Raw genomic sequence first — 72,089 nt, 5'->3', positions numbered from 1 at the left:
TAAACAAAATCCAAATTCAAAGGGCCACACTTGGCCGAAAACAGATAAAAGGATAACTAATCCGCCCCTCATAATCCAAAGTCAAAGTCCCCGGACAACGAAGCGCCGAACGCATCCGCGGGACGATCCACTTCCTCGCCACCATCGGGAAACCCGGTCGGAACCTCCTCGGTATCAGGGGAAACCGGGATGGAATCCCAGAACCCTTGAATCTTCTCGTCAATCGGAGGGATAAGCGCCTCAGCATGGGCACGTTCACTCATCCCACTCTTCATCAAGCTCATTTCCTCTTCAAACACATAGTCATCGGCTCGCGTCCTCCAAAGACTTCCGACCGAACCGCGGCACTCGCGAAAGTCACCCACCGAGGTAAAGGCATTCTTGAGGTTCCCATACTCAACCTGGAATTGAGATGCACGAGTCTTCATCACCTCGACGATTTCTCTTTTGCCTTTCCTCTCCGCTTTACGAACAGCCCGCGCATGATCACGAGTAAGTTGCGCCTCTCGCTCCAGCATCTCGCCTTGCACGCGAGCGAGATCCCGCTCCGCTTTCTCCGCTTTGAAGCGGTAGACCATGGCTTCTCTATGGCCCGCCTCAATGGCCGAGCCCAGCAAGCTCAGGCCCTGCAAAATCGATTGGCATGTTATAAACATATACACAGGACAATCACCAAAAAATTCTCAAAAAACTAACCCCATTGATGATGCGAGATCCTTCCGCAACGACTCTCGGCCTCGCCGATTCTTTCGTAGGAGGAGGAGCATCAAAACCCGATGGCAGCCAGCAAAGAAATCATCGAAATCCGGAATAGGGGCCTCGCTCGAACCGCTCCCGTCGCCGTAAGCAAGGTTCGGATCCCATCCTGGAAGCATAGAGTCATCCATCGAAAACTCTATGTCGCCAAGATCGACATCTTTTCCCTTCCAAGAGCTCGACTCCGGCACAGCTGTTGGAGCTTCGACGGGATTCTGGTCGTCGGGTTCGGATTCGCTTCCCGTGTCCGCATCCAAAGTAGGACCGGGTTGCACGAATCTCAGTGCCTTCCGAACCCTCTTCGGCGTAAAAGAAGTCCAGAAGAAGGGACCATTCCTGAGAAGATCCCTCACCGAAATGATGTCCTCGGGGAACGGAGCGAAAGGGTTGATGAAGGGACGATCATTCGGCAACCTCCGGAACAGTGGAATGCAACTCTCTTCGACGGATGCAGCGTCCATACGAACAAAGAAAAAGAACTTCTTCCACGAGTTGAAGTTCGAAATAAACTTCTTAACCACTGACATAAATTTCCGAGGGACCAACCTATGCTTATCCGTACCCCTGACAAGTTGAAGCCTCAAAAGCGCTTCATAATGATCAACGGAAAGGGAAAGGCCATGCTCGTAGCTTAGGATCAGGATCCCAATAAGATGCTGAATGGCGAGGGGTGTCAACTGACTTATCGCAACTTCGAAACGATCCAACACTCGGACGAGAATTTCGGGTATGGGGAACCATAGGCGACAACGCACTACGAACGCCTCATAGCAAGTAAAGTAACCCTCCGGGGGGCTGTTAGCACATTCCCCGCGGCAGGGAACCCGGAACTCCACAGCATCCGGGATGTGGTAGAACGATCGCATCGTCGCGAGAAACTCGTCAGTAGTCCTGCTTGCATCCTCTTCCTCGACTCCACGATGGACCAGGACCGGGAACGGCTTCTCCTTGGGAGGGGTCAACGAGCCATAATGAGCAACCCACCATGCCTCGTTCTCGGCAGGATGCACCGAGTGAGGCACGAACTCCATCTTCGGAACGACGAGCTCTTCATAAGGACTCGCGGACGAAGACCCTTTTCTCGCAATCTTTTTCTTGCTCGACATCTTTACACTTCTCTTGAGAGAATAGAGAAAAAGGGTGGAGAGAAAGATAGAAAGTTTTTTAAGAAAGATCTTAGAGAAAAACAAGAAAGTGAAAAAAAAATGGAACAAGTTACCTCCCTTCTTATAATGCATGAGGATTTACTATTCAAGCTCGGACTTTCGGATATTAATTCCATCCATCACGCCTAACTTGCCAAACATGCCTAACCGCACGCTAGGATCCTACGATGCATGATCCTAACGGGCTGGGGGGCTAACTGTTGGGGTCAAAAACGGTTACGACGGAATTACCACCCGAAAATCCTCGGAGATCGTATTTCCGAAAGAGATAGTAAAAGAAGAGATGTAATTTTCGTAAAAATAACCAATACGAAGTTTTTACGAAGAAGTATCCTTTGGGATTCAAACCGAACAAACCAAGCTCGGTCACCACGCATACACGCCGTCCGGTCGCTATGCAGCAACCAAACCCGAGCGATCGTCCCGCTCGGTCGCTATGTAGCGACCGAGCTCGAGCCAAAGCTCGGTCGCTACGTAGCGACCGAGCGATCGTCCCGCTCGGTCGCTACGTAGCGACCGAGCTCAGCCAAGCTCGGTCGCTACGTAGCGACCGAGCGATCGTCCCGCTCGGTCGCTATGCTACGTAGCGACCGAGCGATCGTCCCGCTCGGTCGCTACGTAGCGACCGAGCTCGAGCCAAAGCTCGGTCGCTACGTAGCGACCGAGCACTCGTCTCGCTCGGTCGCTACGTAGCGACCGGGCTCGAGCCAAAGTTTGGTCGCTGTGTAGCGATTGAACCTTTCCGAACATCGATACGACACCAGTCCTTGCATTCTCGTCAAACCTTCGAATGCTATCTCCCGAAGACCGTAGCAAGCTCAGTCCATGTTTCCCGCTATTCTAATTCATCGATAAAACTTCGCGGATTAGAAACCGCGGAAAACTCGTAGTAAACGTGTCGAGTCGGAAGACGGCCCAAAGGGACCTAAAACACGACTCGAGGCCCATCCTACGATTTTTCCTAACCAAAAGCCCGTGAACCACAGCATGGTTCACGCTTGGCCCACGAGGAAGGATAAATGTCAAGTTTCCGCGGATAAATACGGAAGTTTTGAAGATAATTGTGAAGATCGGGAAAAATGGAATATCTCCATTTTTATGCTATGACGGCTTAAGGGCAGAAGAGTAAAAGCGTAAACCGACCTTGGAGCTAGTATATAAGGAGTCCTAGGCGAGGAGCAAGGAAGAGAACTTTTTCAGAGCAAACTTAGCACTTAGAGCAATTTAGGCAATTTTTCGTTTTTGTTATTTCGAGCTGCGACTCAATTAGGTTTAGCCGTCTTAGGGTTGCTAGAACTAGGAATCTCGCCGACAGCTCTCGAGCCCAGGCTTATACCTTGTTGTAACGCTCATACGCAGATTCGGAATAAAGATCTACTTTGCTCTCTCTTTTCGATTTCTTACTTTTATCGTTGTTATTCTCGTGTTCTGATTGCTTGACGTGTGGTAATTAACAGATATCCGGGTCCTCTGGAAAATTAGGGTTTTCCTAGTTTCCTTATTTAAACGGAAATCGACAGTGTGAATTTCGGTTCCCACACGTACCACCCCAAGGCGAGCAACGGGAGAAACTCCCTTCGCTCTGGTATACGGCACATAATGCATGATTCCCGCAGAAGTAGAGTTCCCCGGCGTTCAAAGAAGGTTACTACCCGAACAAGAGGAACTCAACGATGCCATGCTCCTGGATGATCTCGATCTCATTAACGAGCGCAGAGATCGAGCGCTCATCCGAATCCAAAATTACCAGCACGCCGCTGCAAAATACTATAATTCCAACGTACAAAATCGTAGGTTTAATCAAGGAGATCTGGTCCTATGCAAAGTCTTCCAAAACACCGGTGAACGAAAAGCGGGAAAACTCGGAGCAAACTGGGAAGGTCCCTATAAAATCGAAAAAGTCATCCGACCAGGTTCCTACGAAATAGCCAACATGCAAGGCATAAAAATTCCTAGAACCTGGAACGCGATGCATCTCAAAAAGTACTATCACTAAACAAACCAACTCGCAATCACTGAACTACGAGACGGCTTGATCTCCGCAAGGAGTACGTAGGCAGTTTGGCGAAAGGCAAATTCAGCTGTCGCCCCTCATTAAAAAAAAAGGGGGGAGTGGGTATGTATACTCGTATACTCCCAAAATCGAAAAACATCTTACCACGCTCTTGGTGTTTTCGACTTATCAAATCATCCTCACCCGTAAAATCGGTGCGAGGTCTTCGGAAATTAATCAGCCGTTTAGGAGAAGCAACCTTTAGCATCGCGAGACGTCGCAAAAGATGCCTCAAAGGTTATTTCTTCTGAACAAACGAAACCTCCATCACAAAAATGACATATATATGCACACATTAACACTCATTTTGCGCAAAAACTCGAAACAACGACATTCGCCACCAAGTCCGATGCTTATCACATCGAACTCACAAACGTCCTTAACATACATAGCCATCTCACGAAGATGACTCTCTTACATCCGACACAAGGACAATAGCGCTATAAAAGAAATCCGAAATTTTGGTCCAGCACTTCCGGTCTCCGGAGAGATGCTCGATTCGTATCAAACAAGTCGTATAAGCCGAGAACCTATCGCGGACTTTAAATCGATACGAATCAGGAAGAAATCGCAACAGGAAAAACGATAGCCGGGTAGTCACTGCACAAGCCTTAAACCGAAAGTAAAGCTAGGTCTTGCCCTAAACCCAGCGCACTGGTCTCTAACATCTCAAGGCATGATATCGAAAGATAAGAGATTCCTAAACCATGCCTCTATGTGTATATTTGACATCTTCAGCGCCTCCGCGAAGTTCACATCTCGCGGAAGAACTCTCGAAACAGATCTCGAATGAAACATTTCACAATCAAAGAATGATATGAGACGACAACTCATCGCCTTCCTCCCCACTATACACAAACTCGTAAAAAATTGCCATTTGATTATCTTATCATAAAAAGCCGCAGAGCGGCAGGGATTCAAAGCCACACGCGGCCAGTCTCGAAATACAAAACAAGGCCGTTCAAGGCCGAAACATAAAAACATAAAAAAAATCTCTGGCAAGAGATCTAACCCAAGTCATCCTCAGAACTCACACCCCCTCTTCACCCAACGCCTCGTCCGAGCCTGGAGCCGCATCACCTCCGCTTTCTCCAACCATCGGGTCTTTCCCCTCTGGGTCTTCTGAACACGTCGGAAGGAAGCATGCGGATTTCAGGTCAGCCAGGATTAGATCGAAATATCCATCCACGGCCGCCATATCTCCCTTACAGCCAGACAGTCGGGCCTCTTCAGCCTCCAAGGTCGGGGGAGTCTCACTTTGGAACGACCAAACCACGGCCATCCCGCCCTCAATCATCGCCAAAGCTAAGTCCTTGCTCCGGATACACTCGAGGGAACCCAGGGATGCAGAAATCTTCGCCAAGTGAGCCTGAAACTCTGCGCAAAGAGCATTCGTGGCCTCCTGGATCCCACGGCTCGCTAGTCCCGCATCGCCCTCGATCTAACGCTGGGGCCGACGCACCTCCGAGGATTTGGCCTTCTTCTCCTTAAGCAAGGAACTCGCCGTCTTCCTGAGGTCTCTCTCGAGCTCTCCTATCGCAACCTCGAGCTTCGACACTTTCGCGGAATGAGAATCCTTGACAGCCGTCAGCATGGCTTTGGTTTCAGACCATCTACCCTGAAGTTCCACCAACTCCCCGGCAAGACGACTGGTCTCAGAACAGCACTCGCTGATCATCCCATCAATCAACGACATGAACTGCGAACAATAAAAAATTTTAAGACTAAGTCCGAGAAAGAATGTACATGAAACGATCGAGAACTCATGTGAGAGGCAAACCTTTCCGCGAAGTCCCGACACTAGGCTCGACCCACCTTGCTGCAAAGATTCCCCGTCACCACTCTTGGCAAGCTTCCTCTTCCGGCTCTTAGGCTGAGCAACCGAAACAGCACTGGGAGCACGCAACGCCAGAACGGTTTCTTTCCTGGCCGGAGGAGGAGGCATAGAGTCAGCGGCCCTCTCCTTGTCCTCGATAAGGATCAGAGTCGTGGAGGATCCGGCAGGTAGAGCTTGCGGAAGAGGAGCCAAGACCTCGGTCCCATGACCCGGGGCAACAACCCGCATAGAAGAAGATGGGAACTCGAAGCCAGCTTGGACCAGTTCCTTCTCGGCTTGGCGACGAACTAGTTTCTCCCGGAAGGAGAGATGGCCAGCAACACAAGCCGGTGCTTCAGCCGGAGAAGTCAGAACCGGAGCCGGAGAAGTGGCCTCACCCATCTCGACGTCGGAATCTCTCTTGTCACCTTGGGAGGAAGACATGTAGAAAGCAAAGGCTTTGGAACTAGAGAGGTTTTTGAAGGTATGAAGAAGGGAAGGTGTGAAGAAAATGAATGACAAGAGCTCACTACTTATAGAAGTATGGGTTCGGAATTCGTAACACACATACTGTCTCGATAACATTTCTTCCGTGGAGTTTAAGTGTGAATTTCGTCCAATACGCTTGACCTTGTCAAAACCATCAATCCGCCCGCTAGAGTCACGACTCTAACGAGCTGGGGGGCTAACTGTTGGGGTCAAAAACGGTTGCGACAAATTTAACATTTAAAACGTCTAAGGAAGAAAATAAAAATTTTTCCGATGAATACTTTTCGAAATAGATTCTTTCTTATGAAAAAGCTTTGCGGAAGAAAGAACTTTTCGTAAGAAAGAACGAGACGTCCGAAAAAATCTCGAAACAGGTCGTTACGCAGCGACTAAGCGCGCCACGCTCGGTCGCTACGTAGCGACTGAGCCCGAGAGTCTGTCCCGCTCGGTCGTTACGTAGCGACCGAGCTCGGCCAAGCTCGGTCGCTACGTAGCGACCGAGCCCGAGCCAAGCTCGGTCGCTACGTAGAGATCGAGCGTCTGTCTCGCTCGGTCGCTATGTAGCGATCGAGCGTCCGTCTCGCTCGGTCGCTACGTAGAGATCGAGCGTCCGTCTCGCTCGGTCGCTATGTAGCGACCGAGCGTCCATCCCGCTCGGTCGCTACGTAGCGACCGGGCTCGAGCCAAAGTTCGGTCGCTGCCCGGAGACCGAGCTCTTCCGAAACGTCGAGACGACACCAGTCCATGCATTCTCGTCAAACCTTCAAATCCTATCTCCCGAAGACCGTAGCGAGCTCAGTCTATGATTTCCGCTATTCTAAATCATCGATCAAACTTTGCGGATTAATACTGCGGAAAGTTCGTTCTTTATCAAAAGAAATCGTAGTAAACGCTTCGAGTCGGAAGACGGCCCAAAGAGACCTAAAACACGACTCGAGTCCCATCCTACGATTTCTTAACCAAAAGCCCGTAAACCACAGCACGCTTTACGCTTGGTCCACACAAGGAAGGATAAATGTCAAGTTTCCGCGGATAAATACGGAAGTTTTGAAGATAATTGTGAAGATCGGGAAAAATGGAATATCTCCATTTTATGGTATGACGGCTTAAGGGCAGAAGAGTAAAAGCGTAAACCGACCTTGGAGCTAGTATATAAGGAGTCCTAGGCGAAGAGCGTGGGTGGGGGACGATTTTTCAGAGCAAACTTAGCACTTAGAGTAATTTAGGCAATTTTCCGTTTTTGTTATTTCGAGCTGCGACTCAATTAGGTTCAGCCGTCTTAGGGTTGCTAGAACTAGAAATTTCGCCGACAGCTCTCGAGCCCAGGCTTATACCTTGTTGTAAACGCTCATACGCAAATTCGGAATAAGATCTTCTTTGCTCTCTTTTCGATTTCTTATACTTTATCGTTGTTATTCTCGTGTTCTGATTGCTTGACGTGTGGTAATTAGCAGATATCCGGGTCCTCTGGGAAATTAGGATTTTCCTAGTTTCTTTATTTAAACAGAAATCGACAGTGCGAATTTCGGTTCCCACACTAAGGATCAAGGTTAATGAGCTGCTGAAAAAAGGACACCTTCGGGAGTTCCTTTTTGATAAAGCCAAAATCCGCCCCAACAAGGAGACTAGCAAAACGTCCCCTGAAGCTGCTCCCGCTTCACCTCCAAGACAAGATAGAGTAATTTATGTCATCTCCGGATGCTCTAAAATAAGTGGCATAAGCCACGTGGCCGCAAAGAAAAGTACCCGGAATGCCAAGAGCGGTCAGGAGACTGGAAAAGTAAAGTGCCTGCTCCTGGGCACAGATGAGATCAGTTTCACGGCGAAGGAGCAGGAGAAGGTCCTGGCCCCCCATCATGACGCCTTAGTCATATCTCCCACCATCGCGAACTGCCTAGTTAAAAGGATAACAGTGGACAATGGGATCTCTAGCAACTTTCTTTTCCAGACCGCCTACCGTGACCTCGGGGTGGATTAAAGCGCAATAACACGAAATGTTACCCCGCTCATAGGGTTAAGCGGAGAGGTCAAACAAACATCTGGAGAAGTCATCCTCCCCTTGTACGCTGAAGGAATCAATATTTCTACCAAGTTCCTCGTCGTTGATTGCAATTCCTCGTACAACATGATACTAGGGCGACCATGGATTCATGATATGGGAGCTGTTCCTTCGACACTCCATCAAATGGTCAAGTTTCCTACTCCCTGGGGCATTACAACGATTGTAGGGGATCAGGAAAACTCCCGATCTTGCTATCAAACCACCCTCAAGGGAAAGACCCCGGTCTTATAGCAATTACAGAGCAAACTTCCGTCTTTACATGACGAAGAGCAGGAGGTCGAAGAGATGGATGACGTTCCATTAACCGAAGGAGATTTCACTCGGAACCTGAAGATAGGCTCTAAACTCACTAATGACCAAAGGTAGAGGTTAATAGAATTTCTTCAGTCTAACTCCGACTGCTTCGCATGGTCCCACGAAGATATGCCAGGAATCGACCCGTCAGGCAGAAAAAGAGAAAGTTTGCTCCTGAAAGAGATGAGATCATCAACGAAGTGGTCGAGAACTTGCTAAATGTCGGGTTCATCAGAGAGGTCCAATACATAGAATAACTTGCTAACATGGTGGTAGTGAAGAAAAAGAACGGGAAGTGGATAGTCTGCATATACTTCACCGATGTCAATAAGTCCTGCCCAAAGATTCCGTTCCAACTACGACATATCGACATACTCGTCAATGCTACAGCCGGACATCAGCTGATGAGCTTTATGGACGCGTTCTCCGGCTACAACCAGATACTAATGCATCTCGGAAAATGTATTTCATGAAGTCTATGGGTATCTACTGCTATAAGGTTATGCCGTTTGGCCTAAAGAACGCGGGATCTGCCTACCAAAGGCTGGTAAATATGATGTTCGCAGATCAGATCGGCCAGTCCATGGAGGTCTATATCGATGACATGTTGGTCAAATCCATAGACGCCAAAGACCATATATCGCACCTGCAGCAAGCCTTCTCCACCCTCCGAAGATATAACATGAAACTCAACCCAACGAAGTGCTCATTCAGAGTTAGGTCCGGAAATTTTCTAGGGTATATAGTGACACACTGGGGTATCGAAGCGAATCCCGAACAAATAAGGGCCATCCATGTGATCCCATCTTCTAGAAACATGTAGGAGATCCAAAGACTAACCGTGAGAATGTCGGCCTTGAGCAGATTCATCTCCAGATTATCCGACAAGTCTCATGCCTTCTTCGAAGCCCTTAAGAATCCAAAGGACTTCCAATGGACTGGTAAATGCGAGTCTGCCCTTGTTGAGCTCAAGGCTTACTTGACGACACCTCCTCTGTTGTCAAAATCGTTGAACGGAGAAACCTTGCTCTTGTACCTCGCGGTATCTGAGCACACCGCGAGTGCTGTCCTGGTGTGGGAAGAGGAAAATAAACAACTGGCAGTCTATTATGTCAGCAAGTCCCTTCTCGATGCAGAAACCCGATATAGCCACCTGGGGAAGCTGGCTCTAGCTTTGGTAGTAGCAGCTCGAAAAATACGACCCTACGTCCAAGCTCATCAAGTCATAGTGGTAACTTAGCTTCCCATCAAGATGGTCTTGCACAAGCCCGAATTCTTAGGACGATTAGGTAATTGGGAAGTAGAGTTGGGGGAATATGATGCGGTATTCATAGCAGCTACCGCCATCAAGTCACAGGTATTAGCTGACTTCGTAGAATAGTTCTCTCCCGCTATGCTCCCAGCCTTACAGCAAGAGATCGAACTTCGGAGTGAGAAGAGAGGAGTCGGAGAATTGGCACTTTAAGTGGATGGTTCCAGCAATGTTCTAGGAGCCGGAGTAGAAATAGTACAAACTTCTCCAGCCGGAGATACAGCCTGCAGAGCAGTAAGATGCAACTTCAAAGCAACCAACAATGAGAGTGAGTAGCAATCTTTAATCGCACGCCTATCACTCGCCAAGCAAATGGGGCAGATAATGTTCAAGTCTTCAGCGACTCCCAACTGATAATCAGCCATGTATAGGGTGAATACTGTGGGAACCGAAATTCGCAGTGTCGATTTCTGTTTAAATTAGGAAAGTTAGGAAAACCCTAATTTCCCAGAAGTCTCGGATATCTGCTAAACCACACGCCAATCAATCAGAACATGAAAGTAAAGACGAAACGAAATAAGAAATAGTAAAAAAGAGCAAAAGGAGTTTTATTCTGAATTCACTATGAGCGTTACAACTAGGTAAAAGCCTCGGCTATGAGAGCTGTCGGCGAGATTCCTAGTTCAAACAACCTAAGACTGCAAAACCTAGTTGAGTCATTGCTCAAAATAACAGAAACGGAAAGTTGCCTAAATGCTCTAAGTGCTAAGTTTTGCTCTGAAAAAGTTCTCTTTGTGCCTCTCGCCTAGAACTCCTTATATAATCCGTCCAAGGTCGGTTTGAGCTTTTCCCTTCCAGCCCTTAAGCCGTCATTAATCAAAAATGGAGATATTCCATTTTTCTCGATCTTCATGATTATCCGCGGAAACTTAACATTGATCTGCGGAAATTTGACATTTATCCTTTCTTGCGGAAAAAGAGTAAACCGCCATAACATCTATCGGCTTTTCCTTGAAAATTCGTAAGTGGGTTTCTAGTCGCGTTTTAGACCTATTTAGGCCGTCTTTCAACTTGAAACGTTTATTACGATTTTTATAGATAAACATAAACTTTCCACGATTTTTATCGTAAAGTTTAAGTGATAACTCCAATCGACGGGAGTGTGAAATGATATGGCCGCGGTACTCGGGAACTAGCATTGAGGAACTGACGAGAATGCAAGGTTTTGGGTCGTGCCCGTTGATCGATGTCCGAAACAGTTTGGTCGCTATGTAGAGACCGAGTCCGCGATGGACCGGTTGCTACGTAGCAACCGAAAGAATGGCTTGGTCGGTCGCTACATAGGGAGCGACTCATCACGGATAGGTCACTACGTAGCGACCGATCGAGAGGCTCGGTCGATTGCTATGTAGTGACCGACTCGTTGGGAATCGGTCGCTGGGTAGCGACCAACTCGCTGCGGATCCGTCGCTACGTAGCGACCGATCGAGAGACTCGGTCGGTCGCTACGTAGCGACCGGCTTGTTCGCGGGTCGATCGTTACGTGGCGACCTTGTTTGCGTCCTTTTCCGCTGTTTCGTGAACGTGTTCCTTAGTTCCGATGAATGATACAAGATTAACGTAATGTTTCACCGCAAAATTTTTCGTAAAAGTAATCTTTTACAAAGAATACTTTTCGTGAAAACGTTCATGTTAATTTTCCCGGATATTTGGATGTTAACTTCTTCGTGTCCGTTTTTGACCCCAACAGTTAGCCCCCCAGCCCGTTCGAATGGTGGATTGCGACGAGATTCTAGCGTTCGGTTTGGCGAGTTTAGGCAAGATAGGCGTACTGGATGAACTTTTTATCAAAAAAAATTCCGCGGAAAAATATTGAAAAAGGAATAAATATAAATCGAAATCTTAAACTCCTACCTCTATAAGTAGTGAGCTCCCATCCTTCATTCTCTTCACACATTTCTCTCTTTCTAAACTCTCTCTAGCTTCTTTCCTCAGTTTAGCTCTCAAGATGTCTTCCTCCCAAAACGACAAGAAGAGTCCCGATGCTGAGATGGCCGAGGCCTCCTCCCAGGCGCCGGAGCCAACCCCTTTTGACGACGCTCCGGCCTGTGTCGCCGGCTTTCTCTCTTTCCGAGATAAGATGGCTCGTCGTAAGGCTAAGAAGAAAATGGCCCACGCCGACGCCGAGCTCCAGTCCTCTTCCGTTCTGGTCGTTGCTCCAACTCACGAACTTGAGGTTCAGGTTCTGCAAGGCATGGGAGCGCAAGTCGAAGCGGGAGTTCCATTTGTGCCAGACGCTTTGGTGCAGCCGTCTGGATCGTCTACAACTCCCATTCTGATTGAGAGCAACAAAAAGGCCACTGAGTTGATGCTTCCTCCTCCAGCTAGGAAAAAGATTGTCCTGGCATTGCGTGCGCCTACCGCTACTCCGGTTGTTCAACCAAAGGGCCGAAAGAGAAAGTGCGTCACGGGCAATGACAGGGAATCTTCACAGCAGGAAGGATTGAATCTGGCGTCTGGACTCCGCGGAAATGTTCGTTCTTCACTTTATCTTTTTACTCTTAGAACGCGATATCCCGTTTTGTCATGTTTTGCTCCACATCTCTTAATAGTTTTTCCTCACCTTGCAGTTTGTGTCGCTGATCTATGGGATGATCAGCAAATGTGGTTCCGAGGTCAGTCGTCTTGCGAGAGATTTGACCGAGATGCAGGGCAAACTGTCTGAGTCTGGAGCCTTGTTCAAAGGTGTCAAAGCTCGAGGTTCAGATTGGAGAGCTCGAGAGGGACCATGGGAAGAGGGCGAGTTCCTTGCTTAAAATAAAGAAATGAGAAAAATAGCGACCAAGTTCGAGCCAAGCTCGGTCGCTACGTAGCGACCGAGCGCACGTCCCGCTCGGTCGCTACGTAGCGACCAAGCTCGGTCACTACGTAGCGACCGAGCGCGTGTCCCGCTTGGCCGCTACGTAGCAACCGAGATCGAGCCAAGCTCGGTCGCTACGTAGCGACTTAGCGCGCGTCCCGCTCGGTCGCTACGTAGCGACCGAGCTCGAGCCAAGCGTGCGTTCTGTTCGGTCTCTACGTAGCGACCGAGCTCTTCCGAAACGTTGATGCAACACGAATCCATGCGTTCTCGTCTATCCTTCGATGCTATCTCCCAAACACTCTAGCGAACCCGTCTCATGTTTCCGCCATTCGAAGTCATCAATCAAACTTTAAGGTAAAAATCGCGGAAAGATTGTTCTTTATCGAAAGAAGCCGTAATAAACGCTTCGAGTCAAAAGACGGCCCAAAGGGACCTAAGATATGACTCGAGACCCAACTTACGATTTCTTAACCAACATCCCATAAACCGTAGGACGGTTTACGCTTGGTTTGCAAGGAAAGATAAATGTCAAGTTTCCGCGGATAAATACGAAATTTTGAAGATAATTACGAAGATCGGGAAAAATGGAATATCTCCATTTTTAGGCTATGACGGCTTAAGGGTAGAAGCGGAAAAGCGTAAACCGACCTAGGAGCGAGTATATAAGGAGTCCTAGGCGAGGGGCATAAGGACGACTTTTTTACAGCAAACTTAGCACTTAGAGCAATTAGGCAACTTTCCGTTTTTGTTATTTCGAGCTGCGACTCAATTAGGTTTCACCGTCTTAGGGTTGCTAGAACTAGGAATCTCGCCGACAGCTCTCGAGCCCAGGCTTATACCATTTTGTAAACCCTCATACGCAAATTCGGAATAAGACTTCTCTTTGCTCTCTTTTTACGATTTCTTATACTTTATCGTTGTTATATCGTGTTCTGATTGCTTGACGTGTGGTAATTAGCAGATCTCCGGGACCTCTGGAAAACTAGGGTTCTCTTACTTTCCTAATTTAAACGGAAATCGACAGTACGAATTTTGGTTCCCACAGTTTGGCGCTAGAAGGCGGGGGGTACGGATCAAACTAACCCGCAAAAGCCACTCAACGATCTGGAACGATATGCGAGACTCGACATGCGCAAACGTCATCTCGTTCAAGTGGGAGCAACAATCAATCGAGCCAAACCTCGTAACAACCTCCTTGTTATTGAGCTAACTATTCGAGACATCGACGTCGCTAGGGTGCTAATTGTCACTGGAAGTTCGGCTGATATCATCTTCAAAGATACTCTCGAAAAAATGGAGATTGATCAGGAGCCTGGGCTCGAGAGCTGTCGGCGAGATTCCTAGTTCTAGCAACCCTAAGACGGCTAAACCTAATTGAGTCGCAGCTCGAAATTACAAAAACGGAAAATTGCCTAAAATTGCTCTAAGTGCTAAGTTTTCTTTGAAAATCCTCTCTTTCCCACGCTCCTCGCCTAGGACTCCTTATATACTAGCTCCAAGGTCTGTTTACGCTTTTACTCTTCTGCCCTTAAGCCGTCATAGCATAAAATGGAGATATTCCATTTTTACCGATCTTCATGATTATCCTTAAAACTTTCGTATTTATCCGCGGAAACTTGACATTTATCTTTCCTTGTGGACCAAGCGTAAACCATGCTGTGGTTTACGGGCTTTTGGTTAAGAAATCGTAGGATGGGCCTCGAGTCGTGTTTTAGGTCCCTTTGGGCCGTCTTCCGACTCGAAGCGTTTATTACGATTTCTTTCGATAAGGAACAAACTTTCCGCAGTATTAATCCACAAAGTTTGATCGAAGATTTTTAATAGCGGAAATCATAGACTGAGCTCACTATGGTCTTCGGGAGATAGCATTTGCAGGTTTGACGAGAATGCATGGACTGGTGTTGTCTCGACGTTTCGGAAGAGCTCGGTCGCTGGGCAGCGACCGAACTTTGGCTCGAGACCGTTCGCTACGTAGCGACCGAGCGGGATGAACGCTCGGTCGCTACGTAGCGACCTAGCGGGACGAGTGCTCGGTCGCTACGTAGCGACCAAGCGGGACGAGTGCTTGGTCGCTACGTAGCGACCGAGCGGGACGAGTGCTCGGTTTCTACGTAGCGACCGAGCTTTGGCTCGAGCTCGGTCGCTACGTAGAGACCGAGCGGGACGAGCGCTCGGTCGCTACGTAGCGACCGAGCTTGGCCGAGCTCGGTCGCTACGTAGCGACCGACCGGGACGATCGCTCGGTCACTACGTAGCGACCGAGCGGGTTGAATGCTTGGTCAATATGTAGCGACCGAGCTTGGCTCAGACTTGGTTGCTACGTAGCGACCGGACAGCGTGTATGTGCGGTAGTTACGCAATGACCGAGCTTGGTTCGTTTGCTTTGAGCCTTCAAAGATACTTCTTCGTAAAAACTTCGTATTGGTTATTTTTTACGAAAATTATATTTTTCTTTTTACTATCTTTTTCGGAAATACGATTTCCGAGGATTTTCGGGTGTTAATTCCGTCGTGACCGTTTTTGACCCCAACAGTTAGCCCCCAAACCCGTTAGGACCATGCATCGTAGGGTCCTAGCGTGCGGTTAGGCATGTTTGGCAAGTTAGGCGTGTTGGATGGAATTAATATCCGAAATTCTCATGCCTATAAGAAGGGAGGTAACTTGCTTCTAGCTTTTCACTTCATTATCTTTTCAAAGTTCAAGAGTGAAAAGATCCTTTCAATTTTCTCTTTCTATCATTGAGATTTTTCCTTTCCCTCCCTGTTGAGAATGTCTCAAGGGATTTTGAGAAGCGCTCAGCCTACTATCTTCAATCGTGAAGCTATCCGTGACCAACGCGGTGAGGTTGTTCGAAAGATATAGTTCGTGGCACACTCCGTTGACCATGCCGAGGCCGACGCACATTGGGTGGCTTTGTGCAATGTGGAAGAACCGCCTCCCGAGCCGTGGGTTCCCGTGAGGCCTTTTCGGAAAGGGTCGTCGGGAGACCGAGCAGGTGTACCCTCCGATTCCTTGGAACCGTATGCAGCTTCTGTCATGTTCTGGAAAACATGATTTTCGATTACCCCTCGAGGGGGAGAGGGCTGACGAACCTCCCGAAGGCTTTTTTAGTTTGTACGAGGAGCATATGATGCGTGCTCGCCTATGGTTTCCCATTCTGTCGGTTATAGTAGAGTTTCTGAACCGTTTGGAAGTTTCGATAAGTCAGATTTCTCCCCGCGGTATAAAGCACCTTGTCGGGTTGCTAGTCTTAGGATACGAGCGAGGCATAGAGCTCACTGCTGAATATCTCGAAGCTTTCCTTACCCTGTCTCATGTTGGGACCCATCGTCTGTACGGTTTCAGACCGCATACTTTTATGGAAGTCCTGAAAGGATTCTCTCAGGGCGATCGTGGATGGAAGAGTTACTTCTTTTATGTTAGATTGGATCAAGCCTCGGTTGCCGTGGAGTGCCTTCCCTCGTTTAGGCGACTGTGGGGGGTAGGAGGTAATCGTGAATGATCACTCGTTGTTTTCTTGCCACCCGTTTTTTACTTTATATCTGAACGATGTCTATTTTGCAGTGCACAACCCCATTCCTCCTTTTCCGAAAGATCTGTGCGTCGTCCGAAACCTTCTCCGTGGTGGTCCCCTGTTTTGGGGTTGCTTCTCTCCCGAGAGGGTCCGTGCTGCGGTCGATACTCATCGATCTCGTTTCAGCTCGTCGATTGATGATGACATGGGGGTGTTTTTCGAAGATACCTCCTCGCCTGCTGTCTATGCCACTGGGCAGAGCAGTGGTCGAAGGCCGCCTGACGCTGAGGATGATGCAAAACCGACCGTTAAGGATCCTGTCTTTGGTGGGTGAGAAGATAGCGATTGGATGGACTGATCCTTTGTGTCGATGGTTGAGTTTGATTATCGTTTATCTGTTTTCGGCCGAGTGTGGCCTTTTAAATTTGGATTTTGCTTAGGCCTAGATGGCCGTATTTGTATTTACCGGGACTGGCCGTTGGTGGCTTTGAATCCGCGGTTTTATATATATGATAAATGTTTCATTTCAAATTTTCCTGAGTAGGTTCGAAGTAAATATGAGTTGTCGTCTCATATTTAATTCCGATAAGACGTTCAATCTGTTGGTTCGTTCGTGACTTTTGTAGAAAATTACTTATCTTTACGATTTTTGGAAACATTGAGATGTGAACGGAGAGACATGGTTTAGGATCTCGTATCTTTTAGATATCATGTCTTGAGATGTTTGAGACCAGAGCGTTGGGTTTAGGGCAAGACCTAGGTTTACTTTCGGTTTAAGGTTTGTGTGGTGACTAGCCGGCTATCGTTTTTCCTGTTGCGATTTCTTCCTGACTCCTACCGATTTAAAGTCCGCGATAGGTTCTCGGCTTAGATGACTTGTATGGTACGAATCGAGCATCTTCTCATAGGCAGTTTTTAAGCCAACTGGGAGTGCTAAACCAAAATTTCGGATTTTTGTTGTAGCGTGCTTTTGTCCTTGTGTTGGACGTTTTGAAGATCAAAAGAGTGATCAAATTTGTGGGAACCAAAATTCGCACTATCGATTTACGTTTAAATTAGGAAACTAAGAAACCCCTAATTTCCCAGAGGTCCCGGATCGCTGCGAGAGCCAACGACAAGTGATCAAACATATATGCGAAAATCGTGAAAAGATGACAAACAAGTTTAGAGAAAACAGTAGATCTTATTTCGAGTCTGCGTAAGAGCGTTGCGATCATTACAAGAGATCATAAAAGCTTTGGCCGCAAAGGCTGTCAGCGAGTTACCTAGTTCTAGCGGCCTAAAAGCTTAAACCTAGTTGAGTCGCAGCTCGATAACAAAAGACAAAAAAGATACAGAAAAGGTTTTCGATTGATTTCGGACTGAACCTTGTTAAAGGGTGCCTACGTACCCCTTTCGAGGATCAAGCCGAACATAGTTCAATTGATAGAGCTGTACAAGAGATCGAACTGCCTGGGCGAGTTCGTCTAGTAATTGAGTGCCAGTCATAGAAACCTAACTCGTCGAGAATAAAGCCTAAAGTTTCTAAGTGCAGAGAATTCCGAATCTAAAAAGTTCTCTTTATGCCTCTCGCCTAGGACTCCTTATATACTAGCTCCAAGGTTGGTTTACGCTTTTACTCTTCTGCCCTTAAGCCGTCATAGCATAAAATGGAGATATTCTATTTTTTCCGATCTTCGTAATTATCCTCAAAATTTCGTATTTATTCGCGGAAACTTGACATTTATCCTTCCTTGCGTGCCAAGCGTAAACCATCATACGGTTTATGGGCTTTTGGTTAAGAAATCGTAAGTTGGGCCTCGAGTCGTGTCTTAGGTCCCTTTGGGCCGTCTTACGACTCGAAACGTTTATTACGACTTCTTTCGATAAAGAAGGAACTTTCAGCGGTTTTTACCGCAAGGTTGATTGATGTATTTAGAATGGTCGGAAGACATGAACTGAGTTCGCTACGGTCTTCGGGAGATAGCATCGTAGGATAGACGAGAATGCATGAACTGGTGTCGTATCGACGTTTCGGAAGAGTTCGGTTGCTACGTAACGACCGAACAGAACGCACGCTCGGTTGCTACGTAGCGATCGAGCGGGACGGACGCTCGGTCGCTACGTAGAGAACAAGCGTGGCTCGAGCTCGGTCGCTACGTAGGGACCGAGCTTGGCTCGAGCTCGGTCACTACGTAGCGATCGAGCGGGACGGACGCTCGGTCACTACGTAGCGACCGAGCTGTGTGCATGCTTGGTTGCCGCGTATCGATCGAGCTTGGCTTGTCTGCAGTCTGATTTACATACTCGAGCTTGTCCGCGGCCGATTTGGATACATGTCCGTTGCCTTCGGACAATCGGTATTTAGTGGTTCGATTGAGATATCTTTACGAAGATTACTTTTCGTAAAAACGTTTATGCTTATTTTTACGGACTTTCAGACATTGATTCCGTCGTGACCGATTTTGACCCCAATAGTTAGCCCCCCAGCTCGTTAGAACCATGAGCTTCTAGCATGAGGTTCTAGCGAGTGGCTTGGTAAGTTAGGCAAGTTAGGTGAGTTAGGCAGAATTAATGGTTGAAAAGGTCTGTGGTAAGTGATCTTCTCGCTCTCCTAAAAGTAGAAAACGCGATAAGATTGGGGCTGCGCCTTATGACGGCTGCCTACGTACCCTTGTTGAAGGGATCAAGCCTTTCGTAGTTCGTCTTGGAGTTAAGGTTCTTATGACTAGTTTTCCAGTGGGACCTTTATGGTCTAGTTTTTATGTAGCGGTTATAAGGCGTGTTGCTGCCGATGGCATTTTGTATAGGTGTAGAGGGAAGACTACGAGTTGTCATCTCGTAATCTAACTCTGTGTGAACTGACATATCCATAATCTGTTTCGAGAGTTTTCCGCAGTGTGTAAACTTGCGGGATTTTCTAAAGACGTTCGAATATTGGCAAAGAGACAAATTTTGGGATCTCGTATCAGGGTGTTTGATACTATGCCTAGAGATGTTAGAGACCAGTGCGCTGGGTTTAGGGCAAGACCTAGGTTTACTTTCGGTTTAAGGATTGTGCGGTGACTAGCCGGCTATCGTTTTCCTGTTGCGATTTCTTCCTGATTCGTATCGATTTAAAGTCCGCGATAGGTTCTCGGCTTATACGACTTGTTTGATACGAATCGAGCGTCTCTCCGGAGACCGGAAGTGCTGGACCAAAATTTCGGATTTCTTTTATAGCGCTATTATCCTTGTGTCGGATGTAAGAGAGTCATCTTCGTGAGATGGCTATGTCTGTTTAGGACGTTGAGAGTTTGTTGTGATCAGCAACAAAATTAATGGTAAAAAAAATACCGTTTCGAGTCTTCGCAAAGGATATGTTTTGAGAAGATGTTAGTGCGTATGACTGTCTGGTCTTTCAAGAAAATGTTTTTATCGAGGAAGGAAATTTCGTCGAAGAACGAATCTTCAGGCGTCTGCGACGTCTCGCGATGCTGAAGATTTGTTATTCTTTCGTATGCCGCGTTTCGTGCTTGAAATGTTTGCGGGCTTGAAGATGTTTCGCGATGTTGCAAGGGTTTAGTCTTAGCCCTATGTTTGAGAAACGTTCTTGTTTGACTACGGATGTTCGCAGCAAAAATTGTTGTTCCTGTTTGGATGCTAATAATTTGATTTTCGATCGAGGAATTAGGATTGAGGTGTAGCGTAAATTTATCCATGGGAAGAAGTGTTTTCCTTCATAATGTTTTTTGAATTGTTGGCCTTCCGAGATCTATTTCGTGCATTTTTGAGGATGTTTCGTATAGCTCTAGAAGCTTTGTTACGAATTTTTTTTCCTTACATGCCCCGTATTATAGGTAAAACGTTGCGGGCTTAAAGTGAAGTGTGGAGCGTATTAAACTTGGTCAATTTTCGAGAAGTTTAGATTTTCCGTTAACCGTTTGATTGTTAGGACTTAGTTTCGTTACGAAGAATTTATCATATGCTTTCCGACGGTGGGCTATACGATAATTTATCATATCATATAACCGGTTTTACGAAGGTTGTAAATCAGTGATATGTATACATATGTCAAAGTAGCGTTGTTTCTGCGGGTTTTACGAGAAACGTTTCTGTTGCGATTTTGATCTTAGGCGAAAGTTGCTTGGAGTTACTCATTGAGTGTTACCGAAGTTTATTTCAATACGATCTAGTCACAGAACGTTTGTCATTGGTTTTTTGAGAGGATTCTCATGACACATTCGTTTCTTAAACGAATTGGTCAACCAGAGGTGGATCTAGCTAACCATCGGGAGGAAAGTGCTCCTTTTAATGTGCACGATGATACATCTATTCTCAAGTTTTCTTCATCGCAAATGTTTTTGATGCTTTTCCGTGACTTACTTGGTACAACGGAAACTGAAAGAAATGCTTTGGTGGGTGAAGATTTCTCGTAGAAATTTTTAAAACGAAACTGGCTTTCTGAAGCCGGAAAAGGCTTCAATACTTTGGCTAATCGTCGAGTTTCAGTTTGATATTGGTACAAGTTTTCTGTACGCATGATTGCGACAATAAATGATGTATAGTTTTTTTGAGATTATGTTCATGATCGTCTGGATATGTTGCTAGCGTTTAGACGAATATTAAGATTGTCGTTTGCCTATTCTTGACGATTTGCAGAAGTTTTTGAAGTTAGGGAGTATACGAGTATAGTATACGTACCTACTCCCCCTTTTTTTTTTACGAAAGAAAACGGTTGAACCGATACTTTGAAGGGTTTTGTACGTTTCTTCTTCTGATGTTTGGAATGATCGATAATTCGGGACGATTTATATACGACGCTTGGACTGTGATTTGGTTGTTTCCACGTTGACGACTTGGGATATGTCGGTTCCGAGAAAATTGCAAGAAACAAATCGGTTTTAAGACGACGTTGATGTCTCTAACTTTTTCTCTCTTTAGGAAGCGAGCTTGATATGCGTGGCGATCGTTTCTCGACTTTCGGAGAGTTTAGATCGGTTTGCAAGATCTGGATGAACAATTATGGAACAATATATCGAGACAGGAAAAATCGCTTTAAAACTTAGTTCGCTAGACTATCCGCCTAGGTTTTACGTTCCCTAAAGTTCTATGGCAGCCTCAAAGAAATTTCCTACGAAAATTCCAAGTCTGATTTCAAAAATTTCAAGTCGGAAATACCTTAGTTCTCTCGAAGATGCAGTTTTGTCTCTTCTCAGTTTTGCTTGCTCATTTCCCTTTCCTCTTCTCGTGTATGTTCGCCATTTCCGATATTGGTGTTTATCCTTTGAAACATGACATTTATCTTCCGAACTTGACTGTTATCTTCTCCTTAGATAAGACGTCGATTTTTGTAAAAAGGTTCAACGTAATCGTATAGTTAAGGCGGCTAAGATGTTAAGTTAACCGCTGCTGTTTTATACGATTTAATCTGAATCCATGCGAGAAAACAAATCTTTGCGGGTTTTTTTTTTATCGTAAAGTTTCAATGGTATCTCCGATAGAAACAAGAGACGTTTCGATCGAGATTTGAAGGAGAATACAAAGCTGGAGGTAAGGGCGAGTAGGAGCAAGCGAAGGAGTTTAGACGAGTCTTATTTGTTTTTGTCGTAAAATCTCGACGGAAACTCCGATTGAGACGAAACGAAAAGCGTTTCGATCGAGATTCAAAAGAGAACACAAAGGAGGAGCTTTTTGAAGCCTGAAAGGTCGCAATGTAGCGATATGGGGGTCTGACAGGTCGCTACGTAGCGAGTGGAAGCAAGCCAGGAAGAGTCCTACTTGTTTTCGTCGTAAAATCTCAACGGAAACTCCGATTGAGACGAAACGAAAAGCGTTTCGATGAGGATTCAAAAGAGAAACCAAGGGATGTCCTTTCTGAGGCCTTACAGGTCGCTACGTAGCGACTGACGGTCTGACAGGTCGCTACGTAGCGAGTGGAAGCAAGCCAAGAAGAGTCCTACTTGTTTTCGTTGTAAAATCTCAATGGAAACTCCGATTGAGACGAAACGAAAAGCGTTTCGATGAGGATTCAAAAGAGAACCCAAAGGAGGACCTTTCTGAGGCCTTACAGGTCGCTACATAGCGACTGACGGCCTGACAGGTCGCTACGTAGCGAGCGGAAGCAAGCCAAGAAGAGTCCTACTTGTTTTCGTCGTAAAATCTCAATGGAAACTCCGATTGAGACGAAACGAAAAGCGTTTCGATGAGGATTCAAAAGAGAACCCAAAGGAGGACCTTTTGGAGGCCTTACAGGTCGCTATGTAGCGACTGACGGCCTGACAGGTCGCTACGTAGCGAGCGGAAGCAAGCCAAGAAGAGTCCTACTTGTTTTCGTCGTAAAATCTCAATGGAAACTCCGATTGAGACGAAACGAAAAGCGTTTCGATAAGGATTCAAAAGAGAACCCAAAGGAGGACCTTTTGGAGGCCTTACAGGTCGCTATGTAGCGACTGACGGTCTGACAGGTCGCTACGTAGCGAGTGGAAGCATGCCAAGAAGAGTCCTACTTGTTTTTGTCGTAAAATCTCAACGGAAACTCTGATTGAGACGAAACGAAAAGCGTGGTGATGAAGATTCACAAGAGAACCCAAAGGAGGACCTTTCTGAGGCCTTAACGGTCTCTACGTAGAGACTGACGGCCTGACAGATCGCTATGTAGCGACTGGATGCAAGCCAAGAAGAGTCGTACTTGTTTTCGTCGTAAAATTCAACGGAAACTCCGATTGAGACGAAATGAAAAGCGTTTCGATGAGGATTCAAAAGAGAACCCAAAGGATGACCTTTCTGAGGCCTTACAGGTCGCTATGTAGTGACTGACGGTCTGACAGGTCGCTACGTAGCGAGTGGAAGCAAGGCAAGAAGAGTCCTACTTGTTTTCGTCGTAAAATCTCAACGGAATCTCTGATTGAGACGTAACGAAAAGCGTGGCAATGAGGATTCACAAGAGAACCCAAAGGGGGACCTTTCTGAGGCCTTACCGGTCGCTACCTAGCGAGTGGAGAGTTGGCTTGAGCTCGGTCGCTACGTAGCGACCGAGCAGTGTGTGTGCTCGGTCGCTACGTAACGACCGAGCAACCTGTGCGTGCTCAGTTGCTACGTAACGACCGAGCTAGGTAATCGTTTTGTTGTGTTTCCTTTTTCCGCGATTAACCTAGGGGTTTTTCAGCGGTTTTTGGGAGAACAAGTTTTATCCTTCCGAAATGTCAACGGAAAACGTGTTTTGGTAAAACCCTTACGCATCGAGATTTCTTTTGTTCGGTAATGAGCCAAACTTATGGGGTTTGATAAGATTTATCGTTTCCCTTTATGTTTAGAAAGAGAAATCGCGAGCTTGTTTTAGTGCTCTTCCTGTGGCGGAAGGTCGCAGCAAGGCTTTCAATTTTGTTGAACACTACGGCGTTTGCGTAAGCGTTGGCCATAGGAGCAGTCAGTGCTGCGAGTTTGTCTTTTATATATCCAGACATAGTTTCGATCAAGCGTTTTGTGGCCATGAGTAAGAGTAGTCCGTAACCCCCCCTCCTTCTAGCGCCAAACTGTGGGAACCGAAATTCGCACTGTCGATTTACGTTTAAATTAGGAAACTAAGAAAACCCTAATTTCCCAGAGGTCCCGGATCTCTGCGAGAGCCAACGACAAGTGATCAAAAATATATGCGGAAATCGTGAAAAGATAACAAACGAGTTTAGAGAAAACAGTAGATCTTATTTCGAGTCTGCGTAAGAGCGTTGCGATCATTACAAGAGATCATAAAAGCTTTGGCCGCAAAGGCTGTCAGCGAGTTACCTAGTTCTAGCGGCCTAAAAGCTCAAACCTAGTTGAGTCGCAGCTCGATAACAAAAGACAAAAAAAATACAGAAAAGGTTTTCAATTGATTTCGGACTGAACCTTGTTAAAGGCTGCCTACGTACCCCTTTCGAGGATCAAGCTGAACGTAGTTCAATTGATAGAGCTGGACAAGAGATCGAACTGCCTGGGCGAGTTTGTCTAGTAATTGAGTGCCAGTCATAGAAACCTAACTTGTCGAGAATAAGGCCTAAAGTTTCTAAGTGCAGAGAATTCCGAGTCTAAAAAGTTCTCTTTATGCTTCTCGCCTAGGACTCCTTATATACTAGCTCCAAGGTCGGTTTACGCTTTTACTCTTCTGCCCTTAAGCCGTCATAGCATAAAATGGAGATATTCCATTTTTCCGATCTTCGTAATTATCCTCAAAATTTCGTATTTATTCGCGGAAACTTGACATTTATCCTTCCTTGCGCACCAAGCGTAAACCGTCATACGGTTTATGGGCTTTTGGTTAAGAAATCGTAAGTTGGGCCTCGAGTCGTGTCTTAGGTCCCTTTGGGCCGTCTTACGACTCGAAACGTTTATTACAAATTCTTTCGATAAAGAAGGAACTTTCCGCGGTTTTTACCGCAAAGTTTGATTGATGTCTTTAGAATGGTTGGAAGACATGAACTGAGTTCGCTACGGTCTTCGTGAGATAGCATCGTAGGATAGACGAGAATGCATGAACTGGTGTCGTATCGATGTTTCGGAAGAGTTCGGTCGCTACATAACGACCGAACAGAACGCACGCTCGGTTGCTACGTAGCGATCGAGCGGGACGGACGCTCGGTCGCTACGTAGAGAACAAGCTTGGCTCGAGCTCGGTCGCTATGTAGCGACCAAGCTTAGCTCGAGCTCGGTCGCTACGAGCGACCGAGCGGGACGGACGCTCGGTCGCTACGTAGCGACCGAGCTTGGCTCGAGCTTGGTCGCTACGTAGCGACCAATCGTCCATTCCGCTCGGTCGCTACGTTGCGATCGAGCGGGACGGACGCTATGTCGTTACGTAGCGACCGAGCTTGGCTTGAGCTCGGTCGCTACATAGCTACCGAGCGGGACGGACGCTCGGTCGCTACGTAGCGACCGAGATTGGCTCGAGCTATGTCGCTACGTAGCGACCGAGCTGTGTGCATGCTTGGTCGCCGCGTATCGATCTACCTTGGCTTGTCCGCAGTCTGATTTCCATACTCGAGCTTGTCCGCGGCCGATTTGGATACATGTCTGTTGCCTTCGGACAATCGGTATTTAGTGGTTCGATTGAGATATCTTTACGAAGATTACTTTTCGTAAAAACGTTTATGCTGATTTTTACGGATGTTGGGGTCAAAAACGGTTACGACGGAATTACCACCCGAAAATCCTCGGAGATCGTATTTCCGAAAGAGATAGTAAAAAAAAAGATTTAACTTTCGTAAATTATAACAAACACGAAGTTTTTACGAAGAAGTATCCTTGAGGATTCAAACCAAACAAACCGAGCTCGGTCGTTGCGTAATTACCACGCGTACACGCCGTCCGGTCGCTATGTAGCAACCAAGTCCGGGCCGATATCGGCCGCTACATAGCGATCGAACGTCCGACCCACTCGGTCGCTTCGACCAAGCTCGAGTCAAAGCTCGGTCGCTACATAGCGACCGAGCCCGAGCCAAACTCGGTCGCTACGTAGCGACCGAGCTTGAGCCGAAGCTTGGTCGCTACGTAGCGACCAAGATCAAGCGAAAGCTCGGTCACTACGTAGCGACCGAGCGCTCGTCCCACTCGATCGCTGTGTAGCGATTGAACTCTTCCGAACATCGATACGACACCAGTCCATGCATTCTCGTCAAACCTTCAAATGCTATCTCCCGAAGAACGTAGCAGGCTCAGTCCATGTTTTCCGCTATTCTAACTCATCGATCAAACTTCGCGGATTAGAAACCGCGGAAAGTTCGTTCATTGTCAAAAGAAATCGTGGTAAACGTATCGATTCGGAAGACGGCCCAAAGGGACCTAAAACACGACTCGAGGCCCATCCTACGATTTCTTAACCAAAAGCCTGTAAACCACAGCACGGTTTACGCTTGGTCCACAAGGAAGGATAAATGTCAAGTTTCCGCGGATAAATACAGAAGTTTTGAAGATAATTGTGAAGATCGGGAAAAATGGAATATCTCCATTTTTATGCTATGACGGCTTAAGGGCAGAAGAGTAAAAGCGTAAACCGACCTTGGAGCTAGTATATAAGGAGTCCTAGGCGAGGAGCATGAAGAGAGAACTTTTTCAGAGCAAACTTAGCACTTAGAGCAATTTAGGCAATTTTCCGTTTTTGTTATTTCGAGCTGCGACTCAATTAGGTTTAGCCGTCTTAGGGTTACTAGAACTACGAATCTCGCCGACAGCTCTCGAGCCCAGGCTTATACCTTGTTGTAAACGCTCATACGAAAATTCGGAATAAGATCTTCTTTGCTCTCTTTTTCGATTTCTTATTCTTTATCGTTGTTATTCTCGTGTTCTGATTGCTTGACATGTGGTAATTAGCAGATATCCGGATCCTCTGGGAAATTAGGGTTTTCCTAGTTTCCTTATGTAAACGGAAATCGACAGTGCGAATTTCGGTTCCCACAGTTTGGCGCTAGAAGGAGGGGGGGGGTACGGATCAATCTAACCCGCAAAAGCCACATCACTCTCAATCAGACATGTCAACTAACGACGAGGATAACGTGCAAACTCCTCTTAACGGAGGCAGCGGCACCGATCTCCACACTCCAGTAGCGGACGTAGCCGCGGCCAACGCACAAGCCAACTCCGCGACGCTCTAGGAGTTTAAAAAGATGTTTGCCACCTATGAGAAAAGGTCGGAAGAACAGGATAAGCTCGTGAATACCTTGACCAAACAGGTTGAAACCTTAACGGCAAGGACCCAAGCAATCCATCCCCGTGGAACCACCAAAATCCGCAGGAAGAGGCTCGACTTCGCTACCCCACTCGACAGATCAGGAGTCGCGCGGGAACGACCGTCCGGTCAAAACCCTAGCGAGAAATCTCCCATCGAAAAGGGGAACCCTGAAAGTCTTCCGCCCCCTGCAAAGGACTCGGAGGATAACGAAGCCGAACGCATTGACCTGGATCCTAGCGATGTCTCCAACGACACCGACGAGGACGTCGACAGACATCCAAGAAGGACCAGGAGCCGATCTGCTCGGGAAGGCTACCCGTTCGAAAAACCAATGTCGGAAGAAGAAGAAATCGCCTATTGGAACGAACAGGAGGAGCGGGCTGAAAGGCAAAACGAGCTCACTTGCAGTAAACGCCGACAAGCTCGGAAATATACTGACGAGACATCGGATATCCGCGATCTTCGCGACTACATCACCAAGACTGCGGCAGAAGTGCGGGCCGTAAAGTCTCAAATCCATCATGCTACTAGTGCTGCCCCCGAGATCGATCGACTGCTGGAAGGAGCTCGAAAGACCCCCTTTACCAGTCGCATTTCGGACATGAGGGTGTCCGATCCGGGAAAAATCAAAGTACCGAAGTACGATGGTACGGCCGATCCAAAATCGCACCTTCAGGCTTTCCACATCGCGATGGGAAGAGCGAGACTGAAGGACGGCGAAAAAGATGCCGGCTATTGCCGCCGGTTCGTCGAAAATCTTGAAGGAGCAGCGCTCGAATGGTTCGCACGCCTCGACGCAACACCATCGGGAGTTTCCGACAGCTCGCATCAGAATTTCTCAAACAGTACTCTGTATTCATAGACAGATAGACTTCCGATGTTGATCTCTGGAGTCTCTCCTAGAGGGAAGACAAACCCCTCCGCGAGTTTATCAGTCGGTTCAAGCTGATAATGTCCAGGGTCAGCGGGATAAGCGACAAGGTGGCCATCGAGGCGCTGAGAAAGACGCTCTGGTACAAGTCGAAATTCAAAAAGTGGATAACTCTCGACAAACCGCGAACGATCCAGGATGCCCTCCACAAAGCGACGGACTACATCATAGTCGAGGAAGAAACTAAAGTCTTATCGCAAAAACATAAGGCGGTAAGACCATCCTCGAAAGACGTGGATCCGAAAGGGAAAAAGAAGAGCTCTCGTAACGACAAGTACGTCCATCACGAGGGGGAAGATCTCCAGGGGGCGCATAACTATGCGATCAATTCGGATCAGGGTCGGAACACGGGCAGCACATGGACTCGCAATCAAGGGTATGATGAAAACACCTTCTACGAGTTCCACCAAGCCCGAGGACATTCCACAATCAACTGCAAAGTCTTGGGAGCAAGACTGGCCGCGAAGCTACTCGCTGGAGAGCTCTCGGAAGTAACTAGCGTCAAGAATCTCATCCTTTATTCTGATTGCCCTCCAAAGACGGACATAAATCCGTCCGCTGAAAAATCCCCTCAACGAAACCAGCCTGGGGATAAACGCGGTAGGAGGCCGAACGACAAGGGGAACGATAACAATCGTCGCAGAGTCAATATGATCATCGGAGGATCACAATACTGCAGCGATACTGTGTCAGCCATCAAGGCTTACCAACAGAAGGCAGAGTCGAGTGCAAATTGGCCTACATGGTCTCCTCCCCGAGATGGCCAAAATTTCTCGATCACCTTCACAAAGGAAGAAGCCGGCGGCATCGATCAACCTCACTGCGACCCGCTCGTCATAGATCTCGTCATACGAGACTTAGAAGTCGGAAGGGTACTCGTCGACACGAGAAGCACGGTCAACGTAATCTTCAGCGACACTCTCAAGCGGATGAGCATCGAACTCGGAGAAGTAATTCCGACGCCAAAACCACTCACGGGTTTTTCAGGCGAAGTATCGATGACTCTTGGATCGATCCAGTTGCCAGTCATGGCCAAGGAGATCACGAAAATCGTCGAGTTCGCGGTAGTCGATCATCCCGCTATCTACAACGTGATCATGGGAACCCCATGGCTCAACGCCATGCAGGCAGTTCCGTCGACCTACCACCTGGGTCTCAAATTCCCAACCCCAAGCGGAGTCGCGGCTATTTGGGGATGCCAAAAACAGTCGCGGCTATGCTTCCTCGCAGAGCACAAGTTAAGGCAAATCACGACTTCTGCAACTGCAAACGGCAAACGCACGAAGATAGATCGATCCTCGGCCAAAAACGCCCCAGGAAAAGATGAATTAAAATCGTCTACCAACGCAAACGTATCGGATGTCGAAGCTCGACACGAGTCTGAAGCCCACGCTACAACTCAACCGGAACATCCGCAATATAGCGTTGACCCTGCCACGATCGACATGGTCAAGGCGGACATCGCGACATCTACCGCCGAGTAAGAACACTCGCGGCATGAAACAGAACTACGACATGGCTTGATCCTCGAAAGGGGTATGTAGGCAGCTCGTCAAAAGACGAGTTCAGCTATCCCCCTCTCTAAAAAGGGGGGGGGGTAGTGGGTGCGTATACTCGGATACTCCTACTTAGAAAAATCGCCATTATTGTAATCGAGTTTTTAGAAACTTCAAAAACTTTTACTACAATATACGTTGTCCTTTTTATCGAAATCGTTTACGCTGCAGTAAAACACAAAAGAAACTTTCAGGACACGCCTGGAAACATTAAGACTCTAATCTGCGGCCTCATCCGGCCCAAGAATCGTAAAAATTATCACCTTTCAAACATTCAAAGATACATGTACAATCCTCGAAATAACTGCGAGACGTCGCAAAAGTTAAAATTCGAGGATAATACTAACAAATTGTCCAAACGCGACCACCAAAACCTTACACCCCGTTCGTCGATTGGCCCCGACGAACACGCTAGCCGTCTTAAACAAACGCAATTCGATCACTCTTTTGATCTTCAAAAAGTCCAGCATAAGAACAAAAGCGCGCTACAATAAAAACCCGAAATTTTGGTTTAGCACTTCCAGTTGACTCTGTGAAGAATCTCGAGTCGTACCATACAAGTCATATAAGCCGAGAACATATCGCGGACTTTAAATCGGTACGAGTCAGGAAGAAATCGCAACAGGAAAAACGATAGCCAGCTAGTCACCGCACAAACCTTAACCGAAAGTAGACCTAGGTCTTGCCCTAAACCCAACGCTCTGATCTCAAACATCTCAAGGCATGCTATCTAAAAGATACGAGATCCTAAACCATGTCTCTCCGTTCGTATCTCAATGTTCTCGAAAATCGTAAAGATAGGTAATTCTTACGAAATTCACGAATGAACCAACAGATTGAACGTCTCATCGGAATTAAATATGAGACAACAACTCATATTTACTTCGAACCTACTCAGGAAAATTCGAAAAACGAAACATTCATCATATAAATAACCACGTAAAGCGGTAAGGGGATTCAAAGCCACCAACGGCCAGTCCCGATAAGCAATAAAAACGGCCAAAACAGGCCCGTACAAATCTCTCGGCCACACTCGGCCAAAAACATAAAACAGAAAGACTAGCATCTTTCTTTCGATAACTATTCCACCTCTCATAATCCAAAATCAAAATCCCCGGACAACGAAGCACCGAACGCATCCGTGGGACGATCCACTTCCTCGCCACCGTCAGAAAACCCGGTCGAAACCTCCTCGGTATCAGGGGAAACCGGGATGGAATCCCAGAACCCTTGAATCCGCTCGTCGATCGAAGGGATGAGCGCCTCAGCGTGGGCACGTTCATTCATTCCACTCTTCATCAAGCTCATTTCCTCCTCGAACACGTAGTCATCGGCTCGCGTCCTCCAAAGACTTCCGACCGAACCGCGACACTCACGGAAATCACCCACCGAGGTAAAGGCATTCTTGAGGTTCCATACTCAACCTGGAATTGAGAGGCACGAGTCTTCATCACCTCGACGATTTCCCTTTTGCCCTTCCTTTCCGCTTTGCGGATGGCCCGCGCATGATCACGAGTAAGCTGCGCCTCTCGCTCCAACATCTCGCCTTGCACGAGAGCGAGATCTCGCTCCGCTTTCTCCGCCTTGAAGCGGTAGACCATGGCTTCTCTATGGCCCGCCTCAATGGCCGAGCCCAGCAAGCTCAGGCCCTGCAAAATCGATTGACATGTTATAAAAAAAATATATATACATAGGAGAATCAACAAGAAATTCTGAAAAAACTAACCCCATTGATGATGGGAGATCCTTCCGCGACGACTTTCGGCCTCGCCGATTCTTTCGTAGGAGGAGGAGCATCGAAACCCGGTGGCAGACCAGCAAAGAAATCATCAAAATCCGGAATAGGGACCTCGCTCGAACCACTCCCATCGCCGTAAGCAAGGTTCGGATCCCATCCTGGAAGCATAGAGTCATCCATCGAAAATTCTATGTCGCCAAGATCGACATCTTTTCCCTTCCAAGAGCTCGACTCCGGCACAGCTGCTGGAGCTACGACGGGATTCTGGTCGTCAGGTTCAGAGTCGCTTCCCGTGTCCACAGCCGAAGCAGGACCGGGTTGCACGAATCTCAGTGCCTTCCGAACCCTCTTCGGCGTAAAAGAAGTCCAGAAGAAGGGACCGTTGCTGAGAAGATCCCTCACCGCAATGATGTCCTCAGGGAACGGAGCAAGAGGGTTGATGAAGGGACGATCATTCGGCAACCTCCGGAACACTGGAATGCAATTCTCTTCGACGGACGCAGCATCTATACGAATAAAGAAAAAGAACTTCTTCCACGAGTTGAAGTTCGAAATGAACTTCTTAACCACTGACATAAAGTTCCGAGGGACCAACCTATGCTTGTCCTTATCTTTGACGAGTTGAAGCCTCAAAAGCGCTTCATAATGATCGACGGAAAGGGAAAGGCCATGCTCGTAGCTCAGGATCAGGATCCCAATAAGATGCTGAATGGCAAGTGTTGGGGTCAAAAACGGTTACGACGGAATTACCACCCGAAAATCCTCGGAGATCGTATTTCCGAAAGAGATAGTAAAAGAAGAGATGCAATTTTCGTAAAAATAACCAATACGAAGTTTTTACGAAGAAGTATCCTTTGGGATTCAAACCGCACAAACCAAGCTCGGTCACCACGCATACACGCCGTCCGGTCGCTATGCAGCAACCAAACCCGAGCGAAGCTCGGTCGCTACGTAGCGACCGAGCTCGAGCCAAAGCTCGGTCGCTACGTAGCGACCGAGCTCGAGCCAAAGCTCGGTCGCTACGTAGCGACCGAGCGATCGTCCCGCTTGGTCGCTACGTAGCGACCAAGCTATCGTCCCGCTCGGTCGCTACGTAGCGACCGAGCTCGAGCCAAAGCTCGGTCGCTACGTAGCGACCGAGCACTCGTCTCGCTCGGTCGCTACGTAGCGACCGGGCTCGAGCCAAAGTTCGGTCGCTGTGTAGCGATTGAACCTTTCCGAACATCGATACGACACCAGTCCTTGCATTCTCGTCAAACCTTTGAATGCTATCTCCCGAAGACCGTAGCAAGCTCAGTCCATGTTTCCCGCTATTCTAATTCATCGATAAAACTTCGCGGATTAGAAACCGCGGAAAACTCGTAGTAAACGTGTCGAGTCGGAAGACGGCCCAAAGGGACCTAAAACACGACTCGAGGTCCATCCTACAATTTTTCCTAACCAAAAGCCCGTGAACCACAGCATGGTTCACGCTTGGCCCACGAGGAAGGATAAATGTCAAGTTTCCGCGGATAAATACGGAAGTTTTGAAGATAATTGTGAAGATCGGGAAAAATGGAATATCTCCATTTTTATGCTATGACGGCTTAAGGGCAGAAGAGTAAAAGCGTAAACCGACCTTGGAGCTAGTATATAAGGAGTCCTAGGCGAGGAGCAAGGGAGAGAACTTTTTCAGAGCAAAGTTAGCACTTAGAGCAATTTAGGCAATTTTCCGTTTTTGTTATTTCGAGCTGCGACTCAATTAGGTTTAGCCGTCTTAGGGTTGCTAGAACTAGGAATCTCGCCGACAGCTCTCGAGCCCAGGCTTATACCTTGTTGTAACGCTCATACGCAGATTCGGAATAAAGATCTACTTTGCTCTCTCTTTTCGATTTCTTACTTTTATCGTTGTTATTCTCGTGTTCTGATTGCTTGACGTGTGGTAATTTACAGATATCCGGGTCCTCTGGGAAATTAGGGTTTTCCTAGTTTCCTTATTTAAACGGAAATCGACAGTGTGAATTTCGGTTCCCACAGCAAGGGGAGTCAACTGGCTTATCGCAACCTCGAAACGGTCCAACACTCGGACGAGGATTTCGGGTATTGGGAACCATAAGCGACAACGCACTACGACCGCCTCGTAGCAAGTGAAGTAACCCTCTGGGGTCTGTTAGCACATTCCCCGCGGCAGGGAACCCGGAACTCCACAGCATCCGGGATATGGTAGACCGATCGCATGATCGCGAGAAACTCGTCGGTACTCCTGCTTGCATCCCCTTTCTCGACTCCACGATGGGTCAGGACTGGGAACGACTTCTCTTTGGGAGGGGTCATCGAGCCATAATGAGCAACCCACCATGCCTTGTTCTCGGCGGGATGTATTGAGTGAGGCACGAACTCCATCTTCGGAACAATGAGCTCTTCGTAAGCACTCGCGGATGAAGACCCTTTTTCGCAATCTTTTTCTTGCTCGACATTTTTAAACTTCTCTTAAGAAAATAGAGGAAAAGGGTGGAGAGAAAGAAAGAAAATTTTTTCTTAAGAAAGATCCTAGAGAAAGACAAGAAAGTGAAAAAATTATGAAACAAGTTACCTCCCTTCTTATAGGCATGAGGATTTACTATTCAAGCTCGGAATTTTGGATATTAATTCCATCCATCACGCCTAACTTGCCAAACATGCCTAACCGCACGCTAGGATCCTACGATGCATGATCCTAACGGGCTGGGGGGCTAACTGTTGGGGTCAAAAACGGTTAGGACGGAATTACCACCCGAAAATCCTCGGAGATCATATTTCCGAAAGAGATAGTAAAAAGAAAGATGTAACTTTCGTAAAATATAACCAAACACGAAGTTTTTACGAAGAAGTATCCTTGAAGATTCAAACCAAACAAACCGAGCTCGGTCGTTGCGTAATTACCACGCGTACACGCCGTCCGGTTGCTACGTAGCAACCAAGTCCGGGCCGATATCGGCCGCTACATAGCGACCGAACGTCCGACCCACTCGGTCGTTACGTAGCGACCAAGCTCGAGTCAAAGCTCGGTCGCTACGTTGGAAATGGTTGTGTTATGTTAGAAATGGTTGCTAAGCTAGGATATTGCATAGTGTGCTTTTGTGATTAGGACTTTTTAAATGTGGTTGCAAAATTGTTGAGGAAAAGATTTCTATGGTTTAAAATCTTAAGTCCCTAATATTTTCAAACCTCTTTCAGAGACACTGCCTGTATGTTTTGCTTAAGGACAAGCAAAAAGGTAAGTCTGGGAGAGTTGATATACCTTGGATTTGACCCACTCGGTCGCTACGTAGCGACCGAGCTCAGCCAAGCTCGGTCGCTACGTAGCGACCGAGCGTTCGTCTCGCTCGGTCGCTCCGTAGCGACCGAGCCCGAGCCAAGCTCGGTCGCTACGTAGCGACCGAGCGCTCGTCCCGCTCGGTCGCTACGGAGCGACCGAGCTCAAGCCAAAGCTCGGTCGCTACGTAGCGAACGAGCGCTCGTCCCGCTCGGTCGCTACGGAGCGACCGAGCTCGAGCCAAAGCTCGGTCGCTACGTAGCGAACAAGCGCTCGTCCCGCTCGGTCCCTACGTAGCGACCGAGCTCAAGCCAAAGCTCGGTCGCTACGTAGCGACCAAGTGCTCGTCCCGCTCGATCGCTATGTAGCGACCGGGCTCGAGCCGAAGTTCGGTCGTTGTGTAGCGATTGAACTCTTCCGAACATCGATACGACACCAGTCCATGCATTCTCGTCAAACCTTCAAATGCTATCTCCCGAAGACCGTAGCAGCCTTAGTCCATGTTTTCCGCTATTCTAACTCATCGATCAAACTTCGCGGATTATAAACCGCGGATAGTTCGTTAATTGTCAAAAGAAATCGTAGTAACGTGTCGAGTCGGAAGACGGCTCAAAGGGACCTAAAACACGACTCGAGGCCCATCCTACGATTTCTAAACCAAAAGCTCATAAACCACAGCACGGTTTACGCTTAGTCCACACGGAAGGATAAATGTCAAGTTTCCGCGGATAAATACGGAATTTTTGAAGATAATTGTGAAGATCGGGAAAAATAGAATATCTCCGTTTTTATGCTATGACGGCTTAAGGGCAGAAGAGTAAAAGCGTAAACCAACCTTGGAGCTAGTATATAAGGAGTCATAGGCGAGGAGCATGAAGAGAGAACTTTTTCAGAGCAAACTTAGCACTTAGAGCAATTTAGGCAATTTTTCGTTTTTGTTATTTCGAGCTGCGACTCAATTAGGTTTAGCCGTCTTAGGGTTACTAAAACTAGGAATCTCGCCGACAGCTCTCGAGCCCAGGCTTATACCTTGTTGTAAACGCTCATACGCAAATTCGGAATAAGATTTTCTTTGCTCTCTTTTTCGATTTCTTATTCTTTATCGTTGTTATTCTCGTGTTCTGATTGCTTGACGTGTGGTAATTAGCAGATATCCGGGTCCTCTGGGAAATTAGGGTTTTCCTAGTTTCCTTATTTAAACGGAAATCGACAGTGCGAATTTCGGTTCCCACAACGGACTTTCAGACGTTGATTCCGTCGTGATCGATTTTGACCCCAACAGAATTGCGTTTGTTTAAGACGGCAGGCGTGTTCGTCGGGGCCAATCGACGAACTGGGTATAAGGTTTTGGTGGTCGCGTTCGGACAATTAACTTTGCGACGTCTCGCAGTTGTTTCGAGGATTATACTTGTATCTTTGAGTGTTTGAAAGATGATAATTTTATGATTTTGGGCCGGATGAGGCCACAGACAAGTGTCTTAACGTTTCCAGGCGTGTCCTGAAAGTTTTTGCGTTTAACTGAAGCGTATACATTTTTGATAAAAAGGAGCAACGTAGATTGTAGTAAAAGTTTTTGAAGTTTCTAAAAACTCGATTACAATAATGAAGATTTTTCTAAGTGGGAGTATACGAGTATACGCACCCACTCCCCCCCCTTTTTTAGAGAGAGGGATAGCTGAACTCGTCTTTTGACGAGCTGCCTATGTACCCCTTTCGAGGATCAAGCCATCTCGTAATTTTGTTTCATGCCGCGAGCGTTTTTACTTGGCGGTAGACGTCGCACTGTCCGCCTTGACCGTGTTGATCGTCGCAGGGTCAACGCTATTTTCCGGATGTTCCGGTTGAGTTGTAGCGTCGGCTTCGGACTCGTGTTGAGTTTCGACGTCCGATGCGTTTTCGTCAGCAGACGATTTTAATTCGTCTTTCCTTGGGGCGTTTTTGGCCGAAGATCGATCCATCTTCGTGCGTTTTCGATTCGCAGTTGCAGAAGTCGTGACTTGCCTTAACTTGTGCTCTGCGAGGAAGCATAGGCGCAACTGTTTTTGGCATCCCCAGATAGCCGCGACTCCGCTTGGGGTCGGAAATTTGAGACCTAGGTGGTAGGTTGATGGAACTGCTTGCATGGCATTGAGCCATGGAGTTCCCATGATCACGTTGTAGATAGCGGGATGATCGACTACCGCAAACTCGACGATTTTCGTGATCTCCTTGGCCATGACTGGCAACTGGATTGATCCAAGAGTCATCGATACTTCGCCTGAAAAACCCATGAGCGGTTTTGGCGTTGGAATTACTTCTCCGAGTTTGATGCTCATCCGCTTGGGAGTGTCGCGGAAGATTACTATGACCGTGCTTCCCGTGTCAACGAGTACCCTTCCGACTTCTAAGTCTCGTATGACGAGATCTATGACGAGCGGATCGAAGTGAGGTTGATCGATGCCGCCGGCTTCATCCTTTGTGAAGGTGATCGAGCAATTTTGGCCATCTCGGGGAGGAGACCATGTAGGCCAATTTGCACTCGACTCTGCCTTCCGTTGGTAAGCCTTGATGGCCGACACAGTATCGCTGCAGTATTATGATCCTCCGATGATCATGTTGACTCTGCGACGATTGTTATCATTCCCCTTGTCGTCCGGCCTCCTACCGCGTTTATCCCCAGGCTGGTTTCGTTGAGGGGATTTTTCAGCGGGAGGATTTCTGTCCGTCTTTGGAGGGCGATCAGAGTCGAGGATGAGATCCTTGACGCTGGTTACTTCCGAGAGCTCTCCAGCGAGTAGCTTCGCGGCCAGCCTTGCTCCCAAGAATTTGCAGTTGGTCGTGGAGTGTCCTTGGGACTGGTGGAACTCGCAGAAGGTGTTTTCGTCATACCCTTGATTGCGGGTCCACGTGTTGCCCGTGGTTCGGCCTTGATCCGAATTGATCGCATAATTATGCGCCCCTTGGAGATCTTTCCCCTCGTGATGGACGTACTTGTCGTTACGAGAGTTCTTCTTTCTCGCTTTCGGATCCACGTCCTTCGAGGATGGTCTTGCCGCCTTATGTTTTTGTGATAAGACTTTAGTTTCTTCCTCGACTATGATGTAGTCTGTTGCTTTGTGGAGGGCGTCCTTGATCGTTCGCGGTTTGTCGAGGGTTATCCACATTCTGAATTTCGACTTGTACCATAGCGTCTTTCTCAGCGCGTCAATGGCCACTTTGTTGCTTATCCTGCTGACCCTGGACATTATCAGCTTGAACCGGCTGATAAACTCGCGGAGGGGTTCGTCTTCCCTCTTGGAGAGGCTCCAGAGATCGACATCGGAAGTTTCTCTGTCTATGAACACATAGTATTGTTTGAGAAATTCCGATGCGAGCTGTCGGAAACTCCCGATGGTGTTACGATGGAGGCGTGCGAACCATTCGAGCGCCGCTCCTTCCAGATTTTCGACGAACAGGCGGCAGTAGCCGGCATCTTTTTTGCCGTTCTTCAGTCTCGCTCTTCCCATCGCGATGTGGAAAGCCTGAAGGTGTGCTTTTGGATCGGCCGTACCATCGTATTTTGGTACTTTGATTTTTCTCGGATCGGATATCCTCATATCCGAAATGTGACTGCTAAAGGGGGTTTTCCAAGCTCCTTCCAGCAATCGATCGGTTTTGGGGGCAGCACTAGTAGCATGATGGATTTGAGACTTTACGGCTCTCACTTCTGCCGCAGTCTTGGTGATGTAGTCGCGAAGATCGCGGATATCCGATGTCTCGTCAGTAGATTTCCGAGCCTGTCGGCGTTTACTGCGAGTGAGGTCGGTTTGCTTTTCAGCCAGCTCTTCTTGTTCGTTCCAATAGACGATTTCCTCTTCTTCCGTCATTGGTTTGTCGAACGGAGAGCTTTCCCGAGCATATCGGCTTCTGGTCCTTCTTGGATGTCTGTGGACGTCCTCATCGGTGTCGTTGGAGACATCGCTAGGATCCAGGTCAATGCGTTCGGCTTCGTTATCCTCTGAATCCTTTGCAGGAGGCGAAGGACTTTCAGGGTTCCCCTTTTCGATGGAAGATTTCTCGCTAGGGTTTTGACCCGAAGGTCGTTCCCGCGCGACTCCAGATCTGTCAAGTGGGGTTGCGAAGTCGAGCCTCTTCCCGCGGATTTTGGTGGTTCCGCGGAGACGGATTGCTCGAGTCCTTGCCGTTAAGGTTTCAACCTGTTTGGTCAAGGTACTCACGAGCTTATCCTGTTCTTCCGACCTTTTCTCATAGGTGGCAAACATCTTTTTAAACTCCTCGAGCGCCGCGGCGTTGGCTGGAGCGTTGGCCACGGATACGTCCGCTGTTGGAGTGTGGAGATTGGTGCCGTTGCCTCCGTTAAGAGGAGTCTGCATGTTATCCGCGTCGTTAGTTGACATGTCTGATTGAGCGTGGTGTGGCTTTTGCGGGTTAGATTGATCCATATCCCCCTCCTTCTAGCGCCAAACTGTTGGAACCGAAATTCGCACTGTCGATTTCCGTTTAAATAAGGAAACTAGGAAAACCCTAATTTCCCAGAGGACCCGGATATCTGCTAATACCACACGTCAAGCAATCAGAACACGAGAATAACAACGATAAAAATAAAAAATCGAAAAGAGAGCAAAGAAGATCTTATTCTGAATTTGCGTATGAGCTTTTACAACAAGGTATAAGCCTGGGCTCGAGAGCTGTCGGCGAGATTCCTAGTTCTAGCAACGCTAAGACGGCTAAACCTAATTGAGTCGCAGCTCGAAATAACAAAAACGGAAAATTGCCTAAAATTGCTCTAAGTGCTAAGTTTTCTCTGAAAATCCTCTCTTTCCCACGCTCCTCGCCTAGGACTCCTTATATACTAGATCCAAGGTCGGTTTACGCTTTTACTCTTCTGCCCTTAAGCCATCATAGCATAAAATGGAGATATTCCATTTTTTCCGATCTTCGTGATTATCCTTAAAACTTTCGTATTTATCCGCGGAAACTTGACATTTATCTTTCCTTGTGGACCAAGCGTAAATCATGCTGTGGTTTACGGGCTTTTGGTTAAGAAATCGTAGGATGGGCATCGAGTCGTGTTTTAGGTCCCTTTGGGCCATCTTCCGACTCGAAGCGTTTATTACGATTTCTTTCGATAAGGAACAAACTTTCCGCAGTATTAATCCGCAAAGTTTGATCGATGATTTAGAATAGCGGAAATCATAGACTGAGCTCGCTACGGTCTTCGGGAGGTAGCATTTGAAGGTTTGACGAGAATGCATGGACTGGTGTCGTCTCGACGTTTCGGAAGAGCTCGGTCGCTGGGCAGCGACCGAACTTTGGCTCGAGCCCGGTTGCTACGTAGCGACCGAGCAGGACGAGCGCTCGGTCGCTACGTAGCAACCGAGCGGGTTGGATGCTCGGTCGCTATGTAGCGACCGAGCTTGGCTCGGACTTGGTTGCTACGTAGCGACCGGACAGCGTGTATGTGCGGTAGTTACGCAATGACCGAGCTTGGTTCGTTTGCTTTGAGCCTTCAAAGATACTTCTTCGTAATGGTTATTTTTTACGAAAAATTATATTTTTCTTTTTACTATCTTTTCCGGAAATTCGATTTCCGAGGATTTTCGGGTGTTAATTCCGTCGTGACCGTTTTTGACCCCAACAATGCCTATACTTTACCGTGATGTTGTTGATGGTGCGGCAGTCCACACACATGCGCCAAGAACCATCCCTTTTGGGCACAAGAAGGACAGGAACGGCACAAGGACTGAGGCTTTCTCGGATGTAGCCTTTTTTAAGAAGGTCACCAATCTGTTTCTGAAGTTCCTTGGTCTCCACCGGATTGGTACGGTAAGCTGGCCGGTTTGGTAGAGACGCGCCAGGAACAAGGTCGATCTGATGCTCAATGCCTCGTACTGGTGGCAATCCCTTAGGATTCTCATCTGGAAAAACATCAGAATACTTCTGCAAAACATCTAAAAGTTCACTCGGAATCTCCGGTGCAAGGTCAGAAGAAGAAGCCATAAGAGATTCTTTGTACACAAGTAAAAGAAATGGCTTTTCAGAGTAAAGAGATCTCTTGACCTGACTTTGTTTGATATAGAAATTGGAGTTCCGTTGGGATGATTCAGGTTCATCTTGCTTGGGTTCCTTGTCACGGTTCCTCTTGAGCTGGATCTGATCTTGATGAACCTCCAAAGGTGTCAAAGGAACAAGCGTGATCTTCTTCCCTTTATGATCAAAGGAGTGTCGGTTTGTGAAGCCATCATGCACGGCTCTCTTATCAAATTCCATGGCCGGCCCAAGAGAAAGTGGCATGCGTCCATAGGAAGAACGTTGCAAACGACCTCGTCCTCATATCGGCCAATGGTAATAGGGACAGTGACTTGCTCTTTCACATACTGTTCTCCAGCCTCGTTTAGCCATTCCAACCTGAAAGGACGAGAGAGAGGACGAGTAGCAAGTCCTAGTTTCCTGACAAGAGTGTCACTAGCAACATTAGTACAACTCCCACCATCAATAATCAAAGAGCAAACCTTTTCAGAAACTAAACATCGAGAATGAAAGAGATTCTCCCTTTGTTCCTTTTCATTGTTTTAGGGTTGGACACACAGAGTTCTTCTTGTGACAAGTAGAGGACCATGAGCTAGATAGTCGAAGCAAGGCTCCTCAACATAGATCGGGTCAGACTCATCATCAAAGGCTGGGTCGGAACCATCCACCAAGTGGCCGTCCGTCTCATCGAAGATAGACTCGACCATGCCTTTCCTAGCAACGAGTAATGGCCCGTGATGCGGATATCCAAAGGACTCGTCCTCTTTATCAAAGATAGGACCAAGATCTTCTTTGTTCTCCTGCTCATCCTCAGATTCAACTTCTCCATTCTCCATGAGAATCATCACTCGTTGGTTGGGACAATTTTTGGCAAAATGTCCAAGACCTTGACATTTGAAACACCTAATGTCTCTTGCTCGGCCAGAAGTATCAACTGCCTTTCCTTTGTCATCACGAGCAGGGACATCAGTTTTAAAAGCATTATGTGTTGTGGAAGAAGACTTACCTTTGTCTTTGTAGCTTAGCTTAGGAGCAAAAGCCGGTTTAGGAGAGTAGGTTGGTTTAGAGGTAACGGCCGGCTTTGAGAAACTCTTCCTCTTAACTTGTTGCTCGATCAAGATGGCCTTGTGTAGCATCTGTTCCGCACTACCATACTCTTGAAGATCCATACGGTCTTGGATGTCTCGGTTAAGGCCAGCGAGGAACCTAGCCATAGTGGCGTCCATGGGCTCGTCTACATCAGCCTTGATCATCAAAGTTTCCATCTCCTTGTTGGGGTCAAAAACGGTCGTAACGGAATTAACACCCAAAAACCCTCGGAAATTGTATTTCCGAGAAGATAGTAAAATAAAAATATGATTTTCGTAAAAAATAACCAATACGAAGTTTTTACGAATAAGTGTCCTTGAAAGCTCAAAATGGACAACTCAAGCTCGATCATTGCGAAACTACCGCACACGCACGCTATCCGGTCGCTACGTAACGACCGAGCGTCTGTTCCGCTCGGTCACTACGTAGCGACCAAGCTCGAGCGAAAGCTCGGTCGCTACGTAGAGACCGATCGTCTGTTCTGCTCGGTCGCTACGTAGCGACCGAGCTCGAGCCAAAGCTCGGTCGCTACGCAGCGACCGAGCGTCCTTCCCGCTCGTAGCAACGTAGCGACCGAGCTCGGCCAAGCTCGGTCGCTACGTAGCGACCGAGCGTCCGTCCCGCTCGTAGCCACCGGGCATAGCGACCGAGCTCTTCCGAAACGTCGAGACGACACCAGTCCATGCATTCTCGTCAAACCTTCAATGCTATCTCCCAAAGACCGTAGCGAGCTCAGTCTATGATTTCCGCTATTCTAAATCATCGATCAAACTTTGCGGATTAATACCACAGAAAGTTCGTTCCTTATCGAAAGAAATTGTAGTAAACGCTTCGAGTCGGAAGACGGCCCAAAGGGACCTAAAACACAAGTCGAGGCCCATACTACGATTTCTTAACCAAAAGCCCGTAAACCACAGCACGGTTTACGCTTGGTCCACAAGGAAAGATAAATGTCAAGTTTCCGCGGATAAATACGGAAGTTTTGAAGATAATTGCAAAGATCGGGAAAAATGGAATATCTCCATTTTTATGCTATGACGACTTAAGGACAGAAGAGTAAAAGCGTAAACCGACCTTGGAGCTAGTATATAAGGAGTCCTAGGCGAGGAGCGTGGGAGAGACTTTTTCAGAGCAAACTTAGCACTTAGAGCATTTTAGGCAATTTTCCGTGTTATTTCGAGCTGCGACTCAATTAGGTTTAGCCGTCTTAGGGTTGCTAGAACTAGGAATCTCGCCGACAGCTCTCGAGCCCAGGCTTATACCTTGTTGTAAACGCTCATACGCAAATTCGGAATAAGATCTACTTTGCTCTCTTTTCGATTTCTTATTTTTATCGTTGTTATTCTCGTGTTCTGATTGCTTGACGTGTGGTATTAGCAGATATCCGGGTCCTCTGGGAAATTAGGGTCATCCTAGTTTCTTTATTTAAACGGAAATCGACAGTGCAAATTTTGGTTCCCACAGTTTGGCGCTAGAAGGAGGGGGATACGGATCAATCTAACCCGCAAAAGCCACATCACGCTCAATCAGACATGTCAACTAACGACGCGGATAACATGCAGACTCCTCTTAACGGAGGCAGCGGCACCGATCTCCACACTCCAGCAGCGGATGTATCCGCGGCCAACGCACCAGCCAACGCCGCGGCGCTCGAGGAGTTTAAAAAGATGTTCGCCACCTATGAGAAAAGGTCGGAAGAACATGATAAGCTCGGGAGTACCTTGACCAAACAGGTTGAAACCTTAATGGCAAGGACTCGAGCAATCCGTCCCCGCGGAACCACCAAAATCCGCGGGAAGAGACTCGACTTCGCTACCCCACTCGACAGATCTGGAATTGCGCGGGAACGACCTTCGGGTCAAAACCCTTGTGAGAAATCCATCACGTTACTAGCGCTGGCGAGACGTCGGATATCCGCGATCTTCGCGACTACATCACCAAGACTGCGGCGGAAGTAAGAGCCGTAAAGTCTCAAATCCATCACGTTACTAGCGCTGCTCCCGAGATCGACAGGCTGCTGGAAGGGGCTCGTAAGACCCCCTTCACCACTCGTATCTCGGATATGAGAGTTTCCGATCCGGGAAAGATCAAAGTACCGAAGTACGATGGTACGACCGATCCGAAGGCCCACCTTCAGGCTTTCCACATTGCGATGGGAAGAGCGAGACTGAAGGACGGCGAAAAAGATGCCGGCTACTGCCGCCTGTTCGTCGAAAATCTGGAAGGAGCGGTGCTCGAATGGTTCGCACGCCTTCATCGCAACACTATCGGGAGTTTCCGACAGCTCGCATCGGAATTTCTCAAACAATACTCTGTGTTCATAGACAGAGAAACTTCCGATGTCGATCTCTGGAGTCTCTCCCAGAGGGAAGACGAACCCCTCCGCGAGTTTATCAGCCGGTTCAAGCTGATAATGTCCAGGGTCAGCGGGATAAGCGACAAAGTGGCCATTGACGAGCTGAGAAAGACGCTCTGGTACAAGTCGAAATTCAGAAAGTGGATAACCCTCGACAAACCGCAAACGATCCAGGACGCCCTCCACAAAGCAACAGATTACATCATAGTCGAGGAAGAAACTAAAGTCTTATCGCAAAAACATAAGGCGGCAAGACCATCCTCGAAGGACGTGGATCCGAAAGCAAAAAAGAAGAACTCTCGCAACGACAAGTATGTCCATCACGAGGGGGAAGATCTCCAAGGGGCGCATAATTACGCGATCAATTCGGACCAAGGCCGAACCACCGGCAATACGTGGACCCGCAACCAAGGGTATGACGAAAACACCTTTTGCGAGTTCCACCAGTCCCGAGGACACTCCACGACCAACTGCAATGTCTTGGGAGCAAGGTTGGCCGCAAAGCTACTCGATGGAGAGCTCTCGGAAGTAACCAGCGTCAAGGATCTCATCCTCGACTCTGATCGCCCTCCAAAGACGGATAGAAATCCGTTCGCTGAGAAATCCCCTCAACGAAACCAGCCCAGGGATAAACGCGGTAGGAGGCCGGACGACAAAGGAAATGATAACAATCGTCGCAGAGTCAACATGATCATCGGAGGATCACAATACTGCGGCGATATTATTTCGGCCATCAAGGCTTACCAACGGAAGGCATAGTCGAGTGCAAATTGGCCTACATGGTCTCCTCCCCGTGATGGCCAAAATTGCTCGATCACCGTCACAAAGGAGGAAGCCGGCGGCATCGATCAACCTCACTGCGATCCGCTCGTCATAGATCTCATCATACGAGACTTAGAAGTCGGAAGGGTACTCGTCGACACGGGAAGCACGGTCAACGTAATCTTCCGCGACACTCTCAAGCGGATGAGCATCGACAGGCGAAGTATCGATGACTCTTGGATCGATCCAGTTGCCAGTCATGGCCAAGGAGATCACGAAAATCGTCGAGTTCGCGGTGGTCGATCATCCAGTTGTCCTTGAAAGCTCAAAATGGACAACTCAAGCTCGATCATTGCGAAAGTACCGCACACGCACGCTATCCGGTCGCTACGTAACGACCAAGCGTCCGTTCCGCTCGGTCGCTATGTAGCGACCAAGCTCGAGCCAAAGCTTGGTCGCTACATAGCAACCGAGCGTCCGTTCTGCTCGGTCGCTACGTAGCGACCGAGCTCGAGCCAAAGCTCGGTCGCTACGCAGCGACCGAGCATCAGTTCGGCTCGGTCGCTACGTAGCGACCGAGCGTCCGTTCTGCTCGGTCGCTACGTAGCGACCGAGCTCGAGCCAAATCTCGGTCGCTACGTTGCGACCGAGCTCGAGCCAAAGCTCGGTCGCTGCGTCCGTCCCGCTTCGTCGCTACGTAGCGACCGAGCTCGAGCCAAAGCTCGGTCGCTACGTAGCGACCGAGCACGGCCAAGCTCGGTTGCTACGTAGCGACCGAGCGTTCGTCCGCTCGGTCGCTACGTAGCGACCGGGCTCGAGCCAAAGTTCGGTCGCTGCGTAGCGACCGAGCTCTTCCGAAACGTCGAGACGACACCAGTCCATGCATTCTCGTCAAACCTTCAATGCTGTCTCCCGAAAACCGTAGCGAGCTCAGTCTATGATTTCCGCTATTCTAAATCATCGATCAAACTTTGCGGAATAATACCGCGTAAAGTTCGTTCCTTATCGAAAGAAATCGTAGTAAACGCTTCGAGTCGGAAGACGGTTCAAAGGGACCTAAAACACGAGTCGAGGCCCATCCTACGATTTCTTAACCAAAATCCCGTAAACCACAGCACGGTTTACGCTTGGTCCACAAGGAAAGATAAATGTCAAGTTTCCGCGGAAAAATACGGAAGTTTTGAAGATAATTGCGAAGATTGGGAAAAATGGAATATCTCCATTTTTATGCTATGATGGCTTAAGGACAGAAGAGTAAAAGCGTAAACTGACCTTGGAGCTAGTATATAAGGAGTCCTAGGCGAGGAGCGTGGGAGAGTCTTTTTCAGAGCAAACTTAGCACTTAGAGCATTTTTGGCAATTTTCCGTTATTGTTATTTCGAGCTGCGACTCAATTAGGTTTAGCCGTCTTAGGGTTGCTAGAATAGGAATCTCGCCGAAAGCTCTCGAGCCCAGGCTTATACCTTGTTGTAAACGCTCATACGCAAATTCGGAATAAGATCTACTTTGCTCATTTTTCGATTTCTTATTTTTATCGTTGTTATTCTCGTGTTCTGATTGCTTGACGTGTGGTATTAGCAGATATCCGGGTCCTCTGGGAAATTAGGGTCTTCCTAGCTTCCTTATTTAAACGGAAATCGACAGTGCAAATTTTGGTTCCCACACTCCTTGTGGTAGTCTTCCACGGACTTAGTGCCTTGAAGCAAGCGTCTGAATTTCTGGTGGAGGTCTCTGCGATAATGAGCAGGAACAAATCGTCTCCTCATCAGCATGGAAAACTCATCCCATGTCTCAATCGGTCTTTCACCTGTTCTCCTCCTGTGGGTCACAAATTGATCATACCCATTAATAGGATAGCCAGAGAATTCAGTAACAGCTAGTCTAACTTTCTTAAGTTCAGAAAAGTTTTGACAATCAAAGACATGTTCAATTTTTCTTTCCCATTCAGGAAAGACATCAGGATCATTTTTACCCTCAAAAGGTGGGATTTTTAGTTTCAAATCACTTAAGCTATCATTAGTACGTTCATTTCTAGCAAAAGGATTGACATCACCTGGATCTCGGGTTCTAGGACCTCTTCTTGGATGGTATGCTTATCTGGCCTCGTCCTCTTGATCATCCTCCTCTCGGATCTCATCGTCAGACCGAGTGTTCCTACGCAGACGGTCTCTTCTTACTCCGGCTGTAGAAGGAGTTTGGCTGGCCTTAATCTCATCAAGCCTCTAGTGGATCTGATCTAAACCTTTGTTCAACATGTTAGACATAGAATCATTCAAGGCACGCATTTGAAGGTTAGACAATCCAGCAACTGAGTTTCTGGGACGGTTCCGTTCATCATCACTACTCATGGTTCCTGAAATTTCTTAAACACAAAACGTTAGATAAAAATTCCTCACTCTCTCAAGTGTTTGATCCTCACCCACACACGTGTTTCTCTCAGAATTTGGATGGTCACACAACAAGTTTTCACTCAAAATTCTAAGAAGAACAAATCAAAGAAACTCAATGGACAAAATCCAAGCAAACACAAGGGAATTTTAAAAAGAGAGAAAGATAAGAGATTTTCTGTTTTGGGAATCCGTTTTAACCACTTCAAAAGCTGGATTTCTCCTCAGCCAGCAGACTTTCTCTTCCACCACCAATCCCCAAATGAAAAACTTTTCGAATTTTTTTTTTTTTTGATAGATCTTTTTCTTTCTTTTTTTTTCATAGATTGAGGATGGTAATGAGGGGCCCGGATTCAAGATAGATAGATGAAGAGTGTTTATGAAGAAATGGAAGATGAGAAAGATGAATGATTTAGAAGATACCAAACAAGTGGCTCTGATACCACTTGAAGGACCCTAAGATCGGCTCACTCGAATGGATCAGATTTGGATATGAACTCCGGATGGAGAACTGGATGGATTGAAGGGTCGCACGAAGGTTGCGGAAAGGCCTTCAATATTCCCGACTCAAAATGGTGCTTGATATGACTCACAAGACCACCAAGTGAACGATCTCTCGTCGTTGCTTGATATGACTCACAAGACCAACGATTTGAGGAAGTGTTTACTTGGATATGACTCACCAAGAAACAAGACAAGTTCTTAAACAAAGAACAAAGAGTTTAACTCAAACTTTAGACAAAAACAATTTCTCATTATTAAAATGAAAAGAGTTTCATACTTATAGAGTTTTGTAGATCTAGGAATTAAATGAAAAGTAGATCTAGATCTAGAGCTAGTTATTACACGGAAATAAAGAGAAGATTAATTAATGTGACTGATCGGCTTCCATCAAGATGCATCTGAACCGGCTAAGTCCAAGGCGGTAAGGACAGTCACATAGGCAGGACGATCAGCAAGGGCCGCAGGACGTTCTGCTAAGGCCGCGGGGCATTCTGGTCGGACAAGTTGCGTTCCAACAAAACCCAAGTCTTCTGATAGCTTAAGGATCCTTGCCTTAGAGAAATTTTCAAAGGAAAAGTCCATGACCGGATTGAACAAGGTAGAGAGATCATCAGCACGGTCATCAGTACATGCGGTACGAGCCAATCGAGACAAAAGAGAAAAGTCTCGATCATTTTGTGAAACCTCATGATCCAAGTCAAGTCTGGCATGATCTTTCTCAATCTGGCATGATCCTTCTCAAGTCTAGCATGATCCAAGTCAAGTCTGGATTGGCTATCAGTCTTGGCTTGTCGAGTTGGCCGGGAGAGACAGGCTTCAGTTCGGTCTGTTCGAGCATCTGGTCGAGGATCTGGACGCAGCTCCAATCCGGACGTTCGCAGGTCGAGCCGATAGACGGCCCGGTGGATCTGTCTGATCTGATCGGTAGGATGAACCTCAGCTGGGACATCTGGAACGTTCAGATCGGTCTGTTCCCTGGACTGGGGCACATCACTCTCGGAAGGAGAGATGGTCAGCAACGCAAGCCGGCGCTTCGACGGAAGAAGTCGGAATCGGAGCCGGAGAGGTGGCCTCGCCCATCTCAACGTCAGAACTTCTCTTGCCACCTTGTGAGGAAGACATGTTAAAGGCTAAAATTTGGGAGCTAGAGAAGGTTTGAAGGTTTGAAGAAGGGAAGGTATGAAGAAAATGAATGACAAGAGCTCACTACTTATAGAAGTATGGGCTTAGAATTTTTTTTATGATATTGTTAAACATATACTTTCTCGATGACTTTCTTCCGCGGAGTTTAGAGTACAAACTTCGTCTGATACGCCTAACTTTTCCTAAATCATCAAACCGCGCGTGATACCACTCAAATTACCCTAAGGAGTGTTATTCTCATCAAAAGAGGTTCAGATGTAGTACTTAGGGATCGAATCCATAAGGAGCTAGGGAACAATTAAATCTAGTGTTTATTAATTCTAAGAGTTGTAAATGTTTAAATGAAATAGCAATAGTAACAAGCGAAGTAAATAGTAAATGTAACTTGCTTGGAAATGATATTAGATGCAGGGCCACTATTCAAGTGTTGGAGGTTATAATACCTATAGATGCCTATTTGTTGCATGCATGATATGTTAGAGCTCAACCGCTTAACTCAGTGATCAGCTGTCGCATGTTTCACTGGTTAACAGGCTAGATCTCGTGTCTCAACGGTTAGTATGTTGACAACGAAAGAGTGTCGATCGATGGTCCTATTGGGACGTCGACCGATACACCTTTGCCTACGTCGACCGATAGTCAGTTGAGGATATCGATCGACGGGTTCTAGCCAGGCCTATGCGCGAGTATGATATGCCCTATTAAAATACTAAATTGGCGGTTAGCCCTCTCTAGCAGTCCTAATATGATAGATAGATGTCAGGATGGGATAACAAGGGTGCTTGAGTACGCAATCCTATGATCAAGTTCTAGTTAGCAAGGCTAAAACAAGCAATGAATACAAATCTATCATGAATATCACAACAAGGCAGATCTATAGTTTGGGGCTAATCCCACAAACCTATCTGAACCATGGATCTAATAAATGAACTACTCAGACATAGCAAAGCAATTCATAACAATGAAGAAATGGAAATTCATAGTATAGATGAAAATAAAAGAAAACAAGGAGTTCCAATCACAAGTGATCTTCTCTCCAAAACTCTCTCTTCTCTCTCAAAGTGAAACTGTAACCAAAAAGCTCTCTTGCCGTCAAAACACCTTGGCAGTATATAATCTACTAGGTTAAAAACTCGTCAGGGCATTTTTCGTAATTTAGCTTGGCCTTGGGTTTTAAGTCCGCTGGATCCAAAATGTCGCGTGTCCAATGTCTCGACATCGATCGATGGTACTTGTGTACATCGATCGATATTGATCTTCATCTGTCGAGGCATCTCCTGGTGTCGATCGGCAGCACTGGATGCGCATCGATCGATTGTTCTTCCTCTCGTCGACCTCTACATGGTCAGCTCGGGTGAAATGTCCTTTAAGCTCCAAAATGCTCCAAAGTCATAGCTTTACTCCGAAATGCACCTGAACCTGAAAACATACCTAGAAGAGTAGAAAACATAGATATATATATAGTAAAACACTTATATACCATGGATGAAAACAGGTCAAATCCAAGGTATATCAACTCTCCCAGACTTACCTTTTTGCTTGTCCTTAAGCAAAACGTACAGGCAGTGTCTCTGAAAGAGGTTTGAAAATATTAGGGACTTAAGATTTTAAACCATAGAAATCTTTTCCTCAACAATTTTGCAAACACATTTAAAAAGTCCTAATCACAAAAGCACACTATGCAATATCCTAGCTTCTGCGAGTTCCACCATATCCCGGATGCTGTGGAGTTCCGGGTTCCCTGCCGCGGGGAATGTGCTAACAGCCCCCAGAGGGTTACTTCACTTGCTACGAGGCGTTCGTAGTGCGTTGTCGCTTATGGTTCCCAATACCCGAAATCCTCGTCCGAGTGTTGGACCGTTTCGAGGTTGCGATAAGCCAGTTGACTCCCCTTGCCATTCAGCATCTTATTGGGATCCTGATCCTGAGCTACGAGCATGGTCTTTCCCTTTCCGTCGATCATTATGAAGCGCTTTTGAGGTTTCAACTCGTCAAAGATACGGACAAGCATAGGTTGGTCCCTCGGAACTTTATGTCAGTGGTTAAGAAGTTCATTTCGAACTTCAACTTGTGGAAGAAGTTCTTTTTCTTTGTTCGTATAGACGCTGCATCCGTCGAAGAGAGTTGCATTCCACTGTTCCGGAGGTTGCCGAATGATCGTCCCTTCATCAACCCTCTTGCTCCGTTCCCTGAGGACATCATTGCGGTGAGGGATCTTCTCAGGAACGGTCCCTTCTTCTGGACTTCTTTTACGCCGAAGAAGGTTCGGAAAGCACTGAGATTCGTGCAACCCGGTCCTGCTTCGGCTGCGGACACGGGAAGCGACTCCGAACCTGATGACCAGAATCCCGTCGTAGCTCCAGTAGCTGTGCCGGAGTCGAGCTCTTGGAAGGGAAAAGATGTCGATCTTGGCGGCATAGAATTTTCGATGGATGACTCTATGCTTCCAGGATGGGATCCGAACCTTTCTTACGGCGATAGGAGTGGTTCGAGCGAGGTCGCTATTCCGGATTTCGATGATTTCTTTGCTGGTCTGCCACCGGGTTTTTATGCTCCTCCTCCTACGAAAGAATCGGCGAGGCCGAAAGTCGTCGCAGAAGGATCTCGCATCATCAATGGGGTTTTTGAGAATTTCTTGGTGATTGTTCTATGTATATATATTTTTTTTATAACCTGTCAATCGATTTTGCAGGGCCTGAGCTTTCTGGGCTCGGCCATTGAGGCGGGCCATAGATAAGCCATGGTCTACCGCTTCAAGGCGAAGAACGCGGAGCGTGATCTCGCTCGCGTGCAAGGCGAGATGTTGGAGCGAGAGGCGCAGCTTACTCGTGATCATGCGCGAGCCATCCGCAAAGCGGAAAGGAAGGACAAAAGGGAAATCATCGAGGTGATGAAGACTCGTGCCTCTCAATTCCAGGTTGAGTATGGGAACCTCAAGAATGCCTTTACCTCGGTGGGTGATTTCCGTGAGTGCCGCGGTTAGGTCAGAAGTCTTTGGAGGACGCGAGCCAATGACTACGTGTTCGAGGAGGAAATGAGCTTGATGAAGAGTGGAATGAATGAATGTGCCCACGCTGAGGCGCTCATCCCTTCGATCGACGAGCAGATTCAAGGGTTCTGGGATTCCATCCTGGTTTCCCCTGATACCGAGGAGGTTTCGACCGGGCTTCCTGACGGTGGCGAGGAAGTGGATCGTCCCGCGGATGCGTTCGATGCTTCGTTGTCCGGGGATTTTGATTTTGGATTATGAGAGGTGGAATAGTTATCGAAAGAAAGATGCTAGTCTTTCTGTTTTATGTTTTTGGCCGAGTGTGGCCGAGAGATTTGTACGGGCCTGTTTTGGCCGTTTTTATTGCTTATCGGGACTGGCCGTTGGTGGCTTTGAATCCCCTTACCGCTTTACGTGGTTATTTATATGATGAATGTTTCATTTTTCGAATTTTCTTGAGTAGGTTCGAAGTAAATATGAGTTGTCGTCTCATATTTAATTCCGATGAGACGTTCAATCTGTTGGTTTGTTCGTGATTTTCGTAAGAATTACCTATCTTTACGATTTTCGAGAACATTGAGATACGAACGGAGAGACATGGTTTAGGATCTCGTATCTTTTAGATATCATGCCTTGAGATGTTTGAGACCAGAGCCTTGGGTTTAGGGAAAGACCTAGGTTTACTTTCGGTTAAGGTTTGTGCGGTGACTAGCCGGCTATCGTTTTTCCTGTTGCGATTTCTTCCTGACTCGTACCGATTTAAAGTCCGCAATATGTTCTCGGCTTATATGACTTGTATGGTACGAGTCGAGCATCTTCTCAGAGTCAACTGGAAGTGCTAAACCAAAATTTCGGGTTTTTGTTGTAGCGCGCTTTTGTCCTTGTGCTGGACTTTTTGAAGATCAAAAGAGTGATCGAATTGCGTTTGTTTAAGACGGCTAGCGTGTTCGTCGGGGCCAATCGACGAATGGGGTGTAAGGTTTTGGTGGTCGCGTTTGGACAATTTGTTAGTATTATCCTCGAATTTTAACTTTTGCGACGTCTCGCAGTTATTTCGAGGATTGTACATGTATCTTTGAATGTTTGAAAGATGATAATTTTTACGATTTTTGGGCCGGATGAGGCCGCAGACAAGAGTCTTAATGTTTCCAGGCGTGTCCTGAAAGTTTCTTTTGTGTTTTACTGAAGCGTAAACGTTTTCGATAAAAAGGACAACGTATGTTGTAGTAAAAATTTTTGAAGTTTCTAAAAACTCGATTACAATAATGGCGATTTTTCTAAGTGGGAGTATCCGAGTATACGCACCCACTCCCCCCCCCTTTTAGAGAGGGGGATAGCTGAACTCGTCTTTTGACGAGCTGCCTACGTACCCCTTTCGAGGATCAAGCCATCTCGTAGTTCTGTTTCATGCCGCGAGTGTTCTTACTCGGCGGTAGATGTCGCGATGTCCGCCTTGACCATGTCGATCGTGGCTGGATCAACGCTATTTTCCGGATGTTCTGGTTGAGTTGTAGCGTGGGCTTCGGACTCGTGTCGAGCTTCGACGTCCGATACGTTTGCGTTGGTAGACGATTTTAATTCATCTTTTCCTGGGGCATTTTTGGCCGAGGATCGATCTATCTTCGTACGTTTGCCGTTTGCAGTTGCAGAAGTCGTGATTTGCCTTAACTTGTGCTCTGCGAGGAAGCATAGCCGCGACTGTTTTTGGCATCCCCAGATAGCCGCGACTCCGCTTGGGGTTGGGAATTTGAGACCCAGGTGGTAGGTCGACGGAACTGCCTGCATGGCGTTGAGCCATGGGGTTCCCATGATCACCTTGTAGATAGCGGGATGATCGACTACCGCGAACTCGACGATTTTCGTGATCTCCTTGGCCATGACTGGCAACTGGATCGATCCAAGAGTCATCGATACTTCGCCTGAAAAACCCGTGAGTGGTTTTGGCGTCGGAATTACTTCTCCGAGTTCGATGCTCATCCGCTTGAGAGTGTCGCAAAAGATTACGTTGACCGTGCTTCCCATGTCGACGAGTACCCTTCCGACTTCTAAGTCTCGTATGACGAGATCTATGACGAGCAGGTCGCAGTGAGGTTGATCGATGCCGCCGGCTTCTTCCTTTGTGAAGGTGATCGAGCAATTTTGGCCATCTCGGGGAGGAGACCATGTAGGCCAATTTGCACTCGACTCTGCCTTCCGTTGGTAAGCCTTGATGGCTGACACAGTATCGCTGCAGTATTTTTATCCTCCGATGATCATATTGACTCTGCGACGATTGTTATCGTTCCCCTTGTCGTCCGGCCTCCTACCGCGTTTATCCCCAGGCTGGTTTCGTTGAGGGGATTTTTCAGCGGATGGATTTCTGTCCGTCTTTGGAGGGCGATCAGAATCGAGGATGAGATCCTTGACGCTAGTTACTTCCGAGAGCTCTCCAGCGAGTAGCTTCGCGGCCAGTCTTGCTCCCAAGACTTTGCAGTTGATTGTGGAATGTCCTCGGGATTGGTGGAACTCGCAGAAGGTTTTTTCGTCATACCCTTGATTGCGAGTCCATGTGTTTCCCGTGGTCCGACCCTGATCCGAATTGATCGCATAGTTATGCGCCCCCTGGAGATCTTCCCCCTCGTGATGGACGTACTTGTCGTTACGAGAGTTCTTCTTTTTCCCATTCAGATCCACGTCTTTCGAGGATGGTCTTACCGCCTTATGTTTTTGCGATAAGACTTTAGTTTCTTCCTCGACTATGATGTAGTCCGTCGCTTTGTGGAGGGCATCCTGGATCGTTCGCGGTTTGTCGAGAGTTATCCACTTTATGAATTTCGACTTGTACCAGAGCGTCTTTCTCAGCGCGTCGATGACCACCTTGTCGCTTATCCTGCTGACCCTGGACATTATCAGCTCGAACCGACTGATAAACTCGCGGAGGGGTTCGTCTTCCCTCTGGGAGAGACTCCAGAGATCAACATCGGAAGTCTCTCTGTCTATGAATACAGAGTACTGTTTGAGAAATTCCGATGCGAGCTATCGGAAACTCAATATGGTGCGAACCATTCGAGCGCTGCTCCTTCGACGCAACACCATCGGGAGTTTCCGACAGCTCGCATCGGAATTTCTCAAACAGTACTCTGTATTCATAGACAGAGAGACTTCCGATGTTAATCTCTGAAGTCTCTCCCAGAGGGAAGACGAACCCCTCCGCGAGTTTATCAGTCGGTTCAAGCTGATAATGTTCAGGGTCAGCGGGATAAGCGACAAGGTGGCCATCGACGCGCTGAGAAAGACGCTCTGGTACAAGTCGAAATTCAGAAAGTGGATAACTCTCGACAAACCGCGAACGATCCAGGATGCCCTCCACAAAGCGACGGACTACATCATAGTCGAGGAAGAAACTAAAGTCTTATCGCAAAAACATAAGGCGGTAAGACCATCCTCGAAAGACGTGGATCCGAAAGGGAAAAAGAAGAACTCTCGTAACGACAAGTACGTCCATCACGAGGGGGAAGATCTCCAGGGGGCGCATAACTATGCGATCAATTCGGATCAGGGTCGGACCACGGGCAACACATGGACTCGCAATCAAGTGTATGACGAAAACACCTTCTGCGAGTTCCACCAATCCCGAGGACATTCCACAATCAACTGCAAAGTCTTGGGAGCAAGACTGGCCGCGAAGCTACTCGCTGGAGAGCTCTCGGAAGTAACTAGCGTCAAGGATCTCATCCTCGATTCTGATCGCCCTCCAAAGACGGACAGAAATCCGTCCGCTGAAAAATCCCCTCAACGAAACCAGCCTGGGGATAAACGCGGTAGGAGGCCGGACGACAAGGGGAACGATAACAATCGTCGCAGAGTCAATATGATCATCGGAGGATCACAATACTGCGGCGATACTGTGTCAGCCATCAAGGCTTACCAACGGAAGGCAGAGTCGAGTGCAAATTGGCCTACATGGTCTCCTCCCCGAGATGGCCAAAATTGCTCGATCACCTTCACAAAGGAAGAAGCCGGCGGCATCGATCAACCTCACTGCGACCTGCTCGTCATAGATCTCGTCATACGAGACTTAGAAGTCGGAAGGGTACTCGTCGACACGGGAAGCACGGTCAACGTAATCTTCCGCGACACTCTCAAGCGGATGAGCATCGAACTCGGAGAAGTAATTCCGACGCCAAAACCACTCACGGGTTTTTCAGGCGAAGTATCGATGACTCTTGGATCGATCCAGTTGCCAGTCATGGCCAAGGAGATCACGAAAATCGTCGAGTTCGCGGTAGTCGATCATCCCGCTATCTACAACGTGATCATGGGAACCCCATGGCTCAACGCCATGCAGGCAGTTCCGTCGACCTACCACCTGGGTCTCAAATTCCCAACTCCAAGCGGAGTCGCGGCTATCAGGGGATGCCAAAAACAGTCGCGGCTATGCTTCCTCGCAGAGCACAAGTTAAGGCAAATCACGACTTCTGCAACTGCAAACGGCAAACGCACGAAGATAGATCGATCCTCGGCCAAAAACGCCCCAGGAAAAGATGAATTAAAATCGTCTACCAACGCAAACGTATCGGACGTCGAAGCTCGATACGAGTCCGAAGCCCACGCTATAACTCAACCGGAACATCCGGAAAATAGCGTTGACCCAGCCACGATCGACATGGTCAAGGCGGACATCGCGACATCTACCGCCGAGTAAGAACACTCGCGGCATGAAACAGAACTACGAGATGGCTTGATCCTCGAAAGGGGTACGTAGGCAGCTCGTCAAAAGACGAGTTCAGCTATCCCCCTCTCTAAAAAAGGGGGGGAGTGGGTGCGTATACTCGGATACTCCCACTTAGAAAAATCACCATTATTGTAATCGAGTTTTTAGAAATTTCAAAAACTTTTACTACAATATACGTTTTCCTTTTTATCGAAAACGTTTACGCTTCAGCAAAACACAAAAGAAACTTTCAGGACACGCCTGGAAACATTAAGACTCTTGTCTGCGGCCTCATCCGGCCCAAAAATCGTAAAAATTATCATCTTTCAAACATTCAAAGATACATGTACAATCCTCGAAATAACTGCGAGACGTCGCAAAAGTTAAAATTCGAGGATAATACTAACAAATTGTCCAAACGCGACCACCAAAACCTTACACCCCGTTCGTCGATTGGCCCCGACGAACAAGCTAGCCGTCTTAAACAAACGCAATTCGATCACTCTTTTGATCTTCAAAAAGTCCAGCACAAGGACAAAAGCGCGCTACAACAAAAACCCAAAATTTTGGTTTAGCACTTCCAGTTGACTCTGAGAAGATGCTCGAGTCGTACCATACAAGTCATATAAGCCGAGAACATATCGCGGACTTTAAATCGGTACGAGTCAGGAAGAAATCGCAACAGGAAAAACGATAGCCGGCTAGTCACCGCACAAACCTTAACCAAAAGTAAACCTAGGTCTTGCCTTAAACCCAACGCTCTGGTCTCAAACATCTCAAGGCATGATATCTAAAAGATACGAGATCCTAAACCATGTATCTCCGTTTGTATCTCAATGTTCTCAAAAATCGTAAAGATAGGTAATTCTTACGAAAATCACGAACGAACCAGCAGATTGAACGTCTCATCGGAATTAAATATGAGACGACAACTCATATTTACTTCGAACCTACTCAGGAAAATTCAAAAAACGAAACATTCATCATATAAATAACCACGTAAAGCGGTAAGGGGATTCAAAGCCACCAACGGCCAGTCCCGATAAGCAATAAAAACGGCCAAAACAGGCCCGTACAAATCTCTCGGCCACACTCGGCCAAAAACATAAAACATAAAGACTAGCATCTTTCTTTCGATAACTATTCCACCTCTCATAATCCAAAATCAAAATCCCCGGACAACGAAGCACCGAACGCATCCGCGGGACGATCCACTTCCTCGCCACCGTCAGGAAACCCGGTCGAAACCTCCTCGGTATCAGGGGAAACCGGGATGGAATCCCAGAACCCATGAATCCGCTCGTCGATCGAAGGGATGAGCGCCTCAGCATGGGCACGTTCTTTCATTCCACTCTTCATCAATCTCATTTCCTCCTCGAACACGTAGTCATCGGCTCGCGTCCTCCAAAGACTTCCGACCGAACCGCGGCACTCACGGAAATCACCCACCGAGGTAAAGGCATTCTTGAGGTTCCCATACTCAACCTGGAATTGAGAGGCACGAGTCTTCATCACCTCGACGATTTCCCTTTTGCCCTTCCTTTCCGCTTTGCGGATGGCTCGCGCATGATCACGAGTAAGCTGCGCCTCTCGCTCCAACATCTTGCCTTGCACGCGAGCGAGATCTCGCTCCGCTTTCTCCGCCTTGAAGCGGTAGACCATGGCTTCTCTATGGCCCGCCTCAATGGCCGAGCCCAGCAAGCTCAGGCCCTGCAAAATCGATTGACATGTTATAAAAAAATATATATATACATAGGTAAATCACCAAGAAATTCTCAAAAAACTAACCCCATTGATGATGCGAGATCCTTCCGCGATGACTTTCGGCCTCGCCGATTCTTTCGTAGGAGGAGGAGCATCGAAACCCGGTGGCAGACCAGCAAAGAAATCATCGAAATCCGGAATAGGGACCTCGCTCGAACCACTCCCATCGCCGTAAGCAAGGTTCGGATCCCATCCTGGAAGCATAGAGTCATCCATCAAACATTCTATGTCGCCAAGATCGACATCTTTTCCCTTCCAAGAGCTCGACTCCGGCACAGCTGCTGGAGCTACGACGGGATTCTGGTCGTCGGGTTCGGAGTCGCTTCCCGTGTCCGCAGCCGAAGCAGGACCGGGTTGCACGAATCTCAGTGCCTTCCGAACCCTCTTCGGCGTAAAAGAAGTCCAGAAGAAGGGACCGTTCCTGAGAAGATCCCTCACCGCAATGATGTCCTCAGGGAACGGAGCAAGAGGGTTGATGAAGGGACGATCATTCGGCAACCTCCGGAACAGTGGAATGCAACTCTCTTCGACGGACGCAGCGTCTATACGAACAAAGAAAAAGAACTTCTTCCACGAGTTGAAGTTCGAAATGAACTTCTTAACCACTGACATAAAGTTCCGAGGGACCAACCTATGCTTGTCCGTATCTTTGACGAAGCCTCAAAAGCGCTTCATAATGATCGACGGAAAGGGAAAGGCCATGCTCGTAGCTCAGGATCAGGATCCCAATAAGATGCTGAATGGCAAGGGAAGTCAACTGGCTTATCGCAACCTCGAAACGGTCCAACACTCGGACGAGGATTTCGGGTATTGGGAACCATAACCGACAACGCACTACGAACGCCTCGTAGCAAGTGAAGTAACCCTCTGGGGCTGTTAGCACATTCCCCGCGGCAGGGAACCCGGAACTCCACAGCATCCGGGATATGGTAGAACGATCGCATGATCGCGAGAAACTCGTCGGTAATACTGCTTGCATCCCCTTTCTCGACTCCACGATGGGTCAGGACCGGGAATGACTTCTCTTTGGGAGGGGTCATCGAGCCATAATGAGCAACCCACCATGCCTCGTTCTCAGCGGGATGTACCGAGTGAGGCACGAACTCCATCTTCGGAACAATGAGCTCTTCGTAAGCACTCGCGGATGAAGACCCTTTTTCGCAATCTTTTTCTTGCTCGACATTTTTAAACTTCTCTTAAGAAAATAGAGGAAAAGGGTGGAGAGAAAGAAAGAAATTTTTTTCTTAAGAAAGATCTTAGAGAAAGACAAGAAAGTGAAAAAATTATGAAACAAGTTACCTCCCTTCTTATAGGCATGAGGATTTACTATTCAAGCTCGAACTTTCGGATATTAATTCCATCCATCACGCCTAACTTGCCAAACATGCCTAACCGCACGCTAGGATCCTACGATGCATGATCCTAACGGGCTGGGGGGCTAACTGTTGGGGTCAAAAACGGTTACGACGGAATTACCACCCGAAAATCCTCGGAGATCGTATTTCCGAAAGAGATAGTAAAAAGAAAGATGTAATTTTTGTAAAATATAACCAAACACGAAGTTTTTACGAAGAAGTATCCTTGAAGATTCAAACCAAACAAACCGAGCTCGGTCGTTGCGTAATTACCACGCGTACACGCCGTCTGGTCGCTACGTAGCAACCAAGTCCGGGTCGATATCGGCCGCTACATAGCGACCGAACGTCCGACCCACTCGGTCGCTACGTAGTGACCGAGCTCGAGTCAAAGCTCGGTCGCTACGTAGCGACCGAGCTCGAGCCAAAGCTCGGCCGCTACGTAGCGACCGAGCGCTCGTCCCGCTCGGTCGCTACGTAGCGACCGAGCGCTCGTCCCACTCGATCGCTACATAGCGACCGGGCTCGAGCCGAAGTTTGGTCGCTGTGTAGCGATTGAACTCTTCCGAACATCGATACGACACAAGTCCATGCATTCTCGTCAAACCTTCAAATGCTATCTCCCGAAGACCGTAGCAGGCGCAGTCCATGTTTTCGCTATTCTAACTCATCGATCAAACTTCGCGGATTAGAAACCGTGGAAAGTTCGTTCATTGTCACAAGAAATCGTAGTAAACGTGTCGAGTCGGAAGACGGCCCAAAGGGACCTAAAACACGACTCGAGGCCCATCCTACGATTTCTTAACCAAAAGCCCGTAAACCACAGCACGGTTTACGCTTGGTCCACAAGGAAGGATAAATGTCAAGTTTCCGCGGATAAATACGGAAGTTTTGAAGATAATTGTGAAGATCGGGAAAAATGGAATATCTCCATTTTATGCTATGACGGCTTAAGGGCAGAAGAGTAAAAGCATAAACCGACCTTGGAGCTAGTATATAAGAAGTCCTAGGCGAGGAGCATGAGGAGAGAACTTTTTCAGAGCAAACTTAGCACTTATAGCAATTTAGGCAATTTTCCGTTTTTGTTATTTCGAGCTGCGACTCAATTAGGTTTAGCCGTCTTAGGGTTACTAGAACTAGGAATCTCGCCGACAGCTCTCGAGCCTAGGCTTATACCTTGTTGTAAACGCTCATACGCAAATTCGGAATAAGATCTTCTTTGCTCTCTTTTTCGATGTCTTATTCTTTATCGTTGTTATTCTCGTGTTCTGATTGCTTGACGTGTGGTAATTAGCAGATATCCGGGTCCTCTGGGAAATTAGGGTTTTCCTAGTTTCCTTATTTAAACGGAAATCGACAATGCAAATTTCGGTTCCCACATAATCTAATGACGATCAAAGCTCACCCTAAGGAATGATTTTACTCTCTCAAATAAGATGTTCAATTGTAGTATTTAGGGATCTAATCCACAAGGAGCTAGGGCATACAATGGATCTAAACAGTTTGTGATTAAGCTAGGTAAATAATGAAAACTGTAAATTGCAAGTAAAGCGAACAAAACATTTGTTCAGTTGATTGGTTTGAGGTTTGTAAATAGTTATTAGAAAGCGCTAGATCTAGGGTTTCTATTCAGGTAATTAGGATTATAGAGGTATAAAATACTTAGGTTGTCAATCCTAGAACTCGACTCCTAGTGTAAAAATATCCAGCTTTCGCATGTGATTCTTGCGTTTTGACTAAGTCAAATATCTCAGCTGTCGCTTGTTGATACGAACGTCTATCGATGTTATGGTAAGAACGTCGATCGGTGATCTCTTAGACATGCTTTAGCGAGTTGATCGATAGGTTCACTAGTATTGTCTAAATAATTTTTCGTTTGTTTCTAGCAATACTAGCTCAAAGGAATTAGTTCTGGTACAGAACCTACCATCGTAGTTGTCCACAATCCTTAGTTCAAGGTTCTATTTAGCTACTCTAAAACACATGCATTAACTACAATTCTTTGAAAGATATTTATTACCTTAGCAATTCTATATTTTGGGATAATCCCTCTTAACCTTTTTGAACATCTAACAGATGAATTACTCAGACATAGTAAAGCAATTCATAAACATAAACTGAATAAAATGCATAAATAGATTAGAGTTAGAAATACTGGAGTTCTAATACAAATCTCTGAAGGAGTCTTGGATCTTCTATCCAAATCTACTATCAACCCTAAGTATTGTTTGTTGTGAAAAGTAGAAAATATGAAAGTGTGTGTTGCCTAGAACAATGGCATAACATATAACTATTAGGTTAAAATCGGCCAGAGGTATTTTTGTAAATGTGTTGTGACTTGGGATTTAAGTCGGTTGGAAACCTACTCGGGTCTTTCGTGCTTTGTTGTTGATTGACAGCACAGGATGTGCGTCGGTTGATGTTTGTCTATGGTTGTCGACCTTCTGACTGGTTCGATTGTCAGCTACGGGTTTCTTCTTATTTTATCTCCAAAACTCACCAAAATCACCACTTTCCTCCAAAACACTCTTGAACCTTTAAATATACTAAACATACTCCAAAACAAAATAAATAGTTCCTAAAACACTTATTTACCATAGCTAAAAATGGGTAAAATCCATGGTATATCATAAGACCCCATTCTCATCAATACTCAGTATGAGTACTTCGACCACCTCTGTCTTTCGTTGAAATGTGCCGATCGATGCTCTTGTGGGGTCGTATGATGCTATGTTTTGAGAGGCGTCGCTCGATGCTCTGTGTGTGTCGTTCGATGCTTGTCATCTGTTCATGCGTTCTAGTTCCAGTAGCTCTTGTATTGAGAGCCCTTTCCCCTTGTTGCTTCCAGTACTAATATGCTTGTACCTGGAACCACAAGAGAAAATAAATATACAAAAAGAAAAAACTAGTCTAAATCCTACACCTAGTCTAATAGTGACTAGAGTTCCGGGCAACGGCGCGAAATTTGATATGCTCAAATTACCATAGAGCAACTCTCTAAAAAAAGAGATCCATTGCAGTACTTAGGGATCAAATCTACAAAGACTCAGTGTTTCACACAATAGACTTATGGTTCTCAGATTAAGCCAGGTAGTAAATAATATAACGTAGTAAACAAAAAAAAGTAAATCGGTTTGTAAGTTATAAGGAGAAACGTTAGATCTAGGGAATTGCAAATAATGGATTCAAAACTACAATCAATGGTGCCAAGGGTTTGTCAAGTTGGATTCTATGACTCGAATGCAACAAGTAAGTTATCCAGATCTCGCTGTGTAAACTATATGATGTCTAACTCTAATCTAATACCAACTCTCACTGCGTTTCCGATGAATCAAACAAGCAATAAACAATATCGATAATGTGCAAATACAATCCTAAAGCAATTCTCGCTGTTAATGGATAACTAGTTCAGCATGATTAGGTTCAAGCAATCAATTACACTCTCGTCTCTCACGGTGATCATATGATTCAAGGTTCTAATGAATTACTCTAGATCCTAGTATGATAAAAAAATCCTGATGTAGAATATGATGGATAACCCTAGCAATTCTATGATTAGCAATTTGACATTAAGCTCATAAAATCCCTAGATCTAACAGGGTCATTACTCAGACATGAAAGTAGGAGCACAAATCATAATCTGAATAGGAATCATATAGTAAACTCAATAAAAAACCCAAAAGAGTTTTGAAGTAGACTCTCAAGGAATTCTTCTCCTTTCCAATACAAAAGAAAGCTTAGCCACCAACAATGGCTTTACAAAATATAGGTTAAAACACATAGGCACTTCTTTGTAAATAAGGGATATTTCTGGACCAAAATGAAATTCTTGTAACTTGATAAAAACTTGTTGGGTACTTAGCAGCATGGACCTCTTTCGACGCTCATGGTTCGTCAGTCGATGCTTTTCGCAGACTTCAATACTCGACAGCTTCTCTTTGCGCGTAAGACGGACCAATCTTCAGTAAAACTAACATAACTTCTGATCTAGGATTCTGATTGACCTTAAACTGGTGGAATTGGAAATAACACTCAAAGCTATATCTAATGTCAAAATATGAGCTCAATCACACCACGGAAAAGCGTCCATCCGTTGCTAAACTTCTGCGCGACTGCGCAGTTCTGCATCTCAAAAAACTCATTTATCTTCAAAGTCCAACCAAACGGACATAGACCTGTAAATGACCTAAAACATACTCTAAGTACATAATAAGAACTCTAAATATGGCTTATAACATGGCCTAAGTGATAAATTATGGGACCTATCAAACATCCTTTCACATAAATTCAATCTTTCTTCTTGTTATACATATCCGGAATCTTTCAAATAACTCACCATTGAATTCGTTACATTTAATATGTGCCGAATTTAGATTAAACATGTGACAGATGTAATATTAAAAAAAAAACTGTATTTTGAATTGAACTAAGACTAATTTGTAGTCTATTTATTTATCAATATCTAAAAAAGTGATCATGTGAATTGGATGAGTGGTGACTGAACTTAAAAAAAGTCCTAAAAATAGCCGTTTGTTTCTTAATGTTCCACCTCATCCTTTGATATCTCAAAAACGTTTGTCAATTTCTTGTGTGGATGGGGGAGGGAGAATGGAGAACGTAAAAGACGGAATACACGAAATTAACACAAAAGGATTTGGTTGGTTTGCTTTTAAAATGCTAAATGACAGATGAATACGGGTAAAAAGGCGTGACTCCCGTATATATTTATTTCAATTTACTCCGGATCTCATCATCTCAAAGCTTCACATCGATGGAGGGCTCGTCTAAAAACAATAAGCGAAAAAAAATAGATGAGCATATGAAGAAAAACAAGAAGAGACATGTGATCAACAATAGTATTAACTTAAATCCTGAGGAAAAGAAGATATGCGAAAGAACTGAGAAATCCGGGCAGGAGAGTTTCGGAGTGTTTGAGTTTCCCTGGATGAAAGATAGCATGATCTCCACCTCCCTTGATTGGAGTCTACCGGGATCTCCTTTTCCGTTCATAGATGATGGAAATGACATGTTTGAAGGGAGTAGTGAACTGAGGTTGCCAGTGAAAAGGTTTAGTAATGATATGTTGGAGTTTGAGGCATTTGAATTCATTTGGACTTCTATTTCCGATTAGACTGAAAAATTTTCTTTAACGTTGTACTAAGAACAGCGTTGAGGCTGTCCAGAACCAAACAAGATTTCTGAGGATTTTTTTATTTCTTTTCTATTTCGTTTCTATCGTGTTTGTTGATATGTAAAAGAGAGTATATAGGATTTAGTGAATAATAAACAAGTGCATTCATCATATTCGGCAAAGATAATAAAACAACATTTCTTATGAATTTTTGCTATTATATATATACACATATATAACATACGAATCTGGTGGTTCTTCCGTGATCAATAATGAAGAAATGGATCCTCGTCCATGTTTTTGGACGTTCAAATTGAGCTTCAAGGTAGTGTGATCACCGTTTCTCTCTCCATGTTTTTTATTGCTGCTTCAGCTAATTTTTGGAAAGAAAATGCATTGTAACAGACTAACAGTCATGGATTCAATAGAAAAAATTTGACACCTTTTGGTAATTAGTTTGATAGATTCCATAGATTTTTTCCAGCTTTGTTTCATAGAAAACATGGAGTGGATTGTATTTTGACTTTTCTTAACCTTTGTTGCAAATATTACTGTTGGTACCTTTTCTCCTTTGGCTGTATCCTCCTATGTGATACATATACATGTTTCAACTATAATACTACTACTAGGTAATAACCCGCGCCTTGCACGGAATGAGATTATGATGCAGCCCAACCAACGGTTACAACCTAACCGTCATAGTAACCTCTGTTTCCTTTTTTGATTTGGGCTTTCTTTCCTTTTGTTCTAATTACTATTAGGTTAAGGATTTTCCATTACTATGTTGCTTATGATTTTCTAGATATTATAAATAGGGATTGTATTCATTACTTAGGGGACACGATTTTGATAATAAGAATTATAAGGTTTTGGTTTTAAAGAGCTTTGCAAAAGGCACTGCGAAGAGTAATCGCGTTCTATCAATCTTGTTTTCGAGTTACCTTCGAACACAAGTTAACAGTTTTAAGATCAAACCCTTGATCTTTGAATCATATAGCTTCCGCTCTCTATCAGTTAGTATCAGAGCAAGAACGTTTCGGGAAGAATTCGCGTTTTCAATACAAGTAGTTATCGGTACCACCGCAACAGCACCATCCTCGCGCGCCATCACAACACCAACAACAACAACAACAACACCCACACCAACGCCATAATATTCCCGCAGAAGATGAAGCTGACCTCCATCGAAGGGTGTATTTTGAGGACCTCCATCAAAGACACAACTATGATGACTGCTGGGAAAAGAGCTTTCGGGTTGATATCCCAGAGTTTCACGGAGGTCTCCGCGGAGACGAACTTATCGATTGGTTGGTATCGGTAGAAGAAATCATGGAGTTTAAGCAGGTACCAGTCGACCGTCGTGTACCTCTAGTAGCAATACGTTTCCGAGGCCATGCGGCAACTTGGTGGAAACAACTGAAGCTGACGAGATCACGTATGGGCAAGACACCAATTCAATCATGGGATAAGTTAACAAAGCACCTGCGTCAAACGTTTCTACCGCACAATTACGAGAGAACAATGTATACGAAGCTTCAAAATTTGCGGCAAGGAAATCGTAGTGTAGATGAGTACGCGGAGGAATTTGCTTTGTTATTAACTCGTAACGAGATTAATGACAGCCAAGTTCAGCTTGTTTCTCGTTTCATTGGAGGCCTACCACCACAACTACAAAATTCAATGGCTCAGTTCGATCCAACCACAGTGGGAGAAGCACACCGATGCGCCGCTTCGTTTGAACAGCAGTCTCGTTCATCTAATTGGTCTCAATCTTCTACTCGAGGTCTTTCTCAAGACCAACCGGGTAGCAGCACACCGGCAACAACAACAAAGGAGGAGGGCGACACCACAAATCCGGGAACAAAACCACCGGTACATGATGAACAACAACTCCGACGATCAGCGCGTCTCAATGCTATTAAATGTTACGCTTCTGGAGAAACAGGTCACAGACAGTCAGCGTGTCCTCATGCGACACACCGAGGGTTACTAATCGATGAGACAATCGAAGAACAGGACGTCTATGACTCTCAAGATGACACTGACCAGCTCGACGAAAAGATCCATCACACCACCAGCGATACGGGACACTTACTCGTCGTCCGCAGAACTTGTCTTGCACCTCGTCGTCATGATGAAAAGTGGCTTCGAACAAATATCTTTCGCTCCACCTGCACGATCAACGACCGTGTCTGCAGCTTTGTGATCGATTCCGGCAGCAGCAAAAACGTTATATCGGAAGAGGCAGTCGACAAGTTGGGACTCGTTCGTGAAACACATCCCGCGCCTTACACTCTAGGATGGCTTAACGACAAAGTAAACATCCGTATCTCTCAACGAGTAATTGTTTCATTCTCTATCGGACCACATTATAAGGATCGCATATATTGTGATGTGGCTCCAATGGATATAAGCCACTTGTTGTTAGGAAGACCATGGGAGTTCGATCGTGACATTATCCATTACGGTGCCGAGAACACTTATCAGTTCACGTGGAACACTCATAAGATTCTCCTTATCCCATCCAAGGACTCTCCTCCGCCTTCCCCGACCCCCACCTTGCCATCGCCGGCCTCATCATCAACACCAAAAAAGCCATCTCTCATCTGCTCGTATGAAGCGTTCAGGTCAGAACTGGGTACGGAAGGAGTGGCATTGGCTCTGGTCCCGGCGACTACCTCACCTCTTTCTTCCGTCGCAATCCACCCGGACATTGCATCGGTGTTAACAGAGTTTCTAGATGTCTTTCCAAAGGACCTACCTAGTTCTTTACCACCATTGAGAGACATTCAACACCATATCGATCTAGTTCTAGAGGCAACTCTATCAAACCGTCCTCACTACAGGATGAGTCCTGACAAACACGAAGAACTACGTCGACAAGTGGAGGAGTTGCTTCGAAAGGTCACATTCGTGAGAGTTTATCTCCTTGTGCGGTTCCCGCCCTTCTCATTCCAAAAAAAGATGGATCTTGGCGTATGTGTGTCGATAGTAGAGCCATCAACAAGATCACTGTGCGTTACCGTTTTCCGATACCACGACTCGATGATCTTTTGGACCAAATCGGATCAGCATCAATATTCTCAAAAATTGATCTTAAAAGCGGTTATCATCAAATACAGATCCGACCAGGAGATGAATGGAAGACAGCTTTTAAGACCCGTGAAGGATTGTTCGAATGGCTCGTCATGCCTTTCGGATTGCCTAATACACCAAGTACTTTCATGCGAATCATGAACCAGTCACTACGGCCGTTTATTGGGAAATTTGTTGTCGTCTACTTTGACGACATTCTAATCTTTAGCTCTTCCATGGAAGAACATCTTACTCATATCCGTGATGTCCTGCATGTTCTTCGGCGTGATCAACTTTTTGCGGCAAAGCAAAAATGCGAGTTCGGTGTTCCTGAGGTCTTATTCTTGGGGTACGTCGTATCTGGTAAAGGATTAGCAATGGACCAATCCAAAGTTGAAGCAGTACGTTCTTGGCCACTTCCAACAACCGTCTCAGAAGTTCGAAGTTTCCATGGTCTCGCTTCGTTTTATCGTCGGTTCGTGGATCACTTTAGTACCATTATGGCACCGATAACTACTTGTATGAAAGAAGGCAACCAAAGCTTTCGAACTAATCAAAGCTAAACTAACGACCACACCTATTCTCGTGTTACCCGACTTCAACGAGACATTTGAGTTGCATAGTGATGCGTCTAAGCTGGGCATTGGAGCTGTTCTCAGTCAACGGGGTCGACCTATAGCCTATTTTAGCAAGAAACTGGCTGGTGCTCGCTCACGTTATAGTACTTACGATGTGGAATTCTATGCGATCGTCCAGGCTATCAAACATTGGCGTCATTATTTGGTGCATCGAGAATTTATTCTTTTCACAGACCATGACGCCTTGCGTCATCTGGATAGCCAAGCCAAGGTCTCTGCCCGCCATGCGTCGTGGATCGCCTACCTACAACAGTTCACGTTTTCAATTCGCCACCAGTCGGGCAAGACAAACCGTGTAGCAGATGCTCTCAGTCGGCGTCACAGTGTACTTACGACAATGCAAACATCTGTTACTGGATTTTCTTCTTTGGTTGAGCTATATCCGACGGACGTATTCTTTGGTCGTGTGTTTGAGGAAGCAACTAATGGCGTTTCTAAAGATTTTACTCTTCATGATGGCTTTTTATTCAAAGGTCTTTGTTTGTGCATTCAAGAGAGTAGTTTACGGTTGAAGATAATTCAAGAACTTCACAACGAAGGACATATTGGCCGCGATCGTACTTTACATCTTGCGTCTTCTTCGTATTTTTGGCCTTCGATGCGACGAGACGTGGAGCGTTTTGTCAAAAGGTGTACCGTGGGCCAGTTAGGCAAAGGCAAAGCATCCAACGCCAGTTTATATCTTCCTTTGCCTCTTCCCACGCAACCTTGGACTTCGATAAGCATGGATTTTGTTCTTGGTTTACCGCGCACTCAACGAGGGAATGACTCCATCTTCGTTGTCGTCGACCGCTTCTCGAAAATGGCTCGTTTTGTTCCCTGTAAGAAGACGTCTGATGCGGTGAACATTGCTGTCCTATTCTTTCGAGAGATTTACAAACTACACGGTCTTCCTCTTTCTATAGTTTCTGACCGCGACACAAGATTTCTCGGCCATTTCTGGCGATCCTTATGGAAGCTCCTCGGTACTAGTCTCGATATGAGTTTGGCGTATCATCCACAAACTGATGGTCAAACAGAAGTCACTAATCGTTCTCTTGGCAATCTTCTCCGTTGTTTGGTTGGCGACAATATTAAGAGTTGGGATGGTAAGCTTTGTCAAGCTGAGTTTACCCATAATCACGCACTCAATCGGAGCTTGGGGGTATTGTCCTTTTCAGGTTGTGTATGGAATTGTTCCTCGAGCGCCGCTTGATCTCGCTACCTTACCTGATCAGACGCGATTACATGGTGAGGCTGTCGACTTTGTGGAGGATGTACAGAACATCCATCGTCTGGCTCTCGACCATTTGACAACGTCCAGGGCTCGTTACAAACGTGATGCGGATAAGAAGCAATGCGAGCTCATTTTCGAACCAGGTGCGCTTGTTTGGGTGGTCTTAACCAAGGAGTGTTTTCCCGCGGGGGAATACAATAAACTCAAGTCTCGCAAGATCGGCCCTGTCGAGGTTCTTGAACGCATCAACCCCAATGCATACCGAGTCCGTCTTCTGTTTCATCTTCGTACCACTGATGTTTTCAATGTCAAGCATATTTCCCCTTATCATGGTGAGGATACCGGTGCAGATTCGTGGGCGAATCCTTCCAACCCGGCGGGACCTGATGCAGCCCAACCAACGGTTACAACCTAACCGTCATAGTAACCTCTGTTTCCTTTTTCGATTTGGGCTTTCTTTCCTTTTGTTCTAATTACTATTAGGTTAAGGATTTTCCATTACTATGTTGCTTATGATTTTCTAGATATTATAAATAGGGATTGTATTCATTACTTAGGGGACACGATTTTGATAATAAGAATTATAAGGTTTTGGTTTTAAAGAGCTTTGCAAAAGGCACTGCGAAGAGTAATCGCGTTCTATCAATCTTGTTTTCGAGTTACCTTCGAACACAAGTTAACAGTTTTAAGATCAAACCCTTGATCTTTGAATCATATAGCTTCCGCTCTCTATCAGATTATTATTTCCGTTATTTTTTAATAAGAAGACATTTATCTGTTTAATCTGGATATCGGTTATGTTTTAAGTTATTTTTTTGGTTTTTAATCTCCTAAAGTATAACTATCATTTTAAATCAATATTTATTTGGTTTGTTCGGTTAAAATGTTTGATGTTTTTGTTTTTTTTTTCCTCTGATAATCAAAAATTACTATTATTTGTTTGTTTTCATGTTATGAATCTTAGATAGTCGTGATGTCGAACCAATGGTTTCATATTATAGTTTCTAAACGGATAATTGTTAAAAAAGAAAAGAAAATTATTAAGACAAATCATTTTACTACATTTTGGTCGATAGTGAAAGAAGCATTAAAAAAAAATATTTTAGCTTCCAAAAAAATTAGATATTTCAGTTGTGGTAAATACTTAGTTATAAGGTGCTCACGTCAATGTGCACATGTATGTGTGTGTAAAAGTATATAAAGATGGTTGATAAACATATAAAGATAGTGTTAATTAATGTTAAATGATATTTTTTTTCAAAATAATGCATGAAAAATAAAATTCTTAAAATGAAATAATTTAAAGACAAAAATATTGTAAAATTTATATAAACTATAATATATAACTGACATATAATTCTTTAAATATATGTATATATATATATATATATGCATATAACGAATCAAATTGGATATTCGTTCCTATAAATATTGATATTTGTGATTTGCTGTTTTTTTACGGATATTGCATTTTAGTATTTGATTTGCTTCGTAGAGTAACGGATATCCAGATGTTTCGGTTCGAATCAAAACAGATGAATAATTTGTCCAGTTCTATTCGTAAACAGTAAAATAACATAAAGAAGAACCTTGCATGTGAGTTTTATATTAAAAACCCATAAAGTACATAGTGTGAACATATTTATGTAGAGTTTGGCTGAGAAACTCTCTACATGTGACATGTGTCCAGTTTGGTGTGAACACATTTACTACAATGATTATACACGTGATATGTTTCCAGTTTAGTGTGAACACATTTATTACAATGCTATAAGGGACTAGCGCTGGACCCAAACGGATGTTTGTTATAATAGAATAGACATATGAAATCATTCACAACAGAATAATGTAATGGTTGCACATTTATGATCGGTTTGTAATATATAACATTTATGATCGTCTGTGTATGTGTTAATTCGATTTGTAATATATAACATTTATGATCGATACACGGTTTTTAATTTTCTGTAATTTTTTGGTTGCTCATATTACGGTTGGATGTAAAACCAATCAAAATGATATGGTATATAAAAATTTCCTCACTTAATAAATTTTTAACTACATTTTCCATTTCTGATTTATTTATTTATAAAATAAAACACCAATTTTACGTTTACGTATATTAATAAATCTATCTTTCTAAAATGAAATATTTTTTGTCATATAAAATGTAATTTTTAGATAAGATAGGTAGATATGTCTATAAGAATTTTATATGCCAAATAATTTCCACTTCTATATTTAGTTTTCAGAAAACTATTAAATTAAAATTAATTTGTTGTATTTTTATGATTAAAATTTATACATCTCTGTGAATTATATTAATTATCAAATTATTTAACACATATTTTAAAATTACTTTATATGTTTTAATAAAACAATGATAGTTTATATTTTGTATGTGAAATAAAATTATAATATGCATGAATATATATCACTTAAATTTTGTATGTCACATTTCAAATAATTTTTATTTTATTTTATTATAAAATTTGGTTTGAGAATAATCTAGTTTTAAGATAATAGTAAGCTTGGTAAGTTTCAGAAGAAAAGA

The 72,089-nt window shown here is 46.0% G+C and overlaps 3 protein-coding genes across 3 annotated transcripts in view; 2 read left to right on the top strand and 1 right to left on the bottom strand.

Moving 5' to 3' along the window:
- Positions 1–31,601: 31,601 nt before the first annotated feature.
- On the bottom strand, positions 31,602–40,673 carry LOC106433868. The gene is made up of 2 exons (XM_048781576.1): positions 40,093–40,673; positions 31,602–31,656 (listed from the first exon to the last, which is right to left on the bottom strand). Exons 1-2 carry the CDS (start codon positions 40,671–40,673, stop codon positions 31,602–31,604), a joined length of 636 nt encoding a protein of 211 aa, XP_048637533.1.
- A 23,392-nt stretch (positions 40,674–64,065) lies between these two features.
- On the top strand, positions 64,066–64,808 carry LOC106433881. The gene has a single exon (XM_013874723.3). The coding sequence runs from the start codon at positions 64,247–64,249 to the stop codon at positions 64,604–64,606; it is 360 nt and encodes a 119-aa protein (XP_013730177.1). The 5' UTR covers positions 64,066–64,246; the 3' UTR covers positions 64,607–64,808.
- A 6,833-nt stretch (positions 64,809–71,641) lies between these two features.
- The window catches only part of LOC106383329, a 5,887-nt gene continuing 5,439 nt past the window's right edge, over positions 71,642–72,089 (top strand). Inside the window, exon 1 of the mRNA XM_048734825.1 lies at positions 71,642–72,089. This exon is cut by the window's right edge and continues 1,141 nt beyond it. The gene's annotated coding sequence lies outside the window, so the exon portion shown is untranslated.

This window comes from Brassica napus, chromosome A6 (assembly GCF_020379485.1).
Source record: "Brassica napus cultivar Da-Ae chromosome A6, Da-Ae, whole genome shotgun sequence".
NCBI classification, from domain to species: Eukaryota; Viridiplantae; Streptophyta; class Magnoliopsida; order Brassicales; family Brassicaceae; genus Brassica; species Brassica napus.
Note: the sequence above shows the minus strand (reverse complement) of the source record. Positions and strands in the feature narration are given on the sequence as shown.

Coding starts and splice junctions, on each gene's coding strand:
- LOC106433868 (XM_048781576.1), bottom strand. CDS start 40,673: ATGGAATTTGATAAGAGAGCCGTGCATGATGGCTTCACAAACCGACAC. Junction 31,657..40,092: donor AGGGATGGTTCTTGGCGCAT/GTGTGTGGACTG, acceptor TTATTCGTATAG/ATGCTGCGTCCGTCGAAGAG.
- LOC106433881 (XM_013874723.3), top strand. CDS start 64,247: ATGGAGGGCTCGTCTAAAAACAATAAGCGAAAAAAAATAGATGAGCAT.